At 42.2% G+C, this 63,301-nt stretch overlaps 2 protein-coding genes across 3 annotated transcripts in view; both read left to right on the top strand.

Moving 5' to 3' along the window:
- The window catches only part of LOC134406188 (cytosolic phospholipase A2 gamma-like), a 25,531-nt gene extending 6,530 nt beyond the window's left edge, over positions 1-19,001 (top strand). Inside the window, exons 6-14 of the mRNA XM_063137481.1 lie at positions 4,644-4,784; positions 5,313-5,366; positions 7,886-7,954; positions 9,758-9,886; positions 11,624-11,764; positions 12,893-12,985; positions 15,955-16,109; positions 17,366-17,534; positions 18,137-19,001. Of these exons, the coding sequence (XP_062993551.1) occupies positions 4,644-4,784; positions 5,313-5,366; positions 7,886-7,954; positions 9,758-9,886; positions 11,624-11,764; positions 12,893-12,985; positions 15,955-16,109; positions 17,366-17,534; positions 18,137-18,303 (1,118 nt within the window). The 3' untranslated portion in view covers positions 18,304-19,001. The remainder of the gene's footprint in view (positions 1-4,643; positions 4,785-5,312; positions 5,367-7,885; positions 7,955-9,757; positions 9,887-11,623; positions 11,765-12,892; positions 12,986-15,954; positions 16,110-17,365; positions 17,535-18,136) is intronic.
- A 13,149-nt stretch (positions 19,002-32,150) lies between these two features.
- On the top strand, positions 32,151-60,068 carry LOC134406537 (cytosolic phospholipase A2 gamma-like). Of its 2 annotated transcripts, XM_063138010.1 has the most exons (15): positions 32,151-32,354; positions 35,212-35,331; positions 37,169-37,311; positions 39,710-39,908; positions 40,576-40,684; positions 43,945-44,103; positions 45,435-45,488; positions 46,578-46,643; positions 48,688-48,813; positions 49,770-49,895; positions 50,537-50,593; positions 53,157-53,240; positions 54,902-55,056; positions 55,514-55,679; positions 57,974-60,068. In XM_063138010.1, exons 1-15 carry the CDS (start codon positions 32,328-32,330, stop codon positions 58,138-58,140), a joined length of 1,758 nt encoding a protein of 585 aa, XP_062994080.1. In that variant the 5' UTR covers positions 32,151-32,327; the 3' UTR covers positions 58,141-60,068. The 2 variants fall into 2 exon arrangements, with proteins under 2 accessions (XP_062994080.1, XP_062994081.1); XM_063138011.1 differs by lacking the exon at positions 43,945-44,103.
- The last annotated feature ends 3,233 nt before the right edge of the window (positions 60,069-63,301 follow it).

Genomic DNA, 63,301 nt, shown 5'->3' on the forward strand with positions numbered 1-63,301 from the left:
ATGTGTATTACAGTTAAATTAAATGCATGTAAGTATTGCAGTTAAATTAAACAGAAATCAGCACATCTCAATTTTTATCTTCTTTTGGTGTGACAAATTCTCCTTTGTCTGGAATCTTTCCCCCCCCCAGAAGGCAGGGAACAAAGGATAAATTTAATCCACATCACTTATTTCATGATGAATGGACTTTAATTAATAGCTTGTCCCCTCTCATGGTTGGAGCAGGTAAGAATGGCTCAGTTCAGACAATACATTTCTCAATGGTGGTTTTAGAACTCCACAGTCTCGAGGGAAAACTCCACCCCACAGTGGAGTTTTTGTGTAGAAAACACTCCATGCTGAATATCCATGCTGTGCAGAGGAGAATTCCTGTGCAATGGTTGTGTTACATGTTGTGTGGAGGGCTCCATGGAGTTTTCCATTATGTTGAGTTGACTTTTCCCACTGGCTACAGAGTTCTCTGGCAAGAGTGGCAAAAGGAGTGAGTGCTATTCTAGGAGAGCTGCTGGGCAGGGCCGGCGCTACCTTAGAGGCCACTCAGGCAGCTGCCTAGAGTGCCAAGCTAAGAGGGGCGCGGGGCGTAGAGCAACACAGCACTCATGTGCGTTGGCTGTGAGCCGGCCCAGCCCAAGGATACAGCTGGGCCTGGGTGAGCGAGATGGCGCCCCGCACCCGCCCAGCTAAAGCAAAGCCAGGGACGCTGGGGTGGGGAACGGCTCCACGTTTGGACTTCCAGAACGTGCTCAGAAGCCCGAATGTGGAGCCGCCCACCGCACCCCAGCGTCCCTGGCTTTGCTTCAGCTGGGCGGGCATGGGGCGCCATCTCATCAGCATGAGGGTGATGCGAGGCAGAGCTCAGTTTGCTAGCTGTTGCAAGTGGCTGGGCCTCCAGCACCCCCCCCCCCAGCACTGAAGAAGAGGGGGAAGAAGAAGAAGCAAGAAGAAGCAAGCAGCAAGTACCAGGAGGTGGAGAAGAAGAAAGAGAAGAAGCGAGTAAGGTAAGATTGAGGTGTGTGTGTGTGTGTGTGTGTGTGAGAGAGAGAGAGAGAGACAGAGAGTATGGGTGGATGGAGTAATCCTGAACATGTGTGTGTGTGTGTATGTGAGAGAGAGAGAGAGAGAGAGAGAGAGAGAGAGAGAGAGAGAGAGAGAGAGAATGGGTGGATGGGGTGCATGGGGTCTTTGAGTGAATGTGTCTGGGAAAGCCGCCAAATGGCTGGACAAAGACAAATGAGCACAGCTGGTATCTTAGCAACAGTGAGTTTATTGCAAGTACAAACTTGGAAAGCAGGCCAGGGGAAAAGGGGGCTTGAGAAGTCAAGGCAAAAACAGGGACGGAGTGGAGCAAGATTCAGGCTTACTGCAAAGTCTCTGTTCAGTTCAGAGTCTAGGGGTCGTGGCAAAGCGGAGGCACAGTGGTTCAGTCCAAGGTCAAGCACAGCCGACGGTCAGCAAGGTCCAAAGATACAGTCCAGGAGTCACGGGAGCAGGCACGGGCAAAACGTAGTCAAAAGCAGTCCAAGGTCGCAACAGGAGTCCAGAAGTAGTCAGACGTGGTCACGGGGTCCGGGAGTCAAGGCTGGGTTCAGGAACTCGGTATCTGGAGCAAGATGCGTGGTCAAGAGATCTCAGAGCCAAAGCTTCCGCCAAAACACTCAGATAATCTCTGACAATTTGGCAGGGCTCCCGGCTGCTCTTTTATCCTCAGTCAGAGTGCTGAGTTAGAGTTTCGCAGCTGATCTCTGATTGCCTGGCGTTTCTGTTGGAGACGGCTAGACCGGCGTCTGGTGGCCTTCTCCGCCCGTAACTGGCTGAAACCGGGCTTTTCCGTCTCTTCCTCAGATCCCTGCGGCTCCTCCAGAGTCTTTGCCAGCATCAGGCCCTCAGAGCTGGCAGAGGTTCCTTCTGGCCTTGGCTCCTCTCCCTGAGGCTCTGCCACAGCCTCTGCCAGTCTATTCTCATCACCTGAGCCAGGCCCCTCTGCACTGGGTCCAGCCTCTGCCAGCTCCCCCTCATCTCCCGACTCCATTTCCATGCAAGGCATGACAGAATGCATGTGTTTATGCATGTGTTTGTTTGGAGTGAGTGATGCTGAGTATGTGCGTGTGCACGTGTGTGAGCTGGGGGGAATGATTTGGAGGTGATATTCCTATTAAATACTGCATTTTAGAACCATAGACATTCCTTTCCAATTTGTTTGCTATAATTGGCATGGCGTATTTCTTGCACTTTAAAATAAATTTAGCAGTTTCAAGTTTTGTGCTTCTTATTTTTTCCAGGAAACATATGTTCTTAAAAATCAAAGTTGGCATTTTTTGGTGTGTGTGTGTGAAAGTAGCTCACCATGCCTAGGGCGCAAAATAGTCTGGCACCGGCCCTGCCGCCAGGATTGGGATTTTTGCAGCAATGGCTGATGGGATACCATCAGGAGGACTGGGGGAGGAGAGAGGATGGAGAAAATGTCAATCAAACATCATGTTGCCTTTTACTAAGCTCTACGGGAGCCCACAGTCACACAGTGGTAGAGTTAGAACATGTTGTGTGGGGAATACCTTCTGAAAACTCAACTGTTGAGTGGAGTTTTCTGCATAGAGAAATGTGTTGTCTGAACTGAGCAAATATGTTAGTAATAAAGCCTGATATCTACACAGTAATTAGAGGCCTATAATTTATGGCTGCTCTTGCTAGACAAGCTGAAAATTGTAGCTGCTACATTTCTCCTTGCTGCCAGCTTGATGGAAGAAAGTGCCTGTAGCCAAAAGGCGGAAAAAAAATCCCATCCCACAGCCTTTCTTGTGGGAAAAGCAGATGGGGAGTATTCTGACTTCAGCCAATGCTTGTGGATTCAAGTCCTGTGTTGAGCAATGGCTGAAGAATTTCCACCCGCTTCTTTTTCTTTCCATCCCTCCTCGGGAAAAGGTGAGGATAATGGTGGCCTCTCTTTCGTGCAAGAAAGAGAGGCAGGAGTGTGTGGGTTTCAGCTGTTGCTGGGTGGCAATGCTCAGGAAATCACCACTGAGCGGTAGCTAGCCAAGAATCCCACAGAAAAGGAACTTGCTGTGAGGCCAAAGGCACACAAGTGGCCTTGGCCAAACAGTTTCCAAACCATTTCCAGATTCTTTTGAACACTGGAGCTGTGGAGGGAGTAAAGATTAGGGGTGTGCACTCTGCCCTGGAATTATCTGGTAACCGTGGACATCTGCGGAGCATTCGATCTTCCAGAGTGGAGATTGGCCACTTCCAAACCCATTGATTAATATCAGAGTGGAGACGTGCCCAATCGGAGCTTCTAATTTCTCCCAAATTATCTGACTGTTTTTCAGGTGTCAACGGTGTGTGTGTGTGTGTGTGTGTGTGTGTGTGTGTGTTGGATATCTCCATATCTGGAAGACGCTGAGTGGGATGAGGTGTAGGTTTGATATTGACATCTGTGGCTAACCAATTAGGAATTGCCACAGCTCTGTCCCTGCCCATGTTCTCTTCCAATGGCAGTGTTTGGGGCAGTAGGAAACACTAACTGACAGCTGATTCTGGCTGCAGGGGATGGGAGGGGAGCGTGTTTCTGCTCAGACTCATAGAAATCAACCATCCATATTTCCACAGTGTGAAAGTGCTGCTGGGCTGGCTGGCATTGTGAGCGAGAAAGCTTCTACACCTGAGTCAGGCACAGGAAGGCTCTTTATTTCAGTGGCTGGGCTTCCAGTGCAGTGTGTGTGGGTGGTGGTGGTGCTGCTGCTGCTGCTCCAACCAATAGATGTGAAGGGCACCAGGTTGGAGAAGGATGGAGTGGGATACTTTTTTTAAAAAAAAAAAAGACATGAATGAATCTGATTCAAACTTAGCATGGATAAATCCCTCCTTGAGCTATAATAATAATAAATAATAAGCTATCATTGTTCCAAGTTACATCTCTTTATCTATAAAATTATGCAGATGTAAGCATTTTTGTTGATTTCCATTTAAAAATTCCTAAAAATCAAAGCATAAACCAATCCGATTGAATCTTGGCATGGGTAAATCCTTCCCTAAGAGCTATCAATGTGCCGTGCTTTATCTCTTTATTTTTAAAAATGAGGGAGCTGTAAACATTTGATTATTTTCCATCAGTTAGGGTGGTTATCTGAAAAGGGGTGGTTCTCCAATGGGTAATCTGATGGAGAAGAGTAAGGAGAGCCACTCCAAAAAATGGAGCAGAGAATCACCTCAACAGAGCTCTGGCTTGATCTTTAAGGTGGAGAAGACCCACTTTGCACACCCCTAGTAAAGCTCATCACAAAGCTCTGGTGATCCCTGCCCACCATCATGCTCACCAGAGGGTGAGCCTGGATATGTATGGATTCCTGACCACAAGTGGCATTCAGGTCCATGTTCAGTTCTGGGTTCTGTGAATTGGTAATCTTGCATTACAATGTGAATCCAACACATTTCTAACCCAACCCTCCCCACTTTAAGGAATTTTACTCATCTTACTGAAATCCTTCTAACTTCTTTTGAAATCCCTACAGATCTTTCTCCTGTAAGAAGAGATAATTTGGTGGCAGCTTTGCCCACACGCCTCCTGGGCTTTCAGTTCTTTTCATTAACCCATTGTCCTTTCATTTTAAATCTTGATCTTTCCTGATCTTTATGTTTGGGTTTTCCAGGCACCTGGTTTGAATTTACCCCACATGAAGCTGGGCTTCCTGGCTTAGGAGCATATGTAGACATCAAATATTTTTGGAGCATATTTCAAAATGGGCAAATGGTTGAAGAGAAGAAGGCAAAAAACATCTGCTATCTGAAAGGTATATCATCTAATCCCCCCCCCCCCCCCTTATGTGTATCATTCTCAAAATGCCAACCCTAAGCAAAGTACATAGTCTGCCCTGGCCTGGTTCAGACAACACGCTAAACCACGCTGCTTAACCACAAAATGGTTAATGGAATGCATTCCGTTAATCATTTTGTGATTAAGCAGCATGGTTTAGAGAGTTGCCTGAATGGGGCCACTGCATTTGCATGACCCACACTGAGAGGAATGTAGGGTGGAGGCATAGCTTACAAGTGCTACTGAAAGATATGTTGATCAGACAAATACATTATGAAACATCATTGTTTGGGGAACTGTTTGGGAGAACTGGTATAGCAGCCCAACCTGGATCTAACAACAACAAAAAGGACATCTGATTGCCAGTGGCAGGACATTTATAATCTTCCCTTTCTCTGTGTTGATGGGGAGGTTATGTCATTTTAAAATGAAATATTAATTCTGGTCTTTTACTGTCAGCAGGTGAAACGCAGGGCTGTTAATGCCATATCTTCTTTATTTTCAGGTTTATGGGGAAGTGCCCTTGGAAGTAAGGAAGAACTTAAAAAGAAAATAGAAGGTATTGTTCTTTCTGTGGCCAAGAAGCCAGGATCCAGCCCTGGATTAATCTTTAAGCAATATAAGCACGTGCTTAGGGCACCACAGAGTACCGGTACCATAGCTGTAGCTGTCTAATTTTAAGGAATTCCAGATTCATAGAAAAGGCCTAGTGGCATATTCTAAGAGCCACAATTTTTTTTTTGTTATTTGTGCTTTATTTTATTACACCCAATCAACCAGCTTTAGGCTCTATGTGTCCCATGACGTCATCTGACATTTGAGATAACTTTCTGACAACCTTTGTCTCAACATATACTCAGAATCCAGTATGTTTGACTATCTTACCAATGTTTTCTGCATGAATTTCAGTGTTTATATATATATATATATATTCCATATTCTTTTGTGTGTGTGTTTTATTTTTGCTTCTGTACTTTTCAGACCCCAAGATGAAACATGTTCAATTAAGTGGTGCACAGAAGAGAAAACTTCAGCACTTATTGAGTCTTAATGTCTTGCCGGATAAGCAATGGAAGGGCCAAGGGGGCACCATTATTGGGCTGTGCTCAGGGCATCAGCTGGCCTTAATCTGGCCCTGCCAGGATCTGAGACTATGAGATAGTGTGGGCCAGGAAGAATTCCTGTAGCATGGCTGTCCCGGTGGCCTTATCATGCACATGAAACAAATCTTGCAAGATTTCCCTGAGGAATCTTGAACGATTGGAAGGAATACTGGGAAGGTAGTCAGCAATGCCCCTGAACAAGCAGGGGTCATGTATATATACAAGCAAGTGTCTATGCATTCTTGTGAATAGTCAATGCAATTATCACCTTTCTTATAGACTTTATTCTAGGCAAAACCTTTCTTGATTTCTGTAACTGTAGATATTCAGTGGTGGGGATCATGTCCATGCCTGGATATGTTGGCCAGTTTCCCCACTACCACCTATATACATGCATTCATTAGAACATCCAGAGTTCCTATGTGTACAAATTGGCTATTACCAAAGCAGATAGCACCTTTTGTTGATCAGCTATGTGAGGATTTGTGGATGGGGCCCCTTAAGTAAGACAAAGGCTGTGGTTAAGAGAATGAGTGGTAGACCGGGAAGCGCCTAATTCAAATCACAAAGCTATGAACTCACTGAGATGCTTAAGCAAACCACTGTATCAGTGGTGGGGGGACCTTTCATCCTATGAAAGGCTATTGATCTACAGAAAAAGTCCACAGGGTGCTGCAGCTGCTAAAGGAGGGAATAAGAGGTTATGGGAAGCCAGAGACAAAAGTTAGTGGAACCTGAATTGTAGTATTGCATACTGTAATTCTTTCTCTCTATGAAGATCTTCAGATGAGTGTGGGGGGATCACATTTCCTACCGTCACTTTGCCTCCTGCTTCTGTCCCACAATAGGAATGAGCAGCTTCCTCTTTCTTCCCATGGAGTTAGGAAATAGCGCCAATTAGCATTATAGCCAGAAGAATCAGATTTTCTGGGTGGTATTTTGTAAATGGGAAAAAATGACAGAAAGAGCAGGAGACATGTTGGTGGAACACACCATTGTCAAAATATCCCGCAAAGATCCATGAGATGATGCTCTCTGTGCCAGTCCATCCCTTCTCTGCTTCTCTACCACTCATTCACCATGCATGAAGTGGAAGAGAAAGCATTTCCTCAGAAGGGCAGCCTGGAGATGGAGAGTAGGCCTGTCTCATCTGCAGGGCAGAATGGCGCTGAGGGCCATTGGCTGAGGGCTGAGGCAATCTTTAAGGGGAATGTTGCTAGAGAACAACAGTATTCCATGAGCTTTATTTGAAGCTACTCCCTTATTATTTATTTGAATATATTTGTGGTCTATCATGTACAATTGGCATAGGATGGCCAGGTAAACATTTGTATATAATTAATTGTGGCGTAGTGGCTAAAGTGTTGGACTGGGAGTCAGGAGATCCGGGTTCTAGTCACCACTCAGCCATGGAAACACTAGGGCCAGATCTACACCAAGCAGGATTTGACACTTTGATATATTTTTTTTGAAAACTATATGTCGTGTGTCCTGAGCCCCAACAGTTGCCACTGCTGTTATAAACCATTTTAAAACAGTAGTGTAGATCCTGCCTGGGTGACTTTGGATTGTTGTTGTGAGGATAACATGGAGAGAAGGAGGATTATGTACACCACCTTGGGTTCCTTGGAGAGAAAAAAGGCAGGATATAAATGCAATAATAAATAAAACAGCATATTTTCTGTTTTCTCAAAGCACTTTGTATTATATTAGATTACAGTATTGTTGTTACATATGCAAAAGGTAGATGCAGTTTCTATAAAATAAATGGAAAGTGACATAGGTGGATCATGACAGACTAGTAACTACAGGGTTGTGATAGTGGGGTGGCGTACTTTGGCAAAATGAGAATTTAACACTCAAGCTGGCTCTGTGACAGTGGTTGCAATAATCTGGGTGTTGCTAGTTATATTGGCATGTTGTGCTTCAAAAACAAGACCCTCATGTGTGTGTTAACATATGCATCTTTTTAAAGGTAGTTTACGGCATTTACGGGATTTACTAAGACATCACACTTCAACATACTCTTCTTCAACAGACTTGGGTGAGTTGTCACAACAAATTTTAACATTTACTCCTCCACTCTTGGCTTCTTTCCACATCTCTATGATGACCTGATCATTCTCATAAACTCTAAAGACAATTTGGAAGACTCTTAAAGGCCAGCAGCCCTTCTGTCTCCCATACACATTAGGGAGGCGCTGAGTCAGTCAGTGTAAGCAGGTATTCAGTACAAACATTATGATATGTATCCAATGCGCTCAAGAAGTTGAGTTCAGAAAATTACAGGTTAAACTCAATTTGTGCCCCAAAGTACCATCATTCAACAAGTCCAACACTGTTGCTGAGACAACTGCAAATAGTCTCCCATACTGCCTCATCTCCTCATGGGTGCAGAAAAAGTCTAATATGTAGAGTATGTTATATGCCAGAGTTGATGCACTTTAATATAAAGTAGCATTCATCTCTTTCTGTCTCCTCTCTGAGCTGCACCAGGAACATATCTGGGAGAGCTGCCTGTTATGGCACTCTATGGAACTGAGAGGCAGAATAGTGGATTAAATGCTCCTCAGCTGAATCTTACAGCTCTAATAATTTGGAATTGGCAAATGACAAGGTGATGGGTAGAGGTTTAATAGTTACAATGGTAAGTTTAGAGAAAGCAGAGAATAGTTATGTGGAGAGACAACTTTTCACAAGGCCATGTGTCACCTGCTTCAGAATTGAACAATGTAACTTTAGTGGTGTGTGTGTGTGTGTGTGTGTGTGTGTGTGTGGTGGGGGGCTCATCTACACCAAGCAGGATATTCCACTATGAAAGCGGTATGAAAGTGGTATATAACAGGCAGGATCTACACTACTGCTTTATAGCAGTATTTAAGTGCACTGACAACTGTTGGGGCCCGTTGACACATCTTCATCAAGCAGGATCTAACACTATGAAAGTGGTATGAAAGCAGTATATAGTATGTGTCAACGAGCCCCAACAGTTGTCAGTGCACTTCAATACCACTATAAAGCAGCAGTGTGGGTCCTGCCTTTCATATACCACTTTCATACTACTTTCATAGTGGAATATCCTGCTTGGTGTAGATGAGGCAGGTGTGTGTGTGTGTGTGTGTGTGTGTGTGTGTGTGTGTGTGTTGTTCAGTAGTAGAACACATGCATTGCATGCAGAAGGTCCTGGTTTCAATCCCCAGCATCCCAAAGGAGGGCTAGGAGATCTTGCTTGAAACCAGGGTCAGCTGCTGCTGCCAGTCAGTGTCAATAATATTGGGGTAGATGGACCAATGGTCTGACTCGGTATAAGGCAGCTTCCTGTATTTCAAACTTTATACTTGGTTAAATTGATATTGTTATCTTACAGAACATAAGAAGGAAAATAATAAGTTATCAACTGGAATGTGCAGCAAAATGTTGCAGTGTGGAGTCCTCTTTACTCAGGATTCCAGCCACTCTTTTCCACATGTACCATAAGCATGACCAGTCTTTATGTGGCTGTTTTTGAAGGTTCTTTCCCCCTTACCCATATTTCCTAAAAGATAGATTTGTACCAATTCTTTGAGAGTTACCTTGTTGTGCTTAGGTAAATAAAGAAGAGCACGTACAACCTAAACATCACAAATATTTGTTTAATGTGTGGAGTCATTGTAATGGGGACCTCTGGAGGCTTAAGGGAAAGAATGATAAAAAGGCCAGCCTTCACTCCAAGGTTTTTACGAGCACATGAGTGGGGGCTAATGCCTGGATATTTAAGCAAAATGCCTGCCATATATAGTTTATCTTAAGTGAGCTGAGAGTAAGCCAGTATTTGTAACCCTACTTCCTGCTCTGTTTCTTTGCCAAGATCAAGATGACCAGAAACTTAATATACTCTATGAAGGTTATCATTCTCTTCTGGAGCTGCACTTGTCTGAATCATTAGATGGAAGAGAAGCAGAGAAGCATTTTGACGATCTAGAAAATATCTTGAAAAGTAAGTAAACATCAATCACAAATCATCAACATTTTTGGCTAATTTAAAAGCTTTCTTTTCCACCAATATCCCATGTAGCTAACAACAAAAATAAAAACAATCAACTTACAACCTATGCAACTGTCTAAGAACAACACTAAGAGAACAATCTTATGGCCCCTAAACAATGTCTGGGGGGGGCAAAAGGATTACTCAGTTTAGTTAAGGTGACCATATGAAAAGGAGGACAGGGCTCCTGTATCTTTAACAGTTGCATAGAAAAGAAGAATTTCAGCAGGTGTCATTTGTATATACCTGGAACCTGGTGAAATTCCCTGTTCATCACAGCAGTTAAAGCTGTAGGAGCTACACTAGAATGACCAGATTTAAAAGAGGGCAGGGCACCTGCAGCTTTAACTGTTGTGATGAAGAGGGAATTTCACCAGGTTCTCCATATATACAAATGACGGCTGCTGAAATTCCCTTTTCAATACAACTGTTAAAGATACAGGAGCCCTGTCTTCCTTTTCATATGGTCACTCTAGTTTAGTGGTTCCAAGGTTCAGAGACAGGGTTCAGGCCTCAGATCCAATAAACCACATTCGGGGCTTTGAATGGGGGGTATGCATGCACATTTTGTGAGCAAAGATGAAATTTTCATACATCCCTAACCAAGAGTACAATCTTAAAGCATTGCTAGTCTGTAGATGGAGAAGCTCCGAGATTGGAGCCCTCCACCCATCTAATGTGCTGCCAGTAATAGCTGTGCCGGGCATGAGGAATCACAGAGTCTTTTAGAGCCTTGTCATCTTCCTTTGCTATGATTTCTACTAGATGGGTCTATGAGCCCATCTAACTGCTGGGGGTGGGTCTGGGGCCTGGGAGTCCTTTGGAGCTGGCAGACCTATGGCTTCTCCTCTCCTCTCACCAACCTGCCCACCATCCTGCCCCCTCCCTCTCTATCCTCTTGCTGAAGAGCCACCATGGACCTTTCCGCAGTGGATGGGAAGGGAGTGGGGAAGGTCCATGATCAATTTTTCTCTTCCAAAGCCAGAGCATCCTATAGGGGAGGGGATCCACAGCATCTTCTGGTGCCTAGATGCTATCTAGAAGGCATAGGAATGTTGTGTTAAACTAAAGTCAATGAAACTTTTATTTGAACTTATTAGGAGAACCTGATGGTTTCCTGTCTATTCCAATGACATCTAAACTATGCAAATCAAAACTGTTGGAGAAGATTCATCATATTAACACTCTATTCAAATTTAAGATGGCTATAAAAACTGGTCTCTTCCAGCAGGCCTACCCAGATGAATTTTAAACCTAAGAATTTTAAGATGCCCAGATTGTTTTTTTAATATTGTATTGGTTTTATATGGTCTTTTAATTAGTTTTATGTATTTTATTTATACTGTATTGTTGTATTAATGTTGTTCCCCACCTTGATCCAAAGGGAGAGGTGGATAAGAAATAAATAAGCAAAATAATAATAATAATAATAATAATAATAATAATAATAATAACTATTATTATTAATTAAATCAGAGCAATAATAAATTGAACAATGAATCAGGCTACAACCCACTTATTTGTGAGTAAGCCCCACTGAATTTAATGGGACATATTTTAGATGATATGAATAGGAATGCACTATTCTTTAACGTTTCATCATTACCCAACACTCCTTTTCCTTTGTCGCCTGCAAAGCATTGTTTTTCACCTTGCTTAATCCATCATAATTATTCACCTTTGGCAAAGACTACAGCTCCAGCAAAAGCTATGAATTGCTCAGAGAAATCCGTCAGACCTGGTATTCTGCAGATGAAGAAACAAGAAAGAACGAGCATTTGAGACTGTTCCATGCTTTGGACACAGATTTTGGAGGCAAGTATCATAGTGGCATATGTTGCTTTTGAGGAGCTGTTCATTCTGAAAGTCTTTAGGTCTCCTTGAAGACATCTGAATTTGCTACAGTAATATAATCTAGGTGATCTTAAGAACATAAGAAGAGCCATGCTGGATCAGACCAAGGGTCCATCTAGTCCTGCGTTCTTTTCACCAGTGCCCATGGGAAACCCACAAGCAGGACATGACTCTTTCAGCACCCTCCCACCCAGGTTCCCCAGCAACTGGTTTACATACAGTAGGCATACCACATCTGATACTGGAGAGAGCATATAGCCAGCCATAATGACTAAGCCATTGATAGCCTTATCCTCCAGGAATGTGTCCAATCCCCCTTTAAAGCCATCCAAAGTAGTGGCCAACACTACTACAACAAAAAGCTTCTCTCATTGTTCTCTATTTATTTATAACCAAGTTTCTTATTTTAAAACATTTCCCAAAAAATGAGTGGGTGTTATGTACATGGCATGTGACTTGAAAAAGGAATTTTGCTACTTGTTGGGCCTCAAACACCAATTTCCCCACTAAAGAGTGATAATAATTAGTAGGATTTGTAGTGGAAAGAGTACAAATAACTAGGTGACCTGTAGAGGGTTGACCTATACTCAGACTCTGGGACAACCACCTTGGCAATTAAAAGATATTTTTTAATGGGTAGGTTCACTCTGCTTTTAGGGAGATTTCTTAGACATTTTTCATTGACACAATATCTGGGTCTGGAGGCCACATGCCATTTTTACTCAGGATGTCCCCAACAGAGTGCCACACTGAGGCATTGTGGGAAATTAAAATGATGGGCAGTTTACTGCTGCAAATAATTGGTCAGCCCACACGTGTGAAAAGAGGGAGCACTGATCTAGAATGGGGCCTCTTCAGAGGGCACTTTTTTAGGGTTCTTTTCAAACCTGAACCCAATACAAAAACTACAATATCTCTGTCAGAAAATATAATAAAATGACACCATGCCTTCATACTTCTCTATTTTAAGCTTATTGTGTTGGAAATGCAATCACTAGATTTCAGAGATTGAAAACCAATTTCGGCATGTGTGAATTTCTCATTATCATTCGTGAAATTATTCTTAGCTCTGCATTTCATTTCTTTTAGATATTACCAATCAAGACGACCAAGCTTTGTATAAAGTGATCAAAAAGACATGGTTATGCCTTAGGATGTGGACATGGGGAAAGACCAATAATTTCCTCTACCGCTGCTGTAAGCTGTTATTACAATCACACTAATATCGTACTTGAATATAAATAGATCACTTCTGTGAACAGTATACTCTCGGGTTGGAATTGTTCAATTCTTCTCTTCATCTCTATTACATGTAGCAGCACTTATCCCATGATGCTTTGTCATCACATTAAAAAATTTCTCATCTTTGCCAGCCATGATTTAAAAGCAGGGGAACTCTCAACCTGATGAAGTCACAGCATGGGATAAATGTTCCTACATTCTTACAGGGGAAAGCACTCAATATTGGGATGCCATTTTGGTGGAACATGAAGCTCTGATCTTTGAGGAGAGTGGGATGTGGGTCTTCTGGGACTATGGATTGCAGAGAAAAAGGCATCATAAGAGAGAGAGAGAGATATTTTGCACAGTTACAGCATTTAGCCTGCAATTATATACACGTATCTAAGAACACAGGAAGCTGTCTTATATTGAGTAAAACCATTGGTCCATGTAGCCCCAAATTGTCAACATTGAATGGCAGCAGCTCTCTAGGATGCCAGACAGGAATTTTTTTTCTAGCCCTACCTGAAGTTTCTGGGGATTTAACTTGGAACCCTCTGCATGCAAAACTAGTGCTATACCAGTGAGCCACAGCACCACTTACCAGGGAGTAAGCCCCATTGAGCAAAGTGGGATTATATCTGAGTAAGCTTTCGTAGGATTGCAGTGTTAATTGATTTTATCAGGCAGCAGATTAAAAATTTCTATTTAATGCAAGTTGTGTTCTGAAGGCCTGATCTATTCATGACCCAGTCAAAGTAGATTCTTTGGATTACCAAGATGAAACTTGTGAAAGAAATGACTGGTTGTGAATAGAAAACGGATGCAGAATAAAAGTACAAAGAAAGCTCACACATCTCTTCAGCCCTTGGAGCTGGCAACTCCCAAAGAGCTAGCATTAGTTGGGGCTCCAAATCAGCAGCAAATAGAGATCATTCCTTGAACCCCACGTTCTCCAGGTTAGCGTGCATGTTCCCCCTGGAGGAAAGCCAAATTGGTTATGCCTCAGCTCCATCAGTTATACTCTTTCTGATGTTCTAGTACGTGCCCCAAAGCATCACAGGCAAGTAATGACTCACTTGTCCTATGACTAACAGATCCCATCATGGGGGAAGGGGGAAGAAACCCAGTAAAGCAAATAGAGGAAATTAGGCAGCTAGATTGTTGACGAGGATAACACCCTTATCAGTGTCAGATAGCTAGCATGTGTACTGGTGCCTGCTTGCTTCATAGAATCATAGAATCATAGAATAGCAGAGTTGGAAGGGGCCTACAAGGCCATCGAGTCCAACCCCCTGCTCAATGCAGGAATCCACCCTAAAGCATCCCTGACAGATGGTTGTCCAGCTGCCTCTTGAATGCCTCTAGTGTGGGACAGCCGACAACCTCCCTAGGTAGCTGATTCCACCGTCGCACTGCTCTAACAGTCAGGAAGTTTTTCCTGATGTCCAGCCGGAATCTGGCTTCCTTTAACTTGAGCCCGTTATTCCGTGTCCTGCACTCTGGGAGGATCGAGAAGAGATCCTGGCCCTCCTCTGTGTGACAACCTTTTAAGTATTTGAAGAGTGCTATCATGTCTCCCCTCCATCTTCTCTTCTCCAGGCTAAACATGCCCAGTTCTTTCAGTCTCTCTTCATAGGGCTTTGTTTCTAGACCTCTGATCATCCTGGTTGCCCTCTTCTGAACACGCTCCATGTCTCTTGATATCCATGTCTCTCTTATCAGAAGCTGGCCATTATAGAGGACTACTCTAAGAAACAAGAAAACAGGCCTCTATATATTTAATAAACAGCATATAGGGCAACTATGTAAGTTCAACACCACACCTGACTCATTGTGTCAAACTCACTACAGAAGTATTTATAAAAACTGTGTATTTATTTATTTATTTATTTATTTATTTATGTATTACATGTTTATACCGCCCAATAGCTGAAGCTCTCTGGGTGGTTCACAAGTGTATGACAAGTGCCATCTTAAAAGAGGCATCCTTCTTCTATCCCAAACAGAAAATGATGCTTTTCAGAGAAATGTGCTATGTAAGACAATTTAGGCTAGGGCAGGGACATTCTTACATATGTGAATGAGCCACCTGCCTACAGTTATCCAAAACAGGCAAGACCTCTGCAATTTAATGGTGTGGAGTCCTCTAACTTTCTCTTAAAGACAGGCAATCTTTTTCCTGACTTTTCAAGATTGTGACCTGGCAGTTCCATGGACATGAAAGAACCTAGTTGTGTTGCAGTGTGATATTTCTATCTGGTTAATTGGTTAATATCTGGTATGCAGGTTATTGTATTCATCCTACAAAGTGTATCCAGGACAAAATAAACTTGAGCTTTTAAAGAAATGAATTTGAGAGCAACCAAAATTGACAGATTTATCTACCCAGGCCGAGGGCTTTGGGTGCTTAGCTCTTAAAAGTGTGTTAGTGCTGAATTAGGGTTGCCACATCTTTTACTTTTTGTTTTTTCCCCTGACAAGATTCTTGTCTTTACCATCCACATTGGCAGGCAGGTACATCACATTGCTTTCCAACATAGGAATAGTTGTACCTATTGAATGTGGCTTGTGCAAATGAATGAGAATTTTGCTCTTTTTTTAATAAGGATTATGGTGCTATATAAATAATAATAATAATAATAATAATAATAATAATAATAATAATTCACAATGTTCTTATTTGGGCAGAAAGAAACATGAGATTTTAAAAATTCAAATGTGGGGAAAAGGGAAAACGACATTCCTAATTGTACTTATACATAGCATTTGTGCATGGATGATTTTACTTCTGCATTCTTTATAGACTCTACCCTACTGCTGGAATGAAATGCTCATGACCAACAGTAGTAATGGTAGTTTCTATACTGAGTCGTAGTAACTAGCAAGTTTGTATTGGTTCAAGTAGCTTTATAGTAACACTCCATTTGGCATTATATGATTAGCTGATGTTGAATTCCCTGAGCTGACAAGCAAGGCAGCCGTCTCTCTCATTGATGCTGGTCTGGCCATAAACACAGCTTACCCACCTATTCTGCGCCCTGAGAGAGATGTGAAACTGATCCTCTCCTTTGACTTCAGTGCTGGAGATCCTTTTCTAGTAAGTCATTTAATTTCAAGGGGGAGGCGTACAAGGCTAGGATTTTGATCAAAGGATAATGCTGTCAGTATTCGTTATATCACCCATGGATATTATTAGATATGTCTCTTGTTACCCTGCTGTTATGTTTGAAATGAAATATAGACACCTCAGATATACAATATACCATTCTCTAAAAAGTCATTATGAAGTTTCCTTAGCAGTTTTGTAGTTGTCACCGATCGACTCTTCACACAACATAGGGGAAATCGACAACACAGCTTCTTCTCACTCTAGCAATGTCCCCTGGATGACAATGACATTGGAAGTGTCTTTCCAGTGTATCTCTCCTGTCTAGGGTTGTTGTGAGTGTCTGCTTGGCTCTGTGAGGGCAGCGGACTCCCCCCCCCCCCCACCCCAGTGGATGTGCCCAGTGTGAGGATAGTGCCTGGTGCAAGGATAGATCCATGCCCAAGTGCTCATGAGCCCCTGAGAGCGTTCGAATGTGGGTCTACCCTGGTTTCCGGGATCACACCCTTCCCCCCCCCCACTGCATTAATGGAGAGATTGCCAATCCCTAGTCCTGTTTGACTTGGTTCAAGATGCTCAGATGTGCTAAAGCCAGCAAGGAATGGGCAGGCATGGATTTAGCCAGTCAGGTCAGGTCCAGTCAAGTCCAATTCAGGGTGCTGAACAGCCAAACAAGTTAGACCAGGTAGGGCCTTCCAGGACCTTGGCCTGCTCCGCATTAGCTGAGACACAAGCAAGGGGTGCTGTTGAACCAGCAACAGTCAAAGGCTTACTGAAGCCTTATAAAGGCAAGAAGCTATAGACTTGCAGTTTGCTCCACCCCCTCTGAGAAGCAGCTTCTTTCTTTAAGGACCATGGGGGAATGTCCTCTGCATCTGAGGAGTCAGGTAAGGCACATCCTCTGGTCTGGAAGGGCCTGGCATAATAGGGTTGGATTACTAGAGGGAGTCTTCTCCGCCTCTGAGTCCCCTTTGAACTAGTGGATGTGTCAAAGTTGGGCAACATGACCGTATCTTGGACTTGAGTAGTGCAGGAGGGAGTCCTAGAGCATTCGTTCCTGTGCCCCTAAGGAAATGCCTGAAGGCTCCCTAAATGCAGCCCAGCATGTAGCCGTTAGTACTCTTTCTAGCCAGCCAGAAGGTATTCTTTCAAGTACTTTTGGCCATTGAGAGAGCTTCAGTTATTGGGTGGTATGCAATAAATAAATAAATAAACCACAGGTTTCAAGCTTTCTTCTTTTGGTTCAGACCATTAGACAAGCTGCTGAATACTGTGATGCACATGGAATCCCATTTCCCAAGATAGATGGGGGAGAACTGCAGGATATAGACAACCCGTCGGATTGCTACATCTTCAGGGGAGAACAGGTCCCAACTGTCATGCACTTCCCACAGTTCAACAATGTCAACTGTCCAGGTAACTTAGGAATGGGATTTGTTTGGGAAATGTCTAGTTCTGGTGTCTTTAATGCTTTGACCCTGTTCAGACGAAATGCTAAGCCACCATGGTTAAGCAATTTGAGCTAAACATTATGGCTTAGTGTGCTGTGTGAACCATGCCTTAGAGTGTCATTTTAACCGTTCCTAACCATGGTGGCTATATAATTAGGGTTTAAACATTCTTACTAACCATTTGTTACAAAAGGGTTAGTGACCTAATCATGGCTTAGTGTGTCATCTGAACACGCCCAGGGTCTGCATGCACATGCATATGAACTTCCCCGGTTCTGAGATGAACATGCCATTACAAGGCCACCCCCGTTAGAATTCAAGCTTGGCCCAACATGATTTCCCTCCCCACCACACCAGTCAGCCATTCCTTTTATTTCCTATGTTCCAACGAACATCACCTTGTGACAGGATAAGTGAGTGTGTGATGGAGAAGGTTGACTGGAACCTCACAGCCTCTCACTCAGTGGGCCAGGTCCTTCTTAGCATGCTCAGTCATGTATTTTTTTGCTGGAGTGTTTTCTATGCTTTCTGTTTCAGTTCATCCATTCATAGTGTCTCTCATTTTAGGTGAAGTGGCTAAATACAGAGAGCAGTTTTCAACGTTCAAGATGAGCTATTCAGATGAGGAGATTGAAAAGTTGCTCACTGCCACAATGAAGAATGTAGCAAATGTTCAGGAAAAGATTCAGGAGGAGATCAAACGTATTGTAGGTCCTCCTTCACAAAAAGCTTAAGTAAACCTAATAGCAGGTTCATATAATAAGACTTGTTTTCCCAAACAGAGAGCACCTCTGCTTATTGTTAACATTATTATTATTATTCATAGTATTATTATTCATAGTATTATTATCACCACTGCTGCCATCATCACTGTCAACTGAATTTGTATCCCATTGTTCTAATAGGATTTGTAGTCAAAGCTAAAAAAAACATGCTGATAAACACACACACACATACACACACACACACACACTCAAATAAGACTTAGCAAATCACAACGGCCTCAGACTCATGCACACATACCCTTCACTTTTCATCCACTGGCATGACTGTGAAGATGAAATTAGAAGCTGTTGCTTCTCATCTAAGCTAACCATGTTTGTTTTTGTCAGGCAAAGGTGGCATGGGGGAGATTTTATTGATTCAACCCAAAAGAAAACCCCCCTTGAGATATCACTTGCCTAATACTTCTGATATTACCTACATGCATTTCTGGATGTTCACCCACTAACACAGTTTATGACAGGAGGTATTGCACATGAGGAGGTGGAACTGCCTCTCTATGTTTTGTATTGGATAATAAATGCTTAAGTCTCATCTTCACCCCACTTCTACCCAAACAATGGTGAGGTCAACATCTTTGTTTATGAATAGGGATGTTGGAAGAATATGATTTTGGGGTAGAATTTTTGCCAGCTCAACCCCTCAGATACCAGATCCTAAATCCCTGAGTTCACTCAATTTGGTTCATGCTGTGTCATGGTTTTCCGTTGTTTTTAGTACAAATCCTGATTTGCACAAATTTGCAAGTGACTTCTATGGAAATCACAATTTGCACAAATTAGTGGCCGTAAATAGTGCAATTAGTGTGAAATTGCCAGCGTAAATGGTCCTTTACATGTGCATTTTTAAGCAAATTGTGCTGTATATGGCTGCGATGTTGTGCAGATTGCAATTTCTGTAAATATTTCCAGCCATGAGTTTGTGCAAATTGCAGCTCATGGACAAAAAAAAAAAAAAAAAAAAGCTGTGAGCTCCTACTGGGTGTCCGCAGACTCTCTGGCAGCTCACTCTGCCTGCACGCTGAGGTCAGGCAAACAGTGGGAGTTGGGTGAGCAGAGCGTGAACTGGACTAGGAGGAGTTCACCCATCTAGGTAAACAATGGAAGTGAGTAGTGTATATATGCATGTGCACATGTGTGTAGACCTGGCTCTTTCTAGCATTCTGCCAGAAGCTTCTGTCAATTCACTACAGCTGAGCCAGAACTTCTCAGGATTTTTTTTCCCCAGGGAAAAGTTCTGATATTCTCTCTCTCTCTCTTCTGCCACTCTGCAGGATTTTCTCTGAATATTCTCATATATATGGTCATAGCCACCATTATTCCCCTGCCCCAGAATAATGGCCTGGAACTATGCTAGGTCCAGAACATTGTAGAGGATGCAAAATGGTGCCCCAAGCTGCTATTACTAACTTTTGCAATAACAGCATGTCAAATGCAACATTCCCCCTCCCTTCTAGAACGTATCCCTGGACAAAGGAGCATGCCCAAATGTCTGTACTTATTGTACTTTGCATTACTCCATAACTAAAGCTTGACTCCTCCCCTCCCCCAACACTCACAAGACTCAGTCCTATGTAACTGGCGAGTTAACCTTAGTATTTAGGTTTGGACTAAGTCAATTCTATATTTTACTTCATTTTAAAAGCAACTGGCCAATTCTGAACTTCTCTCTGCGTGGTTCTTCAATAAAGGGACTCGTTTGGAAACTGGAGTTCACTGAGTTCCTTCTTCTAGCCAGAGGCTGGTCTTACTCACACATCAACCTAATTTTCACAGAGATTCCCACAGGTTAAGAGTTACTATAAATCATTTGGGTGGTGGCAGCCTTATCTCCAAAACATACCACAAGTGGAGTCTTCCAGACTGCCCTTTTTTGCAGAGTTGGAATTTCAGACTCCCATTTGTCACAGTGAGCAAAAACAGCAAGGGGAAAAAAAAAGCTTCCATTGTCATGTATGGGACATTTATACTCAAGTTCAGGACAAAGAATCTTTTGCATATACTACTAATGTTTAAAGTGAAACGATTTATTTTGCAGCATATGAATACAATGGTCATTACTAGCAGAACAGGGTTAGTAACTTTAAATTCAGCAAGAAACAATTATCTTAGATACTATTAATATTGTCTCACGTATGGGACACAAGAATTTCCATCTTAGTGCACATGGTTATCTTCAATTAAACATTTCTGTGAACTGTGAACTTGAAACTAATTCAACTTTTTTCTGATAATTCCTGAGATATCACCTCACATTTATATCCATGTTAGACTCAATTTTTACATTTTAGCTCAGTCAAAAAAAATGGTTTTTTGATGTCACGTATGGGACATTCTCTGTCACGTATGGGACACTGTCTGCACTACAATATAAAAAACTCACTTAGGACTACTAAATATGAATTATTAATTTATTTAAGACACTAGCATCAACAAATAATGTAGTTAGAGTGTTTAATCATTGATATTTGAAAAGTTCCTTTACATTAGAATAATTCTGAAAATTTATACATGGTGCAGCGACGAGACTTCGAAGGCACAGTTGGTGGGTCAACCTTCCTAATCACATCCTTAAAGGAGCATGTAATACAATCAGGAGTGTGGGGATTATAATGATGTTTGTTGGCAGGAACCATTACACTCACTTCAATTCCATCCATGCCACAGACTTCCATAACACTGCCTGGGTAGGCCACCTTATTATAACTAACCAAGCACCAAGCACCTATATTGAGTTTCACATTTGAAGTAGGCCTAGTAACAGGAACAGATTCTTCACTCTCCAGGGCATGGTGTTTGAAGGAAACTAGACCGTTTGGTTTAGCCTGCACAATATGATATGATGCTATCCCAGACACAATGATAGTTCCTTCCCAAGCCTTGTCTTTCTCTACTTGGGAATGTATTTCACTCTGGGAAATGTACAGAGTGCATGTTGAGGGAGCAAGTTATTAGATTGTAAGCCTATGCGGCAGGGTCTTGCTATTTACTGTTTTACTCTGTACAGCACCATGTACATTGATGGTGCTATATAAATAAATAAATAATAATAATAATAATTTGCTAACTGTGCAAACTCCACTGCATTCTGTATGACACTGACATTGCCTTGGCTCATGGTCTTTTGTCATACAAGCCTTTTCACATTGCCTCCCACACCATCAACTATTCCTTTGCCATGTGAGGTGGCAAAATATTTCCAACTGAACTTTTTTGCTAGAAGCTTCAGCACATGCACCATGTATTTGTTCTTGAACTCGGATGCAGTTCCATCACTCCAAATGATGTCCTCCAAATGATGTCCAGTTTCTTCACTCATTATCTCATAGAGTTTCATCAGCATTACATACACAGTGTGTTTGTCCTTCTGTGTTATATCTGAGCACAAGAAGAAGGTTCTACAAGATCCATTTAAGAAAACATCTGCAGTGAAAAGCATTACACTTGCTCGAGACCAAAGGGTACTCTGAATCCCATTCTGATACTCACAGCTATAAGACATAGCAAAATCAATTTGCAGCACTCTTACATTTTCCAGTTTTTGATCACTTAAGAAAGCATTTGCTTGTATTCTTTTTATGTGAACATGACCCAGAAAGTTTTCATAACTTGAAACAATATCTTCGTGTAATTCACCAGCACAACCATCTTTCATGCTTAACACTAGTCTTCTATCAGCATCCTTTTCCCACTGCTTCCATGTGATGTGCTTTGCTGGTTCTTCAGGAAATGGAATATTTTTTCCACTGGAACATTTTTCACATGTATTTAGTTTTTTTCTTGCGTGCTCTCTGCAACCTCTTTTGATCTCTTTCATGCTTCTTCCTCTGCAACTTCTCTCTGCTACTCATAGACATATTTTTCTTTCTTCTCAGTTCTTTAAACCTTTCATTTTCCTTTTTTTGAAATTCTGGATCCTCCATCTTCTTCTTTAGTCTCATTTTCTTCATTCTTTCAGCACTAGTGCTCTTTTTATTTTCAGTTGACACATTCATTGTGCATTATCTGCATAATAAGTGTCACGTATGGGACAATAAATAAAGTGACGTATAAACTGTTTAAAATACAAAATTAACATTAAGAAAATATATCATTGTGGACAACATTATCTTTGTTTTAAATCTGCTTTACTACATTTTAAATGCTACAAATAACATATATAACCTAAAAAGTGCACTTTTTCATGTCACGACAGCAAAACTATATGCATAATTAGCTATATATCTGCTAATAAACACACAGTTTCTAATGTTTTAACATGTAGGCAGCAACTTTAGGACCTTACCTTTGCTATCAGAATGAAAACAACACTTAATTCACTGTACAATACAATGTTAACACTTAATCAAATGTAACCTCATTTAGCATGTGACTGATCTTGACAATGGTAGCCATTTTGAAAACCAGGTTGTGCAATAATAATAGCAAAAAAATTATCTTTCATCATCAAAATACCCTCTTTCCACTATATATAACTAAAACAATACAAAATATTAACTAATTTTTCATTTTGAAATTTCATGTGTTTTGTCCCTGTTTCAGTGGAATGCTCCCCCAATAGTTTGGGTAATACCCACCCCTGAGAACCTGTTGGAGAATTCCCCCTCCCCTTGGAGAAATACAGTCATGTTTTTCATCCCAGAAATAAGATGGAGAATTTTGAGAGATCATCTGATGACATCTCCACAGTCAGCCATCCAACTTAGTTCTTTCCTCCACATGTGCAGCAGAGATCAAGCTAGTGTATATGGAGTGAGTCCTCATGTACTTCATTTCCACCAATATACAGAAACAGTATGAAGTTTTAATGCATAGTGTTGTTATACAGATTTCCACTGTTACAGGAAATCAAAGCTACTAACCAATAACACCACCCAGAAAGTCCTCCCAGAGGGGGGTTCCACATATGGGGATGTAAGAGTTACACATATGCACACACGAAGAAGAGATACAAATCAGTACATGGTGTGATGTTTGGGAGGAGTTCCCATGGGCTGAAGACAAAGAAGCATACGTAAGTGATCAAATGGACCAATAAAGTTTGAGTACTAACCTCACCAACTTAACCCATAAGCTGCCTTTGCACATGCGTGTTTACTATCTCAATAAATGTTTGATTGCACTAACAAGCACATATCACCATTACTAACCACATGGTAAATCACATGGACCAATGAATGTAAGCTGATGGTGTTGATAACATAAATGTATAAAAACAACCCCTCCATGTTTGAGGGGTGTGACATTGTTTCTGCATGAGTGGCGGTGTTCACCCTTAACTGCAGTTCAGTAAAATGAGAAAAACCCAAGAAGCCTCCGTTGTCTTTCTGCCAAGTGTATACAAATCTGAACACTATGTTGCACTTGGTCCAAGCATATTTGTGTAACAGTGTGAAGGTTTGAGGCCTACAAAGGCAAAGTAAAAAGGTTGAGCCTTAGAAGCCTGGGGTTATTCTGTTGGGAGGGTGTATCCCTGAGAGAGGTAGTTTCATTTCTCATTTAAATTTCATTTCTTCAGGATTGAAATGGTACTTTAAGTTTTTGGTGGAAGAGGGGATAAAAGGAGAGAGTCAGCCAGAGAGATTTGGGGGGTGGGGGAGGAGAGAAAGGTGAGAGCATGAGGAAGAAGCAGATGAATAAGTATTCGTTTTGGGATATGGAGGCAAGTGTAGGAGTCTGAGTAATGCTCTTCGTGCTTCATCCTGACCTACTTAGTCTGTGGAGTATGTTTCAGACTCCATAATCTTAATTTTGCAACTAAGAATGTAGTGCCTGAATTTTCTCTGCTTTTTCCCCTCCTCCCTCCCCATCCCCTTTCCTTTTGTGTCATGTTTTTTTTAGATTGTAAGCTTGTGGGCAGGGACTGTCAAGAAATATTTTTGTAAGCCGCCTTGAAAGCCTTTTTGGCTGGAGGGCGGGATAAAAATGCTTAAATCAATCAATCAATAAAAGTCTAATGCAGCTAGTGTATGGCCTGGTGGCTTGCAAAACCATGGCTGCCTGCAAAGGCTTCTGGGTGAATGGCTGCTTCTGCTTCTAAGCTAGCAAATTGTTATTTCAGCCTGTACTTTCCTTTGTGTTATGAGAAAGATGAATCAAAGCATACAGTTCTCTCATGAGAACAGCAAGAAGTTTCTGTGTAGGCTGGAAAGCTCTAAGGAGCTGACATTCCAGCCTCTTCATCCAATTAGTAAGTGCACCTGGGTGAAGAGAAGAGCCTTATGTGTGCCAACGAAATGCCAAGTTGTGCCTTGTTTATCACAATGCAATGGAACGTTAGCATAGATGCTTCTGGTAAGAACAACTGCCTTGTTATTAATCCACATGTATGATTGATCACTCTCTGAAGTTGGCAGCAATGCCATTCCAGTTACCATAACTAAACTTCTGCCCAGGGGGTGGGGTGGGGTGGGGGTGTCTAGATTTTGTTGAAGGGCCTACTGTGCAGGAAGCTTTCACAGTCTAGTCCACCTTTATGTAGAATAAGCCTGTTGTGCTGAAACTATTCTAATAAAGCCTGTCTCCTTGTGAGCAAACCCTGAGTCTGAAATACTTTATCACCCTGGCAACCCTGAAAGAACCTGAAACTCACAGCGAGAGTTTAGCAGAGAAAACAGCTAGGGTAAAGGACTTTATACTGTTAGTTTTACCCTACCCAGTGCCTGTTTACCCTACCCTGTGCCTGTTTGCATTCTCTTCCCTTCCTTATTGTTTTATTATGATTTTATTAGAATGTAAGCCTATGCGGCAGGGTCTTGCTATTTACTGTTTTACTCTGTACAGCACCATGTACATTGATGGTGCTATATAAATAAATAATAATAATAATAATAATAATAATAATAATAATTCTTTGGAAATTTTATTTTTAATGCCTTTCAATCACTCAGCTCCATTGACTAAATACCCTTAATTAATTGCAAGTTGCTTGTTTTACTTTAGTAGTAAACATGTCTGTTTAGTAGTAAACATGTCCATTAAACCTAAAGTGTCTTGAGTCTCACTCACTCCATGTCTAAAGCCTAAACCCCATGCTATTGGGAAGGGAAAGGTAAAAGAAGGAAGGTGGGAGTCTTAAGGATGCAAAAGATCCTTAAGGATTTGCTCAGGGGATTTAGGTCATAGGTGTAAAACTGACATATATAATTTCCTCTGTACCTGATGCACAATATTATGAATTCTGTTACATAAAGGTGGAAGGTGTCTTGGGATCAAGCAATCATTGGTGTTGTGTTCCCTGGTCCCTCAGGCAAGCACGCGTTCTGAAAAACTGATACAGGGCACTCACATCAGTAAAATGTATTTAAGGCAGGAAAACCCATGATAAAAGCTTAATGGTTACACATTTCAGAAATTCTTATAGCCGATGGCCAGGGCTATAGGCTCCAAAATCATTTCAAAAACAGTCAAAAGCTTATCGCTACAATAGCAACGTGGTTTCCCTGTTGCCATCTCCACAGTTCCCAAAAAACAGGATCCAAACCCGAACAAGGGAGGGGAAAAATTCCTGATAAGATTCTTCAGGAAATCACAGTAGGAAATAGATACAGAATACTGCACAGGACTTCTTTATTCCTGCATGCAGCTGCACACACCTTTCTTCAACTATCCAACTAGGTCAGAGTTTGCAAGCAAAAGCATCCCTTACCATCTAGCCATACACCCAGACAACATGTGATTTCAGTTAGAAAAATACTCTTTCTGGCAATGGAATTCTTCCTTCACTCTTTTAATTAAAAATCAGTACTTAAAAACAAGAAAATAAATTGCTGGACCCTGTTATGGGGAAAGGAAGAGCAAAAAGCCAGAGATCATACAGGGTTACATTCTGGAACATATTTCCCCCCCTTTTTATTGTGAATACCAACAAAACAGAACAGAAAATACATCATGAAAAAGTATTACCCCAGCTAATGAAAACCAACAAAAAATGTTGAATGGAGATATATTGGTGGAGGAGGGTGAACAAGCCATTAAACACTTGAAACACAATAAAGCTACCAGTTCAGATGGATTCGGAATCTCTCTCTCTATCTCTCTCTCTCATTAAAGATATATTGATTACTAGACTTGCCCAAATTTTTTCTAAGATTTGGCAGGGTGAGGGCCTCCCAGATACCTGGAAAATGTTTAAGATAATACCAAAACCTGGAAATGACAATATAAAGGTGGGGTCCTATCGCACAATTACACTACTTAGCGAGGATCAAAAAAATATTTTCATCTATTTTAGTTCAATGATTGAATATGGTGGTGGATGCCCTAATTCATGTGGATCAGACTGGATTTATTCCCCAAAGATATATACCAGACCTGATATGATGTGTCTTAAATATTACCCATGATACAACTAGAACAGTTCCACCCACTGTCATTAATTTCACTTGACATATTCAAGGCCTTTGACTGTCTGGAATGGCAGTATCTGTTAAGAGTCTTAAATTATTATCAGCTAGGAACCAAGGCCTTAGCTAGACCTAGTGGTCTAGCAGGATGGAGGGGTGAAGATCTCGTGATTTTTTCATTGCAAGATCTCCCGCTCAATTCACAAGCGGTGTGCAATGACCTCAGACAGAGAGGTGCCCACCATTTTTTTTCTTAAAGAGTCAGCAGTGCATGAGCACTACCTGTCCTTACTTCTCCCAGCTTCACAGCATTCTACGTGGTGATGCTACCATTAAACCGAAATATATAATCTCTAGCCTTGAAATTACTCGTACAATGGCCAAGGGATACATCTTTACCGAGAATACATCTGGTATGAGTGCCGTCTTCTCTCAAGATAGCAACAACATACAACTACAAACAGTAAATTCCAAAGATATATTCTCAGGTGAGTTCATGTATTCCTTCAACATTAGAAAGCTATCCCTTACAGACCTGCATGAAGTAATCCAACTATGGATAAAGCACTACTGCAATATTGCAATTCTTATGTGTAAGTTTAATACCAAGGATGATTAGGACTTACTGAAACTCAATGAGAAATGTAATGCTATTGAATATATGTAAAATATATCTTTTATCGTTTCACAGAAAATGATGACATTGGCGATGATGATCCAAACATTAGTATTGCCGAAACAGGTCAGGAACAAGCAACTGCTATAGAGGATCAAGGTTTGTTCTGAGCTTAATAATGAAGTTTTAATGCTTCTCTACTGCTTATATGTTTTAAATGCAATAACTGCTTCCCAAGGAGTGGGTGCAGTTCCAGTATTGCAATGTGATGCTTATTGTTGCTATTACTTCTTAATTTTGCAGAAGCTGCATCCACCAGCAGGACAACAGATTGTACACAGATTGTAAGTGCTTCTTTTATTTTTTTCTAATAAAAAAAATTCTAGAATAGGAGCTCATCTACACCAAGCAAGATATTCCACTATGGAAGTGGTATGAAGGCAGGAGCCACACTACCGCTTTATAGCAGTACTGAAGTGCACCGACAACGGTTGGGGCCCATTGACACAGACCATATACCACTTTCATAGTGCTATATCCTGCTTGGTATAGATGTGTCATGGGCCCCAACAATGGTCAGTGCACTTCAGTACCGGGATAAAGCATTACTGTAGATCCTGCAGTGCACTTCAATACCGCTCTAAAGCAGTAGTGTGTCTCCTGCCTTTTATTTACCACTTTCATACCGCTTTCATAGTGGAATATCCTGCTTGGTGTAGCTGAGCCCTAAGATTAGCTGTTTCTGCTGCATATACAGGCTATGATCTTAAATAAACCCATATTCGTTCCTGAGTGGTTTTACTGAGTCAAGTGACACCCATCTTTAAACTGTTTATTTGTTTTCCTTTTCCCCCATTGTAGAACTTTGCAGTTATCACGACTAAAATTCTGTATGATGTTTTAAAGCTTCATCCCACGTACTTGTTTCCCTCAAATTATCCCCTGCAGCGCTAAGCTGGTGTTGTTGTTGTTGTTGCTAAATCACACCCTGGACGGCAGCGTTCCTAAGATCGTTTGCAAAGGGTTTAAGGGGGAAATGTTAAAAAAAATCATAAAAAATCAATGGATGACCCAATCCAATTCAAATTTGGTATGCTTAAAGCTCTCCTTAATATCTATTACTGTGCCAATTTTGATGACTTTAGCTTTAAAGTTTACACAGATGTTAGCATTTGTTTAATTTTCTTTAAACATATCAAATCTTGCTCCTGCGCCCCCAGTGGCCACATGGAAAACAATAAATGTTTCTCTTGAAAACTACTAGCAAAATACCTTGATTCTTTTCCCTTTATAGCACAATTAAAGCAGGATGCATGGGAGTACTTCACAGTCAGAGCAGATTATAAACTGGAAAACTTCAGAGGACTTCACAATTAAAGCAGATTATAAGATGGAAAACTTCAGAGTCCTTTGCAAGCAATTTGCAGTGATTGCACAGTACAACCCTGGTGTGATGAAGCTCGTAGGCACAGCACTCCAAGCAACATTACATTTAAAATATTTTCTTTTTTCTGGGATTTCAGCTATCCCACCCAATATGGTTTCCTCTTCTGTGTTACAACAGAATATGTTTTTCTATATTAGCAGTCATTCATTCTCCCCTTTCTGTGTTAATAAGAGAAAACATAAGTTAGTAATGAAAACTCAGACGAACTCGTTATTTACTCTGCTTTTTCTTGAGTTTCAGACCCAGGCATTCCTAACCTGCAGGCAACATACCTGGCAATTATTAGGAACTGCAAAACATGGCATGCTGCAAACCAAACCCACCTTCTTTAATTTGAAGCTGCACGCTCTGGAACATATTAACACTTCTAAGTCAAGAACCACACAATACTACTTACATAAGCAAGAAACACACACAGTACTACTTACATAAGCAAGAACAAACAGCAGCAAGTACCAGCAGGATTATCAAAGTTATCTTTGTTTTAGATTTCACAACCTCATCAAACAAACTGAATAATAATTCATGCCTATTCAAGTAGATAAACTGTTCAGAAACATGATTCAGAATAATAGTTGAAAATGAAACCTCAATCACCTCATAAGTTTAAAAGCATCAAACAGTGAATCCATTTTCAATGGAGATGTTTGAGTTTTCACAATCCCAAAGGGTGACCATTTGAAAAGGAGGACAGGGCTCCTGTATCTTTAACAGTTGTATAGAAAAGGGAATTTCAGTAGGTGTCATTTGTATGCATGCAGGACCTGGTGAAACTCCCTCTTCATCACAGCAGTTAAAGCTGCAGGAGCCCTGCTCTCTTTTGTATCTGGTCAAGAGGGCAGGGCTCCTGCAGCTTTAACTGTTGTGATGAAGAGGGAATTTCACCAGTTGATGCATGCATACAAATGACACTTGCTGAAATTCCCTTTTCATTACAACTGGGTGACTTTGGGCCAGTCACAGGCACTCGGCCCAACCTACCTCACAGGATTGTTGTTGTGAGCATAAAATGGAGAGGAGGAAGAGGATTATGTATGTCACTTTGGGTTCCTTGGATGAAAAAAGGTGGGATATAAATGTAATAAATTAGGGTGACCACATGAAAAGGAGGACAGGGCTCCTGTATCTTTAACAGTTGTATTGAAAAGGGAATTCCAGCAGGTATCATTTGTATATATGGGGAACCTGGTGAAATTCCCCCTTCATCACAACAGTTAAAGCTGCAGGTGCCCTGCCCTCTTTTAAATCTGGTCACTCTAGTATAGCTCATGTGACCTCTGGGATGAGGTGTCTGACATCTCACGGAAGCCAGTGATGAAGTGTCTGATGTCTCTCGGAAGCCAGTGAATGGCAGCTGCCTACTGTTCCTACCCACTGCCTCCTGAACTGGCCCAGGGGTCAGCAAGACAGAGCAGTAGAAAACCACCACTTGCAGACTTCTGCACCTCTCCCAGAAGTCTCGTGAGACTTCCAGGATGAGGTTTCTTACATGTTGCAAGACATTAGACTTCCAAGAGGTGAGGAAGCCAGTGAGTGGTGGCTGCTTACTGCTCTCTCCCAGTGCCTCCTGAGCCAGTGTGTCTCTGGAAGCAAAGGGCAAGACAGGCTGTTCTGAAGATCATGCCAGGCAGTTAGGCAGGAGGAGAAGAAGTAGTGGCAGCTGCATGCCCATATTTTCACTTTGCTCAGGCTGGGCGCAACACATCTACCAGGCACAATGTGCTCCTCATGCTCCAGCTGCTCATGCTGCTCCCAAATGCTGCCAACAATTGGGAACATCTCTGCTGCTGTCTCCCATGCTGCCAATAACAGCAGCAACAACAACAACAGCCAGACAGGGCCTCCATCTGCTCGCCACCTGCCAGTAACTCCAGCTGGGGCTGCTGGACTTGCCTGCACTCAAGACCACCTTTTTAAAAATTTATTATTGCATTTATATCCCACCATCTTTCTTCCAAGGAACCCAAGGCAGCATACATAATCCTTGTCCTCTCCATTTCATCCTCACAACAACAACCACCCTGTGAGGTAGGTTGGGCTGAGAGTCTGTGATTGGCCCAAAGTCACCCATTGGGTATCCATGGCGGAATGGGGACTAGAACCCGGATCTCCCGACTCCCAGTCCAAAACTTTAGCCACTACACTACAGCATGCAGAGTACCATGATGTACCAGCCTGCCATATAGTTGTAAAAGATAGCTAAATACACAGGGATTCAAACACAGACTTTTAAGAACAAAGTAATCAAAGCCTTGGGCTTGAATGATGAAATCTTTGTTAATTTTTCTCCTGCATTTTCTCTCAAATTCTTTTTTATCCCCAATACGGAGAACTTGGTGAACTTTAGCAAATCCTTATAAGAACTGAACTGGGATGGTCTTGTCACCCACCCATTCCTATCCTATTTCATGCTCTGCCCCACCTTCTTGGGGAATGCCATAAACCTCTGTGGGTGGTGCAACAAAGCCTCACAGAGTTTCCTCCTATATGCTTTATCTCACAGCAAGCATATGCAATAATGGCATTATTCCAATAGCACATATGATTGGTTCCAAAACTCGCCAGCAGCTATGTTTATCAGCCTTGGCAGAGCTCAGCCCATAACTGCCTTGTGATGACAGCAGTTATCTGTGCCTTGCCCACTGCTGTGTCTCCACCCTGTGTTAAAGTTTCTTGTTTTTAGCCCCTGTAGGAGACATCAGCAGCAACGTTCTTCCTGGATGGTAGAAGATAACTGTGGCTGGTCACTAGGTGAGTAAGTGATATGCCTTCCTCTCCTCACCCAATCCACTAACTACCCTCTCCCTATTCCTGTCTCAATTTTCTAAACCTCTGCAAAAGGCTAATTTTCCAGATCTTACGCAAAAATGCATGTTGTTGTTGTTGTTTTAAAGAAGAGGCTCCAATGTTCAAGTCTCCCTGAACTTTTTCTTTCTGCTATCAAAGGGTGGAACCCACACGCCACAATTTTTTTAAAAAAATATATTATTATTTGCTGCACTTTTAAGTGCTAGAACTGTGGAAATAAAGGCACATTTCACAATTTCATAGGGTCTTGGAGATGTCCTAGTAGTAGTGAGGAAGTTTCTTTGGAAGGACTGGCACAAATGAAGCTCTTGTCCAATCCCCTCTGTCACTTAAGTCCTTATTGCTAACCCTTATCTGTCAACAAGGCAATAAATTACACTGTTCCAGCTGAAGCAAAAATGGAAGGTTGGTTTTTCAAACAATGCCTTAAGCCATCTAGCCATGGAGTTCAAAAAGACAGAAGCAATACAAAGAAACCACAAGCTAATAAAATCTGATGGCCCAACATCAAGTTCCTTCCTGCTCTCACGTGACATTCAGGGCTGTCAAACAAATTAACTGTATGTGTTTGCTTGTTTCACAGAGCATTACTCACCAGACCTTATTGCTCTGGGATGAGTGAAGGAGAAAAGAGCAGCAACAAGAACTCACTGCCTGAAAGGAATTTATAATTCCAATCTTCTCCAAGTCTCCCTACTATTGCTTCCTCATTTGGAGTTTGAATTCACTGAAGTGTCTGGAAAGGAACCAGAAAGAGGACATGCTGAACAATTTCCTGGCAGGAAAGGTAACTTGATTATTTATTCATTTTTATTTCTCTTTTCTCTCTTACAATCAGCAAAGCCTATTGACATCTGCCCAAAACTAAAAGAAATATTCTTCTGCATGGCAAAGTAGGGCTGTGACTAAATGTGGGTGGACAATCACCCCTGTCATGTCCTGGTCCTTCTGAGTATCCCATTGGGCAAAGAACTATCTGGATCATCTCCTAGTAAGCAATACTCTCCAACAAAGTCTTGGTAACTGGAAGCTGTTATGATCAAGTCACTCCTTGGAGGCTTTGCCTCTTCATTGAGGGGTAGATGGGAGGCCTTCTAGGGCAGGTCTCTGACCAAGCATCTAGCACCCCTCTTCTTTTACATCACATCTCTTCAGGCACATTGGCGGCTTTGATGGGCTAACATAGTGGTCTGTTTTCTTGGTGGGGAGCAGGTTCATCTTTGAGGCATACAGGCTGTGAGGGCACAGGCTACAGATGTTCCTCTGCAGGAGTTCCCAGATTGGGCTCTGGCTCAGGTCTGGGCGTTATCTGGTGGTTTCTAGCACTCTGCCTCAAGTGCCACTTGGCTAATCAACTTGGCTGGTCTTATTATCTGAGTTGGAGTCTAATCTCAGGCTGCAGCTCAGGGTGGGGGTACTGTCTGGCAGCCCCACCTCTGGATAAGGATTTTTTTCCTGCTGCTTTGGGGCTATGGCAAGAGAATTTCCCCAGACTTAAACAGACAGTGTGGTGTAGTAGTTAGAGTGTTGGACTAGGAATCAGGAGATCTGGGATCTAGTCCCCACTCTGCCATTGAAGCTCACTGGGAGAGTCTTGGCTAGCCATGAATTCTCAGCCCAACCTACCTCATAAAGTTATTGTTGTGAGGATAAAACGGATAGGAGAAGGATTATATACACCACCTTGGGTTCCTTGAAGGAAAAAAGGCAGGATATAAATACAATAAACAAACCTTTTGGGGGTGCTGGTGGATTATTTTAACTAACTGATAAGCTGGCAAAATGTGTTTTCTACTTCTTTAAAGTTTAAAAGAATCCTAGTGTTCACTCATAGTATGAAGAATCCCTCTATGTCCGCTGGAACTGGTAGAATTTCCATGGAATGATGCTGCATGATGTATTGTAGGCATGCCATGGTATAAGTGGATGTGAGGCTTTTTTAAGTTTAAAAGAAAGGGGGATTGAAACCATTTCAGCCACCTTATAAAATATAATAAGCGCCAGTCACCTCCCTAGAGAGTTTCATGGAAAATTTCCTGCCTGCCGAAACTTTGGGGCACATTCATTCCCCCACATTAATGAATTCCTGAAAAAAAAAAGGCTTGGCCAAAGATGTTAGTCTGTCTTTAGTTGTGTCACAGATGTCTCAGACTTCCAGTATTGCAAACAGTGCCCATATTCAGAGATAACACAAAACCACACTTTGGAATTATCTAGGAGTGGATCAAAGCCATGAAGTACATTATCACCCTCCCTCTGCCCATTATCTGCTCTGATGCATTCCCACTTTCACAGCAAGCCGTAGTATCAGAGCCACATGAACTATGGGTTGTGCAAACCATAGTGTGCCCAGTTCAGATATGACAGCAAACTGGCTTGTTGTGAAAATCAGGGCATGTGAAAGAGGAAGACAGAGTGTGCAAGACTGAGATTCACTCGCATATCACCAATCCATATATCTGAGCCAGCTCAATGTGGTATGATGAAGATGAAATGCCACCATATAGACCTTGGAAACAAACATCATTGAAACAACTGTCCCATATTATGATTTTTGAAGGGAGGCCACAACTTGGCAACAAATGCCCTGCGCTCTAGTTTGCTAGTATAAGACAGATATTTCTCCCTGTCGAGAAAATGTGTGAATGGGCTGTTTTGTCTGTGCCCACCCTATTTTGATGTAAGCCCTTTCTATTAGAAATTAAGTTCTATAGCAATTTGACCCAAACTGTAGCTGAAAATATATTGAGCAACACTTGCTCAACCAACAAGAGGTGTTGACACATTAGTCAGAGTGTGAACCTCCCAGAGAGGACAGGAAGAGATTTCAAAAAGCTCCCAGTTCTTATAGAGTGTCGTTAAAGTGGCTTAATTGGCTAATAAATCACCTTAAGGGAGGAAAGCTGTGAGATCTAAACTGGCGTTAAGTCCGAAAGGTTGAATACAATTAAGTCGATGAATCCACTCAGCTTCCCTTTGAAGAAGCTATTTGTTCAAATCACGATAATTATGCTGAAGGGGAAAGATCCTGTCAATAACAAAAAACTGAAAATCGTAATATTGATGATGATACTCAATGAAATGTTGGACTAATGGTGCCTCCGTTATCCCATTTCTAAGTTTAGAACGATGTTCAATGATTCGTGCTCGTACACTCCGCATAGTTTTGCCCACATAAATCAAACGACAAGGACAGATAATGATATAAACTACCCTCTCCGTAGAACAATTAGAAGAGTAGTAACCACAAAGGAACAGATGTTCCAGGATTGCAATACCCAACTACGTATTGTTTTTCTAGTCTTAGAATTATCTGCACTCTGCACATGCATAAATGCCTTGTCTATCATTGGTTACTGTATTGCAAAACTGTATTTTGATTGGTTTATTATATGAGGAAGTTCTGTTGTTGCTTCTGAGGATGTTACCCTATAAGTATCTTAGCATTGCCTACAACTAGTGGGCAGTCCTTTAGATCCTCTAGGGTTTGCCACCTTGCAGCACTGCAGGCTGCTCATAATAAACCTTTTCCAAGATGAGAGAAATTGTGTCTTGAGAGTCTTTGACCACCACTCAGCGAGCCAAGGGAACCTGCCCTTTCGGGTTCCTCCATACTCCCCTATCAATTGTGTGTACATTTTCAGCAGGTGAAATCTGAAGTCCAAATCTTGAAAACCCTTTCAAAAGATGAACAAACAGCTACTGCTACTCGAAAAGAAGAGGTGAAGAAAGGTCTTGCCAAGCTTGGGATTCAATGTGATGTGGTAAGGATTTCATTTCTGTGTCTCCCTCAAAAAAAATCTAGAATTAATAAGAAGAATAAACAACGTTTCACAAGGTGCTACACCATATGAGAGTTTCTTGCGTCACAAATGATCACAGAAGCTTGCTCTAATTATTTCTGGAAAGATATTAGTCCAGTAAAGATGTTTACAGGAATATAGGAAGCTGCCTTATATTAGGTCAGATCATGTGTCCAACTAACTCAATGGCCCTGTTCAGACAACATGCTAAACCATGATGGTTAAGCACTTTGAGTTACAAAATATGTCTTAGAGCTCCATCACACCAGTGTTATAGCCTGCTGTCATGGTGTGTTGCATACAAAGGACTCAGATGACACCATCCATGTCCTGCCCTGATCTCACCTTTCCCCCCTCTCTTAGTGAGCTTTCCAAGTGCGGGGAAGAAACAGTTTTTCCAGCAATGCGCTCGACCCTCTACGTGTATTTTTATCCTATCATACTCAATCCGATGATCTGAGGGCGGGCAGCACTGCTGATGAAAGGGAGGGGGTATGCCAGGGGAAGGTGTCCCTGCGAACAACCAATAGATTGTAAGGGGAGGTACAAATGAGATCTGCGGGGTGGGCTGGGAAACAGTGATTCTGAGGAGGGGTGTGAAGATGAATGAAACGTAAGGCTTTCAAACGCTAAGTAAACAGAGGGAGATAATACAAGGGCAAACGTTCAGGTGTGATGGAGCTTTTAGTGTGTCGTGTGTACCATGATATAGTGTGTCACATGAACCATTCCTAACCATAAAATCATAGAATCATAGAATCAGAATAGTAGAGTTGGAAGGGGCCTATAAGGCCATGGAGTCCAACCCCCTGCTCAATGCAGGAATCCACCCTAAAGCATACTTGACAGATGATTGTCCAGCTGCCTCTTGAATGCCTTTAGTGTGGGAGAGCCCACAACCTCCCTAGGTAACTGATTCCATTGTTGTACTGCTCTAACAGTCAGGAAGTTTTTCCTGATGTCCAGTCGGAATTTGGCTTCCTGTAACTTGAGCCCGTTATTCCATGTCCTGCACTCTGGGATGATCGAGAAGAGATCCTGACCCTCCTCTGTGTGACAACCTTTCAAGTATTTGAAGAGTGTTATCATGTCTCCCCTCAATCTTCACAGCTACATAACAACGTAGCTACATAACCACGGTTTAAGTACACTCATTAACCACTTGCTTCAAAATGGTTAATAGCCAAACCATGGCTCAGCATAGGGTCTGGACAGGCCCAATATTGTCCACATTGACTGGCAGTGGCTGTGCAGGGTTTCAGTTGGGAGTCCTTTTCCAGTCTTACATGGAGATGCAGAGAATTGAATCCGAGACCTTTTGCATGCAAAGAATATGCTTTACCAATGACTTGCACCAACTCTCCATGATTTCAGACTGGAGTCATTCCAGCCATACTTGAAGATGCTGTAGACCAAACCTGGGACCTTGTGTATGCCAAGCATGATCTCTACCACTGAGCTACACCTTCCCCATGAGCTGGGCGTTTCGTGAAATCAAGTCACAGGAGTATCTGTTATGTTTTCCAGGAGAAAGATTTTGACCTGTGCACACCAGAAGTCCACTTGCACAAGCTGTTGTTTGCATATTTTCAGAGATGAATCAGAATACATGAATGGGCTTTAAATCTGTCACGTACTTCATGACCCAATAGAATTCTACATCTTCTCTGATATTGATTTAAATAGTCAAATGGCATTATGCATTGCACTCATGAATATTATGTTGTTTACTGCCTTAGAAAGGTACAACACTTTATACCCATAAGTAGAACAGAGATGTCCTCTTTTCTTCAATCAGGACAAAATCCCTAATATTGCAGTCCTGGGATCAGGAGGAGGTCTGCGGGCCATGATTGCCCTTTATGGCACACTATCAGAGCTGAAGAAATGTAACCTCTTGGACTGTATCATGTACCTGTTTGGGGTGTCCGGTTCCACCTGGTAAGTGCACGCGAACCATTAAGTGTGCATATCAATGGCAGTAGAAAGCACTAAAAGCTATCTTTAGTGGAAACTCCAGTTTGCCACTAATAAAAGCGAAGGTGCCAACAGCTGGATTTGCCATGTGACTAAATTCAGCCCATAGCAGCAGGGGGGATTCCACACATCGTACTGAGGGCGCTTCCATGCGGCCCCAAAGTGATCGTGTAACTTGCCTGGAGAAGCGACGAGGAAGAGGCATCCTTGCCGCCGCCACCCACCTACCTCCGACCCGGCTGGGTCGGAGAGCTCGGCCTCTCCATCCTGGCCGGCGAGGAAGTAGGTGGGTGGCGGCGGCGGCGGCGGCAAGGACGCTTCTTCCTCGTCGCTTCTCCAGGCAAGTTACACGATCGCTTTGGGGCCGCACTGGAGGCACATGGAAGCGCCCTCAGTACGACGTGTAGAATCCCCCCAGGTGTAATAAAAAAAGGTACAGCTGTAAATGGGTTCAAAGGGTCATGAGAGGAGGAGGGTCTAAGTCTCGAGTATCAAATCTCTTTTGGCCTGAGGACCAAATTCCATTTTGGAGAAGCTGACGGGGTCTGTATTGCAGTGGTGGGTGTAGCCAAGGGTATAAAAGGTGGGGCCAAAATGCCAGGCTAAAGCTCTTACTGCTAGTAACTAACGCCTAGGAGAGAATTTCAGAATGGGGAGGGGAAATGTACAAACAATAGATGGTTGGAGAGAGGGGGAATCCCAGAGGGCCAGATTGAGACTCCATGTGGCCAGTGTTGGTCCATGGGCCTGAGTTTCAACAGCCCTACTCTAATTCAAGTATTAAATTAAGTAAAAACTGCAGTCCCTGAACACAGTTTCACATTCATATGCAATCTAAGCACCAAGAATATATGTATTCAAAAAATGCAACAATATGGCGGCTGTTCCTTGTTCTAAATCATCTGTGTGGACCAGTTTCCTATGCAAAAGTGGCATTTTTCAGCACACCAAGGCCATCTTCTCCCCCAGAAAGAGAGCTAGTGGGCTCATCTTTACCAAGCAGGATATTCCGCTATGAAAGCGGTATATAGAAGGCAGGAGCCACACTACTGCTTTATAGTGGTATTGAAGTGCCCTGACAACTGTTGGGGCCCATTGGCATATGCCATATCCAGCTTTCATACCACTTTCATAGTACAATATCCTGCTTGGTGTAGATGAGCCCGATGTTGCAAGGCGAAAGTAATGGCTGTGTGGGAAAGCCACCTCACGGAAAAAGCTTGCCACATGGAGCAACCTCCACAACATAGCCACATTTTCAGGCAGTTATTAAATCACAAAACTCCGCTTCTCATGAACCAGTCCACATGTACATGGGGGAGGTGATTATGCCCAATGGCCCTGAACCTGATCTTTGCAGCCTGGACAGAATAGGCTCTAGTTGTGTAGAAATAGATGCATTCCAGATGGGGATGGGGCCAGTGGCTCCAATACCACTTTCTATCATGTATTTATTGAATGTGTTAGAGGAGGACTTAAATATGTCATGTTCCCTGCTAAATATGTCATGTTCCCATATCAAACCCCCAGTATCAAGATAGCACTAAGTTATAAGAAAGTAAGGCAGGTGGCTCTCAGGAGGAGGGCCTTCTCTGCTGTGGCACCCTGGTTGTGGAATGAGCTCCCTTAGGAGGTTCGCCTGGCAGCTACACTACACTATATTCTTACAGATGCCAGGTGAATACCTTTTTATTCTCTCAGCATTTTAACAGTAAACAGATTTAATTTTAACTTTGCCGTTTTTTTTTTTATTTTACATTCGTATTTCTGCACCGCTGCTGATTTTAGCCTGGTTGTGCTTTTATATTGCATTTTAGATCACGTTTTTATACTGTTTGTTTTATACTTTGAATGGTTTTAATTTTTGTGAACTGCCCAGGGAGCTTCGGCTATTGGGCCATATAAAATGCAATAAATAAATAAATAAATAAATATAAGCAAAATAGGGAATATCAATTCTCCTATGAAAGAAGTAGAACTTGACATGGGCCTTAGCTAGACCTAAGGTTTATCCCAGGGTCATCCCTGGGTCGTCCCTGCCTGCTCCCGGGATCCCCTGTGTGTCATTTACGTGAACAGGGATGACCCTGGGACAATCCTGGGATAAACCTTAGGTCTAGCTAAGGCCACGGTAGACCTCTCAGCTCAAATATCTATTATCATTGTCATTGCCAGCTGATAGAACTGTAACTTCTTTTACCATTCAGTAAAGGTTCTTGGTTCTATGTAGTGTCTGTTTATTCCAGATCTGAGAATTCTCATTTTCCTGTCAAAATGGATTCTCAAAATTTCAAATTAGAATTGTAGCTAAAATCCATTGCTATTTCCCGCAGTTTCAAACATTGTCCTATATCATTAAAAGGTGCATGTCATCCATCTACAAAGATGAAGACTGGGCAGATAAAATAGAGATCTTGGAAAAGCATCAGCGTGAAAAACTTGTCCAAGGCCGGTGGGACTTCGTGAAGGCAAAAAAGACTGCGTTAGTGGCATCTAGAAATGAACATTACTCTCTGACTGACTTCTGGGCCTACTTTATTGTTTATAAAATGCTAAAGGAGGTAGGTGAAGATAATAATAATAATAATAATGCTGTCTCTAGACCTCTATGAATCAAAAACTCAGCAAAAGTGTATGGAAAGTTTCCAGTAATTAGAAGAAATCCAGACAATAATGTCTTTCCCAAAATTCGATGATAATCTCTCATACATCATTTGATATGAGACATGCAAATCCACTTAAAACAAAAGATTTAAAATGAGATGGCAATTTTGTTTCCATCCCATGATTAAAATATGGTACGGTTACTTGGGGCCTGGGAGAAGTGAATTGACAGACAGATATACCATGTGGGCCTCAAGTGAGCCATCTATTTCTTATCTATTGCATGCAGCCCCTCCCCCTCCCAAATGGCGGGGGACCAAAAAACATTTTTATTTTCAAAGAAAATGGAATCCAGAGTTTCTACAGAGCACCCAAAGGGACAAAACTAGCTTATTTGCAAGCGATTTTTGACTTTTTGTAGCCACTCCAGGTACCATTTTGGATTATGATGATGACGACTTCTGCCATGTTTTGGTGCCAATGGGGGAGGTGGCTTGTGGGGGGACTATGGACCAAAATGGCCCCCAGCTCTCCTGAAGTTTTCTACCCCTGACCTAAGCCATCCCTGGCAGTACGGGGTGAGATTTTATTAAACCAAATCAAATACATTCATTGCTTTTTCAGCTCGATGAAACTAAATTATCTGAGCAGAAGAAATCTTGTGAGAATGGGAAAAATCCTTATCCCATCTATGCAGCAGTGGACAAGCACACATATAGTGGAAACCATGCAGGTAATTATATTGTAGTTACAATGTTTGCACACTCTCATTCCAGTTTATTTCCCAATCCAGACAGAATCCAAAGTGCCAGCCAGTTTTAAGGTGGAATCTTATGCATGTCTTGACAGAAAAAAAAGGCACACAACTCCCAGCATTCCCCAGACAGCATGCATACAATCCCGCCCCCTTAATCTATGAAACTCCAAAGAGTCTCAGACCAAGGTATTTATAGGACAAGGGAGGGACAGAAATGAGGGGGCAGCTCTTCAGTCTCTTTATTTTGCCCACCCCCTCAGAGGAAACATTAACAGGGATGCAAAAGTAATTCATTGCTTGCATTATAATGTTAGCTTATTTAATCTATTGGAACGAATTATTAGTGCTGTGCCAAGGTGTTGTTGTTGCTGTTGTTATTCTTAACAATTTGAGTGGGAGGAGGATCTAAAAAAAATCACATACAAAAATTGTGGGAAAGTGTGATCGATTTCAGAGAAATGTTCAGGCTGTGGGGCTTTGGCAGTTAATTTACTACCAGGAGCTGGGTGAGTGTATGTGTTTTCCTTCCTTTTAATTCCACATGTCATAACCCCTTGCTGTTGCAAAGGCTCTTCTCTCCTGTGTCAGTTGCTGCTGCTTCCCTTCGGAGCAAGAAGAGGACTTTGCAAGCACAGGAAGCCCTGGCTATTGGCTGGTGCCCGTGCACTTGCAAAAGCCGTTCTCCCTCCTGTTCGGCAAGGAGGTGGTTGCTACTGTTGCTCTCCTAGCGGGGCGAGTGCAACAGCCCCGCTAGGAGCATAGGGTGCAAGCATAGGGTGTCAACTCTTCCTTCTCAGGCAGGCACATGTTTGCTGACACCTTCCTCTTGTGCAAGAAGAGTATGTTGCAGTCATCCGGCACCCCTTTGCTTGCAAAGGCTCTTCCCTCCCTGCTTGGGAGGAAAGTGGCTCCAACCACTTCACTGCTTGGTCGGGGAGAGAGTTTTGCCAGCTCAAGTCATGTTGGGTTTAGGTAGCCAGTATTGCCCGCCTTGCTCTCCCGACTCTGGCAGGGAAGTAGCTGCTCCCACATCCCTCCTGAGCAGGGAGTGTGCTTTGGGGATATTGAGTTGGGAGGAGGGGAAGTGCAGTGTGGGCTCATCGACACCAAGCAGGGTATTCCACTATGAAAGCAGTATATAAAAGGCAGGAGCCACACTACTGCTTTATAGCTGTGTTGAAGTGTACTGACAACTGTTGGGGCCCACTTTCATGCCACTTCCATAGTGTTATATCCTGCTGGGTGTAGAGGTGTCATGGGCCCCAACAGTTGTCAGTGCACTTCAGTACCACTATGAAGCTCTTGCTTTTTATATACCACTTGCATACTGCTTTCGTAGCGGAATATCCTGCTTGGTGTAGATGAGCCTTCATTGTGTGAAAGAGTCTTTGCACGAAGTTCTTGAAATGGGGTATAACACTTATTTATTCTCTGTCACACCCTCTATTAGCAGCCTTGCGTGACAGGCAAAAATAGTGGAAATAGAAATTGGCGGGTTTCTAATGCTGTAAACCAGTGTTGCAAGCAGGAACAGGGAGATTTCTAAAGTTTTATGAGCTTCAAAACACGTTCCATCCCTGGTTGCAGCAACTCAGGCTCTTGACATGTGCTGCTGAGCAGAAAGCCAATTGTGAAGAGACCTGTTATGCTCTGAGTGCCAGGGAGACATTAAAAAACACAATAGGTAGAAGTCTCCTGAATCACCCCCAGGGCCGGTGCCAGACTATTTTGCTCCCTCTGCAAGGCGAGCTACTTGCACCCCCCCCAAAAAATTGCCAACTTCGATTCAGCTGTTCAAGAAAAGTTTCTGAACTATTATATTTTCCTTTTATTATGTTTTTTTCCCTTAAAACAGCCAATTTGTATAAAACTGTGAGGGCAGTACTGCACCCCTCTGAGGTCTGCGCCCTAGGCAGCTGCCTAGTTGGCCTAATGGTAGTGCCGGCCCTGATCACCCTCCAAACAGAATAAGGTAGACGGAACCCCCACCTCCCCACTCCCATTAGAAAATTCTTCAACATTCTCCCCCTCCCTGTGAAAGAGGCAGAACACACACTGTCTCTTTTGCAGAGGCCATTTTGCAAAAATAGGGAGGCAGGGCTTGTGGGAAATGCAATGCAGTTCCCCTTCCAAAATGTATGCTCCTGCGTATTTCGCAAGTGCATGCAAAAATGCAGATATTCATGGAAATAATATTCAAAAATGCATTGCTTTTTGAGAAAATTGCTAGCAAACGTGTATACTAGGCATAATTAATTGAGTTAAAATGTACGTATTAGGAGAAACGTGCACAAAAGACATAAAAAAAAAGTTCCCAAAGTTCAGGAGGAACTGAATTTTAAAAAGTGAGAATTAGAGAGGAGGCAAAATTGACAGATTTGTCCATTAGTAGACACCAAACCCCCAAGGAATTCACTCAGATTTCTGAGTATTTATGTGGATAAGTCATATTTCTAGCTACCTGCTGTTTAGGCAATTAGAGGTTGCCTAAACTCTTCCCAATTGAGAAGCTTTACTATGGGCTCAACCGACACCAAGCAGAATATTCCACTATGAAAGCTGTATATAAAAGGCAGGAGCCACACTACTGCTTTATAGTGGTATTGAAGTGCACTGCAGGATCTACACTACTGCTTTATAGTGGTACTGAAGTGCACTGACAACTGTTGGGACCCATTGACACATCTACACCAAGCTGGTATGTGTCAATGGGCCCCAACAGTTGTCAGTGCACTTCAATACTACTATAAAGCAGTACTGTGGCTTCTGCCTCTTATATACCGCTTTCATAGTGCAATATCCTGCTCGGTGTAGATGAGCCCATCCACACCAAGCAGGATATAACACTATGAAAGTGGTTTGAAAGCAGTATATGGTATGTGTCTTATGGGCCCCAACAGTTGTCAGTGCACTTCAATACCGCTATAGAGCAGTAGTGTGGCTCCTGCCTTTCATATCGCTTTCATGGTGGAATATACTGCTTGGTGTAGATGAGCCCTAAGCTTATTGAAATACTTTTAACTTCTCTCTCTCTCTCTCTCTCTCTCTCTTTTAAAAAAAGTTCTCAGATGCTTTTCCTATGTACGTCTTCTAAATTTGATTTGCATTCTGCATTTGGTGGAACTTGCTAGCAGCTCTATCCAAACGTCACTTTGTTCATTTTTCTCCTGGGCGTTCAGTTCTCATTAGTACTCTATTCTTTTATTCCACATATTCCCCTCCTATGTCTTTTCCAGGGAGCTGGTTTGAATTTACCCCACATGACGCTGGGGCCCCTGGCACAGCTGGGAATCCTGCCACAACAGCAAATATTGACATCAACCACCTTGGGAGTGAATTTAAAAATGGGAAGCTGGATGAGGAAAAGAAGGAGAGAGATGTTTGCTATCTTCAAGGTACGTCATACAAATTCTTGATTCCCAGAATACCAAATCCCAACACACACACACACACACACACACACTACTCCTAAGGGACATTGAAGGAAGAATATAGGGTGTTGTCTTATATACCAAGTCAGTGGCCCATACAACCAGTCATTTATGGATGACATTAATGTGCCCCAGTGTTAACAAAAATGAAAACAGCAAAGAGCCCTGGGACTACAGACAATGGAGAAAACTGCAATGGATACAAAGGAGTTTGCATTTCTGTGAGTCTGGCACGTGGATTCAGAAGCAGACTAGCTTTTTCCAAGTCATATAGATTCTTCTCACTTGTGGACCAGTTTTTACTTTGAGGGGGCATTTGCATAAATTCACATTTGTGCTAAGGTACATGAGCGCTACTGCACAAATGCACATTGGCACAACCGGAACAAAGTTCTCATACATCCGGGGATGGTCATCATGAGGAAATCTGGCACTTTTTCAGTTGGCTGGATTTCCATGGAGTCCCTGGCTCAGCTTGCATTTTTGAGCTGAGGCACAGGCTTTCTTCTTGAAATCCAGGGAACTTTGTTGGGGGGGGTGGGTTTCCCCCTTAAAATTGGGTGAATTTGGAATTTCAGCCATAATTTGTGCAACTTGCACTGTAATATGCTTAATTTGTGCAAATCGTCCCTGCAATTTGCACAGATTTGCGCTAAGTAAGCATATTGTAGCCACAAACAGTGCACGTTATGCAAATTATGACAGAATTTTGTATTAATTATGCAAATTGTAATTGCAATTTGCATAAATGGCAATTTAAAGAAAACAGACAAACCCCTAAATCTACAAGCTGAACTGACTTGGTTCAAATCAAGCTGGATCTGTGTGGGCCAAGCTGCTATATGCTTGATGGACTTTATACCATCGGCAGGATCTACACTACTGCTTTAAAACGGTTTATGACAGTTTTGACAACTGCTGCGGCCCACGACACACTCCATATACAGTTTTCAAAATGTTTTCTAAGTGTCATATCCTGCTTGGTGTAGATCTGGCCCTGGACAGATTCATCTGACATTCCTACATATACCCCTTAAAAAACCGGATTCCATCAGTGAGTGGATGATAGAACTAAAGATTCCTGACAATCCTTGAGACAGATGGAATAGATTTAACCACATTCCTACCTGGGGCACCTTAATTAAAGATTGAGAAAAACAGATGACCAGGGAGAAGATCTAGTGTCTATTGTAAAGTTTATAATCTCTCATATTAAAATAAAATATTGATTTTGACATTTAACTGCCATGAGGTGAAGCTCCAGCATGTAACTGTCATTTCTTCCTTATTTTCAGGTTTATGGGGAAGTGCCCTTGCAAGCGAGCAAGAAATTAAGAAGGCTATCATTGGTACTGCTCTCCTGCCCCCCAACCCCCAGGCCTATCGAGGCTAAGATCAGAGATCAGGAGAGAGTGAGGGATAAGAAGGATCCCTGCAGCTTGTCTCACTAGGAACACTAGACATGTGTGCATGGAATGAAAAGGATCCTAGGGGACTGACACTATTGGATGGAGGAGTGGGAACAATAAAGGGAAGATGGTGTCCCATTACTGTGAACTAGCAGGGGTCACGTTTATACACAAACAGGCTTTTGCGCACACATGATATCCCTGGATGAAAATCCCAAGACACAAATAGTCAGTGCTGTCAATTTTCATCACTTTCCTGTTGGGTGGGGAGACTGATACTAGCGGCATGTCTACATGGGGTGATATCCAGGGGATCGTCCCTGCGCATCCACATGATGCACAGGGCATCCCGGAAGCAGGGAGGGATGATCCCTCCCTTGCCCCAGGATATCGCCCTACCCTTTAATTCCGACATGTCGGAAGCTGTCGCAGTTTGTCCCAGCTCCTTGTGAGTAACAGCGAGGAGCTGAGCATGGGGCACAGAGCTCTTCAGGAACTCTGTGTCCATCGAGGGTGGGGTGGGGGGAGTGGGAGTGATTCTCTTTTTTTAAAAAAAAATACTTACCTTTTCAAAGGAGAGCTCAAGTGCTCATCTTGATTAAAAAAAAAAAATCCAAAATGGTGGGCGCGACATTCTCCATCCTCCCGGGATGTCTCATGCTGCGTGTAGACTGAGGGGGAGGATCTCATGATCATCCTACCGCAAGATCATCCACCCCTCTCATCTAGCCTTGCACTAGGTGCCTTCTTTGTTCCTCAAAATAGGTGAGTTTCACCTGACCATGCCACTTTCTTCGGATTTCCAAGAAAATCCTTGGAATGCCACTACATCACAGGAGATACTTCAGGTGGACAGTGGTTGACTGGTGATCATGGCATTGTCTTTTGTCATATTTAGGCAAAATTAGAGGGAAAATTCAACACCCTGAACACAATATTGGTATTTCCTTGGTTGGTTGGTTGTTTTGAATCAGTATATTGTTAGCTATGTGAGAAAGTAGGCTCTTATGTATGCATTTATCTTTTAAGGTGCTTTGCTGGATTTTCTAAAAAAAGACAGAGAATCATATTTTTCTTCTAAATCAGAAGACTTAGGTAAGTCACAATAGTGGGAGATTTTAATATCACTCCTCTATCCTGCCCCCATCTTATTATTATTATTATTATTATTATTATTATTATTATTATTATTTTATTTATATAGCACCATCAGTGTACATGGTGCTGTACAGAGTAAAACAGTAAATAGCAAGACCCTGCCGCATAGGCTTACAATCTAATAAAATCATAGTAAAACAATAAGGAGGGGACGAGAATGCAAACAGGTACAGGGTAGGGTAAGCAGGCACAGGGTAGGGTAAAACTAACAGTAGAAAGTAACAGTAGAAGTCTGCACAACATCAAGTTTTAAAAGCTTTAGGAAAAAGAAAAGTTTTTAGTTGAGCTTTAAAAGCTGCGGTTGAACTTTTTACATCTTCTGAGATACCTTGATCATTTTCATAAACTCTCAGACACTTTGGAAGTTTCCTATAAGCCAGCAGCATTTCTCTCTGGTACACACCACAGAAGCCCCAGAGTGTGAACAGCTCCTTGTGGAAGCGTAGCTCAAATATGTTCTAAAGCATTGGCCCAAGGCTAATACGTATCTCAAGAGATGGAATTCAGCAGATTCAACTAAGCCATTGGCCAAAAGAGCCATCACCCAACAAGCCCAAAACTTTGTCAAACATTGCTGGGGTAACTACGTAAAGGGTTCCAGAGACCTGTTCATATGTTAGCCATGTGTAGGGCTACTACATGGAGAAGATGAAGTGGGATCCCTAGATGATACTCACTTGTTGCATGAATCCTAGGAAATTTATGGCAGAAAATTATATGGTTCGGTGTCTCAGTTCTGGGGTAGTTCATTGGAGAGGTGACTAAGTATTGTCACCAGCCATGCTCCTCCTTATCCTTAGAATAGTTGATTTTTATTCTACTAATTAAGGCACTTTCCTTACTGCCTTCAAGTCTCAGTTCATCAAAACCACATCGTTTCAAGAAGCAACCTAGCCAGATCTTGCTTAAACCTCTTATGTCATTTGACATCTCTTACATCAATAATTTAGAATTTGCAAATTTGAGGTTATGCTGGTGATAAGAATATTGCAGATTTTAGAGTAAGAAGGGTATAGTCACTTCCACGGAGAGAGAGCTCACCTCAAAAGAAGTATGTTTCCCCTGTCAGGAAACACATTGAATGGTAAAGTGTAAAACCTGTTGTATCCTCCTATAGAACACAAAATACCATCCTAATTTTCTAATCTGTAGATGCTCAAGAAATGCTCTTATGGGGGATTTTCATCCATCGTTCAAGGCAAATAATGAAAAGGAGGCCATCCTCACCCCAAAGTTTCAGTGTGTAGGTGGGGAAATTTGAACAAAATGGCCACTGTAGATGGTTCATTTTGAATAAGGTTGGGGATGGATGACTCCATTATTTCAGTATTTCCTACATTCAGTAAAAACAAACACTCACCTTCTTCCTGCCCCCAAAGATCAGGGATGGGCAACATGTGGCCCTCTAGATATTTCAGCCTTAAACCCCCATCAGCTCTAGCTAACATGCCCAATGATGAAGGATGATGGGAGCTGTAGGCCAAGATATCAGGAAGGCCATAAGGTGCCCACCCCTGCTATATACCATGAAATTTAGGAATTTTCATTCATTCTTATTTTTAAAAATGAACCAAAATGAAATTCTCACCTCCTTGCTTCAGCAATTCAATAGGTACAGGTATTCCCACCATTCCCAGGTACAGCTATGATCCAAAGAGGACCATTTTGCACTTGCTCCCATATAGCTTTAAAGATAAGGTGTCAGGGGGGAAAAGATGGCAGATTCAGCACCACAAACACAGGGAACTTTACGAACTAAGCACTCAAAGCCCTGGGCCCACATTCATTTTTTAAAAAGAACTCAGTCCTTTTCATCTTAAATATGAAAACATGTGCAAATATTGATAAAAATATGATCAGAAATGAACAAATTTTTCACTACTACTACTACTACTACTAATAAATTTATACCCCACCTATCTACAAAATACCATAGGTGACAGATTTGTAACCTTTTTTCCTGCTGTATTTTAATCTCAAGGTTTCAAGAGCCTTAATCTACTCAGCTGGGCTTATCAGTATGTTCTGGAGCTGCAGCTGTGTGCGTTAGATGTTTCAGCAACATCAGCAGAGCGATTTTTTGATCTTCTAGAAAACCTTTTGAAAAGTAAGTGAACTTTGGGCAATGGGTTTCTTTCCTTCCTGGAAGCAGTATGGTCCCGTAAGGATGTGCTACCAAACAGGCTGCTGTTGGTAACAACATTCCCCAAGGCTGATTTAGGATTGCTGCAATAATCTGGAAGCAGGGGAGGGCCAATGGGAGCTCTAGGATTCCTTACCAGCTGGGTTTTTGGGGGTGTTGCATCAACTATACTGAGCCTGCTCATCACTAGTCTGTCATTGTGTTTAGCAACAATCAACATATTATTAAGTGTGCCAGAGAACAATAAGCTTGAAGCCTCCATTAATACATCTGACCCCACATATATGCCAATTTTATGAGGGCTGTTAACCAAATAAAGAAGCCTTAGTTTATTAATTGTATAAAGCCCATCTACACGAAGGGGTAAGAGGGTTCCTCATAGGGAGGGAGTTTTGGGGCCACCCCTAGTTTCCTCCGGAGTACTTATTCCAAGCAGCCCCAAGAAATGTGTCTCTGTTGAAATGCTAGAACACTGATTTGAAAAACTGCATCAGGGATGCAGTTGGGATGGGGGCCAGGAGCTCATCACCCACAGGGGGGCTTTCCTGAGGGTTCCCTGTAGAAGGTGTGCTTTTGTCTCCAACTCCCTGTTCACATGGTGACACCTCCTCAAGTAATTCCCTAGCCATACCTCAAAGAAATATTGCTTGCTTTGTTGGGACCTGCTTTGAAGAACTGCCTAGATTGGTGAATTGCTGAATCCAAGCCATGAACAATTTTGCAGTAAATTGCTCAAGCAGGAGTGTAGATCCTGACTTTTATATACTGCTTCATACTGTTTTCACAGTTGAATATCCTGCTTGGTGTAGATGAGCCCTCTGTTTTCCTTCCTGTTTCATCCTTACTTTTCATTTCTTTATCTTTGCTGTCTTGTTTTATATCTTGCATTAATCCACCTTGCCTTGTGATCTTTTATGAAGTCCACAGAACCAGTAAAAGTTATAAGGTCCTTCGAGAGATGCGTCAGAACTGGTCATGCGCCGATACAAAAACAAGAGAGGAAGGATGTAAGAATCTATGGGATGCTCTGAACAAGGATTTTGGAGGCAAGTACCATGGTGGCTATTTCTTGTCTTCTAGCAACTGTCCCTCCTGAATGTTTCCAGGCCTATATCAGGGCATCAGTTCTTGGCAGCCTCTCCCTTTATTCTTTTTCTATCACTCCTTTTTTCCTCTATAACTCCTTCTAATAGTGAGTGCTAACACCACGGCACCCAAAATGGGGCGAAGAAGAAGAAGAAGAAGAAGAAGAAGAAGAAGAAGAAGAAGAAGAAGAAGAAGAAGAAGAAGAAACAGCAGCAGCAGCAGCAGCAACATCAAGCACAAAACTCTGAGATTGAATGAAATAGGACTTACTTTGGAGAAAACATATTGGCTTCACACAACTCCCTAACCCACACTTAGTAGTTGAGTGTAGGTTGTTGTTGAAGTGTGGGTTGTTGTGTTGTCTGAATGCAGCATGTTTTCCCCAGGGTGGGTTATCATGTTGTCTGAGCACAGCACACTTTCTGCAGGGTGGCTTGTTAACCACCCTGAACAAGCCAACAAACCATGGGTGCTCAAGGTGGCTTGTTTGAGAAAAATAAGCCGCACTGCATTCCTTCAGCAAATGGGCTGCGTTCAGTCAACACGAGTTGCCTGTTTAGGTGTTTTGTATTTCTCAGTCTGCTATTTTTCTTTCCCTTAGTACCAGAAGAAATATACATACCGGATATCCCTTTCAGCCCTTTACAAGGAATTAAAGGCAAGTAACAGAATACCAATATTATCCTCATATTGCCTTTGTCTCCATCCAGTGCTATATAGCAGATAAAAAGTTGGATCACAGTTGTCTGAATTCAATTCCCACTTTGGGCACGGACTCCTTTAATTTGATCCAAAGAACCATGAGGAAAATAGAAATGGTGAGCCAAATTGGGGGAGGGGGGCATTTTGTTTGTTTGTTTGCAGGGGAGAAGCAATAGAAAGTTCCCTAAAATATGGAGTGGGGTTTGACTTAACTTTCATTAGACAAGGTGGAAAATAGGATGTTATTTTCTAAAGTTTGCCCTTTTAAAATAGCCTCACAAGCTGCCAGTCAACAGTTGGCAAGGCTTTGTGGACACGGCAGCCTCCCAAGCCTGGCTGGGTTTCCTCTTCCTGGGTATCACTTCCTTGAGGCACAGGAAGAGGAAACAGAATCAAACTCAGGATACTGCAGCCCCCTATGGTCTCCATAAACACTGAGTTCTGGCCACATTTCTTCTTCCTCTGCCAGCTACAAAAGGAAAACGTTTTCCTCTGGAGATCTGGCTGGCAGTAGGAAGAGGAAATATAGCTATTGTGTTCCTGTGGTATCAACAGTCCCAGAGTCTTGGCTACAGTACCTCTTCTTGTGCATCCTCATTCACACATTTATGTGATCTTGCATGTGTACAGGTACAATGATGAGCATGGGACTCAGTGGACCTTTGCCAGATTGATCATATTTAGACACTATACTATAACGGAAGTGGGGAATAGCTACTTCTAAGTGGAGGGAAAAAAGCTGAAACAACAATTCAAATCTAAAATTTTAATGAGGGAGCACCCACCAGGTGATCACCGAGCCACTGTCGACCCCTGTCCATGCGAGCTGCAGGACCATTTACAGCCACCATTTATGCAATGTTAATTTCCAAAAATACCCGAGCCACCTCTTTTGTACAAAATGGTGGCTTGCTAGGATGAGGTGTTGTTGTTGGGCGCTCATGGACCACGTCGGTGCTTGTGAACGGTCCAGTAAGTGGCGGGGTGGCTTGGCAATCAGATTCTGGGATGCTGAGCAGGGTGGGGAGTCTGGTGGATTCCACCCTCCGGTCAAACTTCCGAGACATCCCCAATTGTAATGTATGTTCCATAAAAAAGAAAAAAATGCTTAGTTAGTATGCCAACCAGTTAGCACATAGACCAGTATATTAATTCTAGGGATATCTGTTGCGTGGGAATACGACCCTTTGGGGCCTGTTAGATTCCATGTTGCCCATGGTTTGACATGCCCTTGTGAACTGATCTGGGGATCTGTCTCTGAAATCTTTGGTGTTTGTTGGTCATCGTCCCCAGCACCTTCTGGGTTGGGAGGAAAAAGCCCCAACCAACTTCCTGAATTTTGGGGATGGACCTGGGTTGGATATGGGTTGGGGGAACCATGTTGCCACCATCACACAACCATTCCTCCCTCCCCCCTGGTGCTGACACTGGCAGGGACACAGAAAGCATATTGCGGTAGTGGCAAAAGTGTGACAGTGGAGGGGTCAAGGTGAACACTCCCCCCTCTGGTGCTGCACATTCCACCATGGTGGGGCACTCTCTCTGTCCCTGCCACTGGGAGGGTGTGAGGAAAGTGTTCCCCTGCCCAACCTTCCGTCACTGTGCAAAGGCAGGAAATCCACCAGCTGGCCCAATTTGCTGCAGCTAGCTGGTAGATGTTGGGGCCAGAGTTCAGGGGGCCAAGCTGGATGAAAGCTCGCCAAAATCCCCCCCCCCTGAATGCATTCCTCCAACATACCTAATTAATACTGATAGGCCTAGCTTCCTGGATTAATATGCAGTTTGGAACACATATACCTTTTGGACTACATGCTTCTCCATATTTTGCAGTGCAGTTCTTGGCTCAGAAATGGCACAGAAATAACCTATATTAGGGGGAGTTGCATATAAAAAATAAATGTGGACTTTCATGTGTGTTTGCAGAAGAGTGTGGAATGAGGAAATTGGATGGAACACGTTTATGACTTAATACATGAGAAACTGTCAAAGACCAGAAACAGACTGATTCATCCATTCCTAATTTTAACGTCATTTTATCTTGGTGGATTTAAATTGGCTTAGGGTGCAGTCCTATGCATGTTTAGACATAAGCCCTAAAACTCCCAGCATTCCTCAGCCAGCATGGTTTGATTCGACTTAGGTCATTTTATCAAGATATATTTTTTGTTTTATTTTGTTCAGTAAAACACTGCACAAAAGGAATCTTAATACAATCATGTATGCACTATCATAAGAGTGCATTTCTAACATTTGCACATTGATGACATAGAGTGAAAAAGTGCAAGTGACATGAAGGAACTGAAGGTTATGAAGAACTGCACATGCTGAAATCTGGGAATTAACCATTCATTTTAGAAATTCTTATAGATAAGATGCAATTCATGAGGTACAGAACGACACTACTCAAGAGTATTATATTGCAGATGGAAGATCTAAATTTTAGAAGCAGAAACGGATTTCAGGTTTTGATTTTGAAATTCTTCCCTCTCATTCTTATCTCTGAATGTCGTTTCTTTTAGATTGGATCAGACACGTCCACAAGACCAATGTAAACATTCTGACATGGACATGGGGAACCACGAGTAACTTCTTACACAACTGCCGTAAGCTTACCTTGCCACTTAATGTTACTTTTTAAATGGATAGTTCATGTGAATATTTAGGGGCTTGAACTGCATGTTACCATAGGGATGCATGGGGATGCCTCCAAATCAGGATGGAGCAAGAATCTGATTCAGGGATACTCAACTATGCAAGCACCCCTGACTGAGTTGCCTTGAGCAGAATGAAACAACTTCTGCAATGTTCTTTCTAGATCCCTCCCCAAAGCTCTGTGACTGAAAATAAACAGGAGAGACCTGAGAAAGTCATTATCTCATTGGAAGCATAACTGTTGATGACAAGCTGCAACCCCTTCTTTGTCTCTCCACCCTTCCATTGATAGTAGGAATGAATGGGCTCACCTCCACCTGTTGTCAGCAGCTTCTCGACATACTGCTGCCGTCAGCTGCTCCAGGCTTGGTGCCACACAAGCTTCTTGAAGCCTCATTGAGTGCCCAATGAGGTTGTGCACCCACTGACGGCTCCCTTACGAGCCTCCATTTGGCACAAAATGGCAGCTCGGGAATATCTTGAAAGAGCATGTTGCATGGGGGCACACAATTCTTTGTCTCTCAGGCTAAAAGTCCTAATTTAACTGCACAAGCTTGCTCTCAGAAGGTTGTTTGTTCTGCTCTAACATTGCTTCTGATTGGTCCCCAAAATCTCCTAAATTCTGGACAATGGCTACCAGGAAATAAGTCTCCAAAAATATTCTCATGGGTGATCTACAATTTAACCTCAGGATATGCAGACTGGGCTAGACCCTGGGAAAACATCCCCTCTGCACTCTAATATGCTTGGGCCCAGGCTACCTGGTTCTAGGGGTGCAAAAGAATATCATTTGGTCCATATTTTTAAGCAAACTGATTTAGGGAGAAGCGCGAGGACCCCTCGCTTTGTGCGCGCTCCAGGGATTGACTCTGTCCCGCGTCCACGTTAGTAAATATTGAGAATAAAAAGGTGCAGAACTTTTTTTAAAATAAATAAATAAGGAGAGACAAATCAGGCGCTCCGCTGGACATCTATATTCTATAAAGGCGAATGAGGAGCCCTCAAGCAAGGGAAGACATGTTTGTTCAGGGCAAAGTGAGTCAAGGGCAGCCATATTTGCTTCGGCCAAGAGTCCTTTTCACTTATAAGGAGGCTTCGCTGCCTCGCGCGGCTTCAGTGTATTTTTTGTGACGTTTTGAAAACTGTATATGCAGTGTGTCCTGGGCCCCAACAGTTGTCAAAACTGTTATAAAGTGCTTTAAAGCAGTAGTGTAGATCCCCCCTTGATGTGCACTTCAAATGCTAGTAAGGAGATTGAAATACAGTTATACGTCAGATTCTGCACTTTCCAGATTTTGCCATGCAGTTCCGTTTGCACAAAAGTGGCATACAAAATAAATGTATAGGGAAAGTTACAAATGCAAATGCAGATATTATGGGAAGGTACATACACAAAAATGCAATAAGGCATGAAAAATAAATAAATGTGACTTTATGTGTGCTTTTTTAAAAAAGAAAAGAAAAAAGCTGAGAATGATGCAGAAATTGGACAGAACAGACTTAGGAATGGATAGATGCAAAAACGAACACAGAGCAGATATTGACTGATCTGTACATTCCTGGTAGGTTCAAGCACCTTTATGTTTAAGTTCTGTTTCATTCGTGTTGTTAGCTGGTGTTGTAGTCCCTGAGCTGAAAACGAAAGAGGTTGTCTCCCTCATTGATGCTGGTCTGGCCATCAACACTGCTTACCCTCTTGTCCTCCATCCTGAAAGACATGTAAAGCTGATCCTTTCCTTTGACTTCAGCGCTGGAGATCCTTTTGAGGTAGGGAATGCATTGAATTCAAGGGGTTGGCACACTGGGTTTGAATATGTTTTGTGACCTTTCTTGGCCTATGTATCAACAGCAGTTGAACATCAATGGGATGTTGAAGAAATGGTGTGACCAGGCTGGCTGAGGCTGATGGGTCTTGTAGTCCAAATCATACGGAGGACTCCAGCTTGCCTATGCATGCCCTATTTCTCCTTCCCACTGTAGCATTATCCCAAATTCCCAAGGGGTTAGAGTGGCATGGGAAGTAGCTTCTCACAGGACATTGATCTTCTGACCTCAATAGAGAAGTGGAAGAAGGAGCAATGCTGCTCTACTTCACGTGCTGCTGAGATAATGTCAGAAGTGACCCTAAATACAACATAGGAAGTGCGTCCTTTCCATTATTTTCCCCCCATGTGGATTTGGTAAGTCCATCAACTTCAGGATTTTCTGTTTTCTTTTGGTGCAGACAGTTAAAAAAGCTGCCGAATACTTTAAAACTCGTGGAATCAAGTTTCCCAAGATCGATGAGAGTCAACTGCAGGACAAAGACAATCCGTCCAATTGCTATATCTTCAGAGGAGATGACCTAACTGTCATGCATTTCCCACTGTTCAACACAGTCAACTGTCAAGGTAACTTAGGAATTGCAGGGCTTGGAGAGGTGTCCAGTGCCCCATCTGGTCATGTTTCCTAGCATCAGTTCCAGTTGTTACAGCCTGATGATATGGACAAGATGTTTGAATCAGTCCATCCCACTGACCCTTGCCCATCTTGGCTAATACAATAATAATATAATACAATCTAGCAGAGTTGGATTGGCTGGGTGGGTCCAGGGGGTGGTAAATGCCTCACTTTGTCAGGGAGTGGTGCCTGCTGCCTTGGAAGAGGCTGTAGTGTACCATCTCCTGAAGAGGACCTCCCTGGACCCAGAGGCATGTGAGAACTATTGCCCCTTTGCCAATATCTCCTTTGAGAGCAAGGTGCTTGAGCATGTGGTGGCTGGGCAGCTTCAGACGTTCTTGGAAGAAATAGATTATTTGGACCCATTTCAGTCTGATTTCAGGCCAGGGCACGGCACTGAAACAGCCTTGGTTGCTTTGACCAATGACCTACTCCGGGTGAAAGACGTGGGGAGTGCTACCCTGTTGATCTTCCTGGATCTCTCGGCAGCTTTTGATACCATTGTTCATGGTATCTTGCTGGATTGGCTCTGCGAGATAGGAGTAGGAGGCACTGTGTTACAGTGGTTCTGCTCCTACTTCCAGGGCCAATTCAAGACCGTTGTATTGGGCGATTCCTGTTCCACCCCATGGCTACTGAGCTGTGGGGTGCCACAGGGTTCTATTCCAGTCCCCATGCTATTCAACATCTATATGAAGTTGCTGGGAGAGGTCATTCGGGATTTTGGGGTTGGGTGCCGTCAGTATGCTAATGATACTCAGCTCTATTTCTCCTTTTTGTCAGAGTCAGCTAGGGCAGTGAAAGTGCTGGATCAGTGCCTGGAGGCTGTAATGGGCTGGATGAGGGCTAATAAACTGAAGCTGAATCTTGATAAGATAAAAGATCTGTTGGTTGGTGGTTCCTGAATCTGGGAATTGGCTAAGTGACCTGTTCTGGATGGAGTTATGCTCCCTCTGAAGGAGCAGGTACATAGCTTGGGAGTACTCCTAGATCCTTGTTACTGGAGGCCCAGGTGGACTCTGTGGCCCAGAGTACTTGGGGTCAGCTTTGGCTGATCCACAAGCTAGGCCCTTTCCTGGCCAGGGATAACCTAGCCACAGTAATACATGCATTGGTAACTTCCCAATTAGACTACTGCAATCCACTCAAAGTGGGGCTGCCCTTGAAGACAACTCAGAAGTTGCAGCTAGTGCAAAATGCAGCAGCTAGATTGCTGACTGGAAATCTCATAGAGACAACACCAATTTTAAAGGAATTGCACTCACTGCCAATACATTTCCGGATGGAATTCAAGGTGTTGGTATGGCGTTTAAAACCCTAAATAGATTGGGACCTTGATACTTGAGGGAGCACCTCTCCTTATATCTGCCTGGCCAAGACCTGAGATCTGTCAGAGGAGCCCTTCTATGTGCCTCACCAACATGGGATATATGCCATGGTGGTACATGGGAGAGGGTTTTCTCTGTTGTGGCACCCTGGCTGTGGAATGCCCTCCCCCTGGGGGCCTGACTGGCACTGGCACTGGTTTCATTTCAGTGCAAGGTTAAGACATGGCTTTTTAACAAAGCCTTTGATGGCTAAATCCACCAGCCTGCACAGTGTCTTGTTTTAATTGGATTTTTACTGTTTTACAGTTTCATATTGGCTTTAACATATTAATGGCTTAAATTGTTTTAGAATTGTATATTTATTGATCTATTTTATATGTATGATTTTATCTATACACTGCCCTGAGATCCCTTGTGATATAGGGCGGGATATAAATAAATAAATAAATAAATAAATAAGAAAGATGCCCTTATATTGCCACATGTCACCTCAAGATATGACATTGTCAAATTATAGCCATTAAATTAGGGGGAGCCTAATGTCTTAATGGAATTTAGGTTTGGGTGAAATCTAGTGTGTCTGAGCACAGAGAACATGGGTTGGATCCAGATTTAAGTGGTCTTCTGCATCCCCTCCTTCCCATAGCAGCATGTGAAAATGTTACGCAGAGAGTGCAAACTACCCATAGTTCACAGCTTTGAAATGACATTGCTATTCATAGTCTACTAGTGTGAGCAGTGTAAGCTGTGAGCTCGCATGAAATTATGGTTTCCCTTCTGTGGGATGAAAATAGTTGTCACTTGTGAGTAAACAAGACTTACTTCCAAGTAAACATGCATAGAATTGAATGGTGAATATGATGTTTACAGTCTTAATGGATGTTTTATATTAACCCAGCCTTCTGCTTCATTTTCAGATAAAATTGCTGAATACCACAAGACATTTTCAACCTTCAAGTTGAGCTATTCTGATGCTGAAATTGAAAAGCTATTAAATGCAGCAAAAATGAATGTGGCAACTGTTAAGGAAAGGGTTTTGGAGGAAATCAAGAACATTGTGGGTCCTCATTCACAAAGAGCTTGAGCCAATTCCTCCATTTTAAGATTTGTTTGAGGGGCAGCAATCTCACTGCCTCTCTCCACACATTCAGTGTAATTTCTGAATTGTGTAAGCAGTAAATAGCTTGTTCAGATTATGAAATTTTGAACCACATCCAATGAGTGATTTATAGCATACTTATTACTGGTCACTCACATATGTTATCAGGTCCTTTTGACAATGCCGTCTGCCTCCTGCACATCTCTCGCTTCTTTTGTCAGTTTTAGGACCACAAAATAAACTGATTTTAATCTGATCTTCTGAAGTTGTGCTTTAATATGCCCACTAGAGGGCCTTGAAATCTACAGGCCGTGTGATTGCTGGTCTCTTCTCTGTAAAAAGTGCTCATTTGAAAAGCGGAAGAGAACCAGCAAGAGAGCCCATGATAACTAATCACTTTTGGCCATACATGTCTGTATGCATTGATGTGGATAAATGTAACGTTTGCAACAAATATAATGTATAGGTCACATGAAGCTTTCATAAACTGCAAGGCTGGGGGAAAAGGGGGGGTTTACTGAAAGCAATGTTCCATAGGATTCCAGAGCTTTTTTTCTGGAAAAAAGCCCTCATAGAAAGAAGGGGGGAAGAATACCAAAGAATAAATAATGGATAAATAAAACAAAGTCACCGCTTATGAGCAGAGTTGTGGATGTTTTACTTGTCAGTCTGGGCTCTGCTAGCGGGAAGGAACCAATAGATCCTAGGGTGGCCATGATGAACAAGGATGGATGACAGCAGTGGAAAAATCCGGGGTCATGTGCAATTAGGGATACTAGAGGAATCTGCAATGGAATGAAATGAGTTTGGATATCTATGAATTCGAGCTGTGAATTCCCCAGTAGAAAAGTTTTTCCTGTGTTGCACAGATTCTGTGGACTTGTGGACCATTTGTTTTTACTTTTACTTTCATGCAAATTTGATCATAGAAAAAATATTTACAATTAAAAAAAACCTAGGTTAAAATGTGCATTTACCACATAGGATGAAAATTCATATGTGGGGAGGGAAATTGGGCATTTGCAAATTTCTGCAGATACAAATTTGCTCAATTTCGGGGCTTTAGAACAAAATCCAATTTAATCGATGATTAGATGACAGAATAAAAGGCACATGGCTATCCACAAAGTGCTGTCGGAACATAATTTACAAAATATTGTACATCCCTTGCGCATCCACTGAGGAAGCCAGAAAAGCTGCTTGTGACTGTAAGTCAGTGACCATTTTTGTTGATGCAAAAAATGTGTAAGTTTAGCATTTGTTCCTAACAAGAATCATCAGCATCATTGGAGAAGATGGAATGTGCTTATGAAGGAAGGAAAAGACAATGAAAGAAGCATTGGTGACCTTTCCTTTGAATAGATTTTGGCACTTATATTACTTATATGTTAGAATAATCTGTGTCCACCCACAACTCACTTGCCAAAGTGACATGAATGATGACAATAACTAAAAACAATGCAAATGATAAAAAGATACAGCCTAGTATTTGATTTACATAAAAGAAAAACTCATTCAGAGGGCCAAAACAGACATTAATTTCAATCCATAAAACACTCTCTCTCTAGCTTTGTAAAGCTATCTTAAATTCCTGTTTTTGGTAATATTTTAAGGAATTATAAGTATTTAGTACTCTTAGTAGAAGTACATATTTCTTAATCTTTCTTTCTTTCATTGGTAGCTATGGGCTTTTATTATGATAAATTTCATTCCAAAATGCTAGGGAGTCTGAAAAGCTAGGAAACATATTATGGGCTGGAGGGAATTCTATGCTTAGGGTTATTATTCAAATTGCTTTGCAATTATTATGCCATATGTTAAATATTATGCCTGTTTGTTCCTGTATTATAAATGTTTTTGCATGAAAAATTTGCATGAGAATTTTGCATCAATAAATGGTTTAATTCATTCTAGTTACTATTTTGCATCTCTGGTTCTTGTTACTGGTTACATTTCACCCAGCAGGCTGGCACAAGGATGTATTTAAATGCAGATAATAATAACATTCAGAAATGGTCTGATAAGTAAAAACCACTGAAGCCAATAAAATTAGATGAATAATCCTCTTAACATTCTTTAATTAGTTGTCAGGCCTTATTCGTACCATATTTTCAACTCCAGGAGCTGTTGCTATGCACAAAGACCATGCCCAAGATTGGGTCAGATGTGATCAACACAACACTGGCACTTGAGCCTCAGTTTCCTATCATTCACTCAGTTCAACATCAGGGATGGGGCTGAAGGACAACCATGTCAGAGCCTGATAAACAAACTAATGAATACCATTTAATAAAGGCAAAACAATATAGACAAGTGTATCAAAGAATAAACAACAACCAATGCAAACTTGATAGTCAAAGCTAATTCTGATCATGTGATGATGAACTTACCTGGGTCCACCTTGGGTACCACCCGCCGGCTGGCTCACCCTGTTCTCCGCCTGTAATTTTGCATAAATGTTCACTTTATGGATACCATTTGCCTAAAAAGGGCCTTTACATGAAAAGAACAAGCCACCATTTCCCACAAATTGGTGACTCGTCAAGGAAATGGGTGGCTGCACACTGTTCGCCAGATGCCAGTGGACTGGCTGGTGGCTTGCACCCCACACCAAGCAAGGTCGGGTGGCCAGCAGGATCCTCAGACGCCAATCTGGGGGGCTAAATGGGTGGATGTTCATTGGACTCCACCACCTCCGATATCTGAGGTGGTGTCCCAAATTATGGCTGTCTGAATGGCCACTTTTCTGGACTTGCCATTCAACTGTAGCAGGTCCATGTCAGTGATGTTTGCTCTTGTTTCACTTAGGGAAGTTACAAGAGTCTCTCTCTCTCTCTCTCTCTCTCTCTCTCTCTCTCTCTCTCTCTCTCTCTCTCTCTCTCTCTGTGTGTGTGTGTGTGTGTGTAGAGTCAGACATAGGCCATTTCCTGTGTTCACAGGTTTGAGCTGGCTGCCTCACTGCCAATTATGCTTTCTCGTTCACTCAAAGCTCCTCCAGAGCCCAGTTCAGGTATTTTTAAACAACTTTTAATTCTGTTATTCAACTAAAAGTGTTCCCAATCAATAAAACATCACAGTACCTGCCAACAGCCTTACAGTCTAAAAGACAAACACAAAAAGGAATGTGGAGCGAAGAGAATGAAATCGAATTCAGGCATGACCAGTTCTTTTAGTGAAATTGCAGTTCTTAATATAAGCTGGAACGGCACTGACGCAATTCAGGGAGGGAAGGAGCTAAACTGGACTAATCTTCAGCAGAGCTGAACAAACAGTGCTGTTTCCCATCTCCCTCTGCTGCAGCCTGCTGAGCTCACACAGCTCATATATCTTCTAGCTGGAAGTCAGGGGACCTGAACAGTCACCATAGTTTCTTTAGGAGTTCTCATTTTGATTGTGACATTCTGATCATATCAGTGATAGAGGTGAGTTATATTCTCAACTATCCTTGGTCATATAAAGGCTTCTCCTGAGACAATCACATAAGAAAGAGAGAGAATTGTACATTCACCGACATAAACATTTGTCCTGTAGCCACTTTCAGCATTTCTTTTCTGGGTCTTTGTGTGTTGGCTTGTACGGCTGCTCAGAATAAACCACGCTAGGCTGCAGCTTCAAGCTGAAGGATCCATTATATAACACTAGGCAATAGTTTGCACATTTGCATATTGTGGGTTAAAATGCCTGCAGGGCTGGAGAACAATTTGGCCCTGTTCAGAAGATACGTTAAACCATGGCTTTAACAACAGTGAATAAGGCAAAAAGCCTTATTCACCATGGTTAAAGCAGTGGGTTAAGGTGTCTTCTGAACAGCGCCTTGGTGTCCCAAGTGGCATCAGAGTTCAGCCTTAGATCCTTTTCTAAATCCCAGGAATCGGTCAAGAACACATGAAGAAACAATACAAGAGGTTGCATGTGTCAGTTGGATGGTGACTGACAACCCACAATCCTGGAGAAGAATGTGCCAGTAAAGAGTTTTAAGGCCTCCCAACTTGCTACATGAACATAAACACAATTATCCTTTAGCTCTCACACTTGTCTGAATTTTGTGATGCAGTTTGTTGATAAAAAATAAAATGCATATAAAATGGGCATATTAGGGAAAAAGTGAATACAAACATTCATACGTTAGGGGATAGCATAGAAAAAGACATGTTAGAGGGAAAGGGTTGCAAAATATGCACCCATTCAGCGGAATGCATACAAATTTTCATGCATTATAAATGAATATGCATTTTCCTGTGAACTTTAAAAGAAAAGGGGAAAAAAACATTTGCAAACTGGTGCAGAAATGGAATGGGAAAAAGAAAAGAAAAAAGAGAACTTTACAGAAAGTAAAATAGACAGATTCCTCAAGTGATATTTCTACACTATATCATCAATACTGGATAACAGATAAATCCATCAGCTTGCTTTACTTTACCAATCAACTTCCAGTTCATCAGTTTTAATAAGTTATCACTTTAATAAAATACATATACTAATTAATTATATGTTCATCAACTTGTTTAATCAAATGCAAATTAATTTATGATTACCAATTGCCAGTTACCTTGACAATTAATGTTTATCTACCTAGCCTCCCCTCCCCTCTGTAATACAAATTAATTTTATTTCAATCAAGATTGTTGTTTTTTTAAAGTTATAAATGTGTCTGCAGACTCCCCAACTGCATGGATAAACCAGAAACTGTCATTCCAACAGCAGATAACTGATCTCAACCGGGGAACAGCCCTACACTTCCTCACACAAGTTCTTCCGAGTAATGTGAGAATGATTGAATTCCCCTGTTTGCTTTTCCTTTTTTTTAAAACTGGTAAGCCACTGGCAGCTGTTGCAAATAATTTCCAACAGTCCGAAAACCTGTCAACCTCTCCTGAGTAAGTGGTTTGTTTAAATAAAATAAGCTCTGAGAGTTCCTGGCAGCTTCCTGAGATGTCTGTGATTGCTGCAGCTGTTACACTCTAGGTAAGGCTCAGCATTTGCTGCAAAATCCACATGGAACACCCTGCAAAAGTTAAGCAAAAAATAAAAACCCTACTCTGTACTAAGGTGACCATATGAAAAGGAGGACAGGAGCCCTGTCCTCCTTTTCATATGGTCACCCTACTCTGCACCCCACAACAATCAAGGCATTTGCTATTTGCTG

The sequence above is a fragment of the Elgaria multicarinata genome, chromosome 11, assembly GCF_023053635.1.
Source record: "Elgaria multicarinata webbii isolate HBS135686 ecotype San Diego chromosome 11, rElgMul1.1.pri, whole genome shotgun sequence".
Classification (NCBI taxonomy): Eukaryota; Metazoa; Chordata; class Lepidosauria; order Squamata; family Anguidae; genus Elgaria; species Elgaria multicarinata.

Excerpts from the sequence above, each read along its gene's own strand:
- LOC134406537 (XM_063138010.1), top strand. The coding sequence starts at position 32,328 with ATGCTGAACAATTTCCTGGCAGGAAAG. Across the intron at positions 48,814-49,769 it reads TCTAGAAAACCTTTTGAAAA|TCCACAGAACCAGTAAAAGT; the intron begins GTAAGTGAACTT and ends TCTTTTATGAAG. Across the intron at positions 49,896-50,536 it reads TCTGAACAAGGATTTTGGAG|TACCAGAAGAAATATACATA; the intron begins GCAAGTACCATG and ends TCTTTCCCTTAG.